Here is a 63,468-nt window from a genome sequence, read left to right as displayed (position 1 = left end):
TAGTGGAAATTTCAGGATCACGGTATATAGTGCAAGCAAGCTAGAGATAAATAATGAGTTAGTTCAAGTAAGGAGAGGATGAGCCCCTTTTCTATGACAGTTGAGTCTGAAAACCAAGGAGGAGAACTGGTTCTGTAGTTGGCAAGCCATTCAGCACGTCTCTTGCTTTAATCCAGCTCTGACTCGTGTCAAATTTTCAGATGAACTGAAGCTCAGCAGTTACTCTTTGACAGTCTTGTCCCTGAGAGTTTTTTCCCTGACAGCATGGCCACCCGTTCAAGTCTCCGTGATGCGTTGGCCAACGATGCTGAAGTATCTTTCTCCTACATTATTTGCTTATTATTTCCATTCCAATATTCTGATCTTGATGTCAATTATTCTATTCCTCTTCTGTCAGAGACTTTCCAGTTTGCCGAGAATGGTAACATAATGCAGACGGGAATCTCTCTCGTTTGGGCACCTCATCCCTCTCAGATTTTGGAAGGCACTTCAGATTCTTAAATCTTAGGTTGAGTGCTGTAGCAATCTTTAGAAATCTCACATTTGTTCCTTCTTTGCATTTTGTGAAATCAGCAGTGAAAGTGTTCTTAATACGAACAACATGTGCTGGGTCATCATCTGAGACTGCTATAACATGAAATACATGGCAGAATGCAGGGAAAACAGAGCAGGGGGCATACAGTTTCCCCCCAGAGAGTTCAGTCATAAATTGGTATGGTGGGCTCAACAGGGGTCTGGGTGCTGGGGAGTGGATCTTGGTGGGGTGAGGGTCAGGGGGCAGCTGGTTGGGGCCCGGTGGGGTGGGGGTCCGGGAGTGGGGGATTCCCAATGCAGGGGGTTGGGCTCAGGGGAGAGGTTGTGTGGGGTGATTGCTGGGGAGAGGTGTCTGGGTGTGGGGAGGTCTGGATGTGGGGGGACTTGGGAGAGGAATTTCAGGTGAGCAGGTGAGGCTTGAGGGAGAGGGGTTTTGGGTGCAAGAGGGTCCAGATGCACAGGGATTGAGTGGAAAGCAGGACCAGCTCCCCATACAATGACCCCTCCCTCATGGTCGAGAAGCAATGGCACCAGGAAGTGGGGGAAGGATTCACTATATGGGGAGCTGCTCCTTCTGTCCACACAACCCCCGTGCATCTGGATCACTCCCCACACCCAAACCTCCCCACTGAGCCTCACCACCTGCACCCAGACACCTACCCTCACCAAGCACCCTCACAGTGCAGAGCTTTCTAGAGCTGGAGGAGGTTTTGGGTTAATCTGACCCAAACCCAGCTGCTCCATGACAGGGACTCAAGGAGAGGGGGAACTTTGTCTCCATCATTCTCCTCCCTACTCCCCAGGGGGCATCCCCACACACCTCCTTCCTCCCTGCAGTGACTTACCTCTCCCCCAGCTACTCCGGGTGCCCAAACAGACACGACCACGCTGCCTAGGAGGGATGAGTGAGCACTGGAGTAGCTTCTCATTGCTTCCCCACATAAGCTATTTTTCTGCGGGGAAGCAAAGAGAATCTGTGGGGGGACATGTTTCTGCATGTGCACAATGGCACAGAATTCCCCCAGGACTATTCCATATGAGGAGAGATTAAAAAGACTGGGACTTTTCAGCTTGTAAAAGAGACAACTAAGGGGAGATATGATAGAGGTCTATAAAATCATGTCTGGTGTGGAGAAAGTGAATAGGGAAGTGTTATTTACCCTTTGTGTAACAGGGTAAACCAGGGGGTAGTCAATGAAATGAATAGGCAGCAGGTTTAAAACAAACAGAAGGCAGTCCATCTTCACACAACACACAGTCAACCTGTGGAACTTGTTGCCAGGGGATGTTGTGAAGGTCAAAGGTATAACTGGCTTTAAAAATAACTAGATAGCCACTGATGAACCTATTAGCTAAGATGGTCAGACACACAACCCTGTGCTCTGGGTGTCTGTAACAAGGTGCTGCAGGACCCTCCTGTCTCCTAACCCTGTTGGGCTGATAAAGTCACTCAGAGACTCTGGGTTCAGTAACCATTGGTGCAGTTCATTTACACATTGTGCTCTCACCACCTTTTCACCAGACAAGTAGCTCTTTACCTACAGGTGGGAGGGAGGGAGGGGAGAGCTACCTCCCTGCTTCCACTTCCTGCCTTTTCCCTTTCTTCCTGCTCCCCTCCTGGCTTCCTTCCCCAGAGGCTTTTATACAGCCCCAGCCTAATTAGGCAGCAGCTGTCTCTGCTTCCCCAATTAGAGTCAAGTGGTCTAACCAGCTCCAATTCACCTCCCTTAATTGGAACTGGAGTGACCAAGGGCTGGCTCAGCAGCTCCTGCTCAGCACCCTGTCACAGTGTCCCTCAACCTGGGACAGGATGACAGAGGATGGATCACTTGATAAGTTGCCCTGTTCTGTGAATTCCTTCTGAAGCATCTGGCACCGGCCACTGTCAGAAGATGGAATACTGGGCTAGATGGACCGTTGGTCTGATCCAATATGACTGTTCGTATGATCCAGGCCTCTAGTTCCCCTTGGACAGTTAAATAAAACCCCTCATCTCTCCACCCATTGACATTATATAATCTCACTTTTCTTTAGACACTTGGGCCAGCACTTTCAAACATGGATGTCAAAAGTTAGGTACCTAAATCTTCTTCAACACTTAGCCGAACGGTTGGCTGTAGCAACTATTCACCATTGATCCGTTCCTGTGCTTGACGAGCCGAGAGTCCAACGTCGGAATAGACTTGAGGCACCCATGAAATAGGGGGCCTGCCTTTGGGCTGCCTCCACCCCTTGATTGGTGAAATTTTCTCTTGGATGTTACAAACCAGTCAAAGAACAGCGTTAGCTGGAACATCTTGTGGCATACTCGCGACACATCCAAAAAGCATAAGACACCATCTGCAGGCAATGGGCCCAGTAGTCTGCAGACCGGAGCAACCATAAACATCTGCATTACAAATGAAGTCATTCCACTCTATGCCCAATATACAATGTTGGCATTTTGTGTGGAAAGCCTCCAGCTTTGCTCACTCCGAGTGGCGCAGTCTCCTTGTTTCGCAACCATACAGCTGTACGGAGAGGATACAGCTCGACTAGCTCCTGAACTTGGTTGTTGTGCCAAGATGATGTTGATTCATTGTAAACAACCCATGGCAGAGGCTGCACTGCCACACTCAAGCACCTCAATAAATGGCCTGACCTTTCTCAAATGCTGAGTACCAAGAACTTCTCACTCGAATCTGCCAAAGCCATGGTTGCTCGGCTCCTCTGAAAATCAATCCACTTGTTTATGAATGTTAGTGCCAGATTTTGGACAGTGACATAGGAAGACATTGGCCTGAGCCTATGCATGGACTCTCATCCTACAATCCAGCCCCACAACAGATACATCCCAGCTTCTGATTGTGAGCCATTCAGCTACAATGGGGAAGCCTAGATGCTGTAAGTGAATTAACATGTAGTGATAGATAGACGGATGGATAGATAGATAGCATAAGCTATTCTTTCTACCATCTGCCATACAGATTTGCTCTGCAGAGCTTGCTGTCCCTGTTACTCATGTGTATTTATATTCCAGAGCCCCACACCATTGTGCTGGCCATGAGAGCGGGAAGGATTTCAGGCCCAAGGCCCAAGTAGGGTGGGAAGAAGCACAGACTCACCTCCGTTGCCTTCTTTGCTGAGGTAAGTTTTGTTGACTTGTTGAACTGAGATTGCAGAGCGTAGCTCAGTCCCATATTCTCACAACTGGCAGTGCCCCATATGTATGTCTGGGGTACCTTGCATCCTGATTTCTTGACCTGCAAGTAGGGTGGCCTGGAGTTTATGTAAAAGGCAAGAATTGTGTTGAAACCATAATCATCCAGATACTTCTGAGAAAATCCCTCTGGAACAGTGGAAATAGCACAGCATTTGGCCATCAGTCCCTCAGTAATTTCCCAGATTGTGACTGCGTTCGATTTCCCGTGAGACGTCTTAAAAGCTGCTCTCTTTGTTGAGAGGCTGAACCTCTGAAAGTTCGCCCTGGAGAATGTAAGCATTGACTGGAGAGCCATTGTGTTGATTCCCTAGGGCACCTCTCCAGCACGCCGGCAGACAGACCCAGATCAGGAGGCCTGGACTTGGTATGTGAACATAAGTAATGTCCTTAGGCTACTGCAGTGAGGAAGCAGAGGTCCCATGGTGTGGGTCAAGGAGATGCCAGTGGGGAGACAAAGGCTCTGTCATGGCACCAGTGGGGTCTAATTTGTACTGTGTGCTTTGGTCATCCACTGTGTGATGATCCTCTTCTGTAATGGGCACCATCGGCCTGTTGTAATGGCTCGAACATCACCCTCCTCCTAGCCTCAGGAGAGGAAAGCGTTCCCAAGGGAGAGGGGGCATGGCTGCAGCATTCCTGAGGCTGCTCTGCTTTATGCTGGGGGCAGGCCCAGTGGCCAGATGGCCTCCAGGTTGGTGGGGGTTGTGCACAAAAGCAGCTTTCAGGCACATTCCCACACAGTTGCCAGGATCTGCGCTGAGCCTAGGATGTGCAGAGCCATATCACAGGCTGGCCCTCAAGGCTGGCAGTTTGGCAGATGCTGCACTGAGCAGCAGAGTTACCCTGTATCCTGAGTCACGAAGCTTTTCTGCTGCTTCACTGATCAGAGGAGCCTGGTAGGTAAATGAGGCAGGAAGATACACCTGGTTAATGCAAAGACACAGATGGAGCCCTGGAAGCCCGTATTTCCTGGTGTTTAGTCAAAGAAGATCGGCCAGGGCAATATGACTTGACAGTCCTCAGCAAGGACTCATCAGAGAGACCCTCAGATGTAAAGAGGGAGGAGATGAGGGATATTGGGTACAACTCCCAGATCCAGTTCCTTAGTCCGGGATCTGAGTGAGGGTGGGACCAGCCCGTCAGTCAAAGGAAATAGTGGACAGAGCCTAGAGATGCAGGAATGAGTCCAACAACGTGAAGCCCCTTCCCCTCTTTGTTCATGGTGGCCTGATCCAAACAAAGCTCGTGGAAGTCAGTCTCTCTGTTGTCTTTAATGGGCTTTGGCCCAGGCCCATGGAGAAGAGAATGTGTTCTCTGAGCCCAGCAAAGGACAAAACAGAGACTATTTCCATCATTAATAGCATGATGACTGAACTGGAATAAAGCTAATCCAGGGTACCCCTTTCTCTGCTGTTGCTAAACTTCTTTTCTCCTTATTGATCCCCCAACACATGAACTGCTGGGCACCACCAAAGTCCACAAACAGGGGAAAAGAGGGAGGAGCAGCATCCGCCTGCTAAAATTCATGGCTGAGAATGGACCAAGTAACCTTTGACCCTGGCTAGCTCATTATGCATTCCACAGGGGACCCTTATTATGTAACAGTACAGTGATTGGCCAGCCCCAGGCTGGCAGATAAACCCAGATCACAGCAACCTCTGTCCTCATGATTGCACTGGGCTAATGCCACAGACTGGGCCACACCTCCTTCACCTCTATTATGCAGCAGTAAAGGTGTGAATCACATGACAGAGCAAGGAGATCAAAGCTCTGTAGAGCTAGGGACAAGCTCGCTCCCCGACACCTTCCATAGGGCAATTCTCACCCCTCCCCACCCCACACACACACGTTTACAGAGGAAACTCTAGACAAAATACAGCAAAGGGCAAAATAACTGGTCCCTGGACTGTGGGAGAAGAGTTATGGGCAGGGCGTGAGGGAGCTGACGGCAAGGAGAAGGCTCCAGGGGAGTGTGGTCACAATGACCCGTGAGCCTACGGGAGTTATTCACATTCTCAGGAGGCTGGGACAATTGCTTAAAACTAAGACAGGAAAGCTGGAGGCAAGACCACGTTAACCATTAAAGCAGCCTGTCGGTTTGCCTGGGACGGGGACAGTCCAGCTCACAGCATAGTTCTCCTACGGTTGCTCTGCACCCTGGCTCTTGTCTCCTCTGATCTCCCACCCCAGCCCCATGCACATGGTGAGCCAGGAACAATTTCTGAGGAGACCCCTACTTTCTGAACAACGGCTTCAGGAGGACCCGGCTGGGGGAAAGCTCAGAGCACCACAGAGCCAGCTGGCCCTTCATGTTTTCAGCCTCTCAGTATTGGATTCAGACTAATCTCAGGCTGAACTCTATTATAACAGGTACCTTGTTCCTTCCTGTGCTAACGAACTCCGCTTTGGGGGAGAATAAGGACAGAGGCTTTTAGAGATCTGTAGAAGGCTGTCTGGGAGACAGATTCTTCCACAGCTGCTACTGTGAGATTCTGAGGGCTTGGCTACATTGGCACTTACAGCGCTGCATATTTCGCGCTCAGGGGTGAAAAAACACCCCCCTAGAGCGCTGCAAGATGCAGCGCTGTAAAGTGTCAGTGTAATCAGGGCAGCAGCGCTGGGAGCACGGCTCCAGCGCTGCACGCTGCACCCATAAGGGATGTGGTTTACAAGCAGCGCTGGGAGAGCTCTGACTGCACTCACACTTCAAAGTGCTGCCGCAGCAGCGCTCCCACAGCGCTGCCGGGGCAGCGCTTTGAAATTTCTAATGTAGCCATACCCTGATATTTTCCTCTGAACCGTCGGGTGCTGGCTGCTGTCAGAGACGGGGTCCTGGCCTGGGTGGAACTCAAGTTTTGATTCAGTCAGCTAATGCCTATCGCTAGTCCTTCACTAGTCAGTACCAGACTCCAAGAACCAGCTCCTTGGATGACGCAAATTGGCTTAGCACTATGGAAGGCAATGGAGCTCTGTGAATTCACAGCAGCTGAGGATCTCTAGCCCTGCAGCAGCAGTGACTCAAGACGCTGGAGTGTGTTGGCTGAGGCTTTGAAATGCTCATGGCAATGAAGATGGGCTCAGACTGGAAACCCCAGACCCAGCACTGGTGAACTTGGGGATGTTGAGAGCTGGATCCAAATCCAGCGCTGAATGATGTGGTTTGGGGCAGCCCATGATTACAATAACCCCAGGCGTGTAGTTAGGTTGTGCGCACTGCACACTGGGTTCCCAGCTGCAGGATTTGACTAGTAGCCTTTAAAAAAAATAGTTTTGAGGTGCAGAAGGACAAGGAAAAATGTGACACCCTGTCCCAGACCCTGAGCTATTTCTGTGGGACAGGGGTCCCTTTACGAACACAGCAGCCATCTCCATACAGCAGCTAACACACACACACAAAAAGCTTCCATTATCCTTAAATCCTGTTCTGTCCCTCTTCCATCCTGCTCTGTCCTTTATTACACAAAGACCTTGGCTACACGTACGTCAGCGTGTGGGGTGCGTGTAGCTACACATGAGAGGCTGTAGTAGGGAGGGCAGCCAGGCTCAGTTCGGGGAGCTGCCAGTGCCATTCCCCACTGCCTCCCCCCTGCCAGAGCCTTTCCCCACTGGACTCTTTCACTGCGGCCGGGAAAGGTTCTGGCAGAGGGGAAGGGGCAGGACTCTACCCTACTAAATATAGCAGCATAGATATGGGAGGCCCTGCATGGGCATGTAGGGTGCATAGTCATAGGGGTCAAGTGTCCCTTTACTTGCCTAAGCCAGGCCTCACCATCTACACTGCTGTTACTCCTGTGCTAGCAGAGTCGAAATAGCCCCAAGCGTAGCCCTACCCAAAGCAGCCACCTCTGTTCCTGGAGTCTTAATTGACTGCACTTGAACTAAGAGACTTGGGGATTGCAAAGGAAGGCAGGGTCCAAGTTAACACCCTAGCCCGGAAGCAGCCCCTCTGGTAAGACTTCGTCCTGGGAAACAGTTCCCTCTTAGGACTCTGTAGTGTTCCTCCAAAACATGAGTGCTCTTTGGGGTAAGGCAGAAACTAGTCATGTAAGCCACTCACCACAGGTTGGCGCTGATGATTTGTCGCCCATACATTTTTCTCCTCCTAGGTCCCTTTGCAGCCGATCAGATTATGTCCAGTCTCTGTGCCCACTGATACAGTCTGAGCAGAGGAGCCCTTCAGCCCCACGGTGACATGGGCTGTTACGTGTTTCAATGATTAATCCTTCCTCGACCTATTCCAGGCTGGAAGGGCTGAAGAGCTGTTTTCCAAGGAGCTGCTCCAGGACTAGCTAGGTAAGCACAGACTCGGGCCTTGCACAACAGCTGTAGGTACACCCCTGTAACCCTAGAGGGGCAGGAAACATGGTCCTTTCCAGTGGAAACGATGGTCGTTTTAATATGAGTGTAGAATGTTTAGATGCAGACTGGATGGACAGAAGCAGAGAGTTTGGAAGATCAATATATAGCTGAAGATCATTGTTTTTATTGTGGTTTTTTTCCCCCTCTCATAGGAGCCTTTCGAAGCATCACAGAAGAACGGTCCAGAGTTAATATGACATAGAGTTGTTTGTTGCATAATAAAGCTGCTGCTGATTTCCAAGTGTGTGCAGCCAACTTTCCTCACTGTGCACTAGGCTGCGTGTAGCCATGTGACTGAGATGTCGGCCTTCTCTTTCCTGGGCAACAGGGATGGCTCCGGGCACCAGCACTCCAAGCATGTGCTTGGGGCGGCACTTTGCAAGGGGCAGCACTTTCCTCCCGCACACACCCTTTTTTTTTTTTTTTTTTTTGCTTGGGGCAGCAAAAAGCTGGGAGCTGGTCCTGGCCAGAGCCCTGCTGCTTGAGAGCCAGAGCATCGTCCCTCTGGAGCTGACCCCGGGCTGCGGTGGCGAGAGGGGTTGCCGGAGTTTGTGAGGAGCCAGGGAGGGAGGGAAGCGGGGCCCGGGATGCAGGGAGGGAGGAGGGGTCCTGCTGCCACTACCGCTGCTACTCTGAGTCTCCTCAGGGCGGCGCGGCTTTTCCCCACCTAAGTGGGCTGTGCAGGGTGCCGCCAGGCTAGGTGGGGGGCACGGATCCCAGCTCATCCACTGATGGAGCGAGTGGCTGGGCAGCCCGAGCTGTCAGGGAGCTGCCACTGCCCCCTCCTGCCTCCGGATCCAGCCCACCGCACACCTCTCCCATCTCAGCCCTGCACCGCTTGCCCCAGGCCCCCACAGTGCCAGGAGCAGGGGGAAGCAGAGCCTGGCTCCGAGTGGGACAGCAGGGGATACTGCCCCACCGGCGGACCCCCGCGGCTCAGACATCTGGGGGTCAGTGTCCGTCCTCTCGGCTGTGCCTGCACGGGGCTGGGGAAGCAGCTGTCAGTGCCTGCCCCTCTCAGCCAGGAGTGAAAGTAACTTACAGGACTTACGGGGGCGTGGCCTCATCCAGAAGAGGTGTGGCATCTCAAGATTTAAAGGCCCCGGGGCACCAGCTGTGGCTGGGAGGCCCAAGGCCTTTAAATCAACCAGAGGCTCCCAGCTGAACTGGTGGGTGGGAGCCCCCCAGGGCTCAGGAGAAAATGAAAGGGCCTGGGGCTCCAGCCACCAGGGGGAACTCGAGCTTTGCGGGGCTGAGGCAGGGATTTAAAGGGCCCAGAGCTTCTGCCACTGAGGGGAGCCCTGCGCCCTTTAAATCCCGGCCCCTGTCCAGCCGCCAGAGCTGCGGCTGGGATTGAAAGGGCTCTGGGCTGCCTGCAGCCGCGGACAGCCCAGAGCCCTTTCAATCCCTGCCGTGGAAGCCAGTGCGGTCCAGCACAGCGTACGGGCTCTTGCTGGTACACCGGACCGGACCGGACCGGATTGGCTCAGCTTACTTTCACCTCTGCTCTCAGCCCTTGCACCCCCTATCCCACTTGCAGCCTCTTCACTTGTACCTCCCCCCATCGCTCCTTCGCTGCACCCCTTCCCCTTGTACTCTCCCTTCACCCGCACCTCTCCCCTTGTACCCTCCCCCAGTCCTCTGCTCTCGCACCTCCCCCTTCCCCTGCACCTCTTCTCCCACAGCCCTCCTGATACCCCCTCTCCTCCTCCACCGGTACATCACACCCCGCTTCTCTGCCAGTGTAAAGCCCCCAAGCACCCCCACACCCGCTCCTCTGCCTGAACCCTCTTTACTAGATCCCCATCCCTTTCCAGGTACAAGGTTGGAGGGTTAGTCCCTATGCCTTCCATGTGCATTTGGAGCACTAAAGATGGGGTTGTGAGGGCCGGGGGGCCGGGGTGAGATTTATACTAAAGTGAAATAAAAATAGGAGAAACAGTTTGATCCCCACTGCAAGTGTGAACAGGAATTGCTGTGGTGAACGAGGAGGTCATGTTTGGGGGGGGAGCCCAGGGCTGGGGCAGCAGGGGGTGTGGGTGGGGGATGGCACTAGTGGAGAGGGGAGAGCCCAGGGCTGGGGTGGGGCGGCAGCCAAAATTTTTTTTGCTTGGGGTGGTAAAAAACCTAGAGCCGGCCTTCCTGGGCACTGCACCTTTAATAGTAGTGGAATCTTCCTGGCTGCAAGCATCCTGACTAGGGTTGCCAGGTGTCCGGTTTTCGACCAGAACGTCCAGTCAAAAAGGGACCCTGGCAGCTCCAATTAGCACTGCTGACTGGGCTGTCAAAAGTCTGGTTGGTGTGGGGCTGGCAGGCTCCCTACCTGGCTCCACGTGTCTCCCCACAAGCAGAGACATGTCTCTCAGCGCCTTGATGGAGGGATGGCCACAGTCCGGGGGCCTCATGCACAGCCCCCACCCCAAGCGCCAGCTCTGCAGCTCCCATTGCCTGGGAGCCGTGGCCAATGGGAGTTGCAGCAATGGCTCTTGAGGGTGGAGGCAGCATGCAGAGCTGCCTGACCGTGCCTCTGCCTAGGAGCCAAGGGACATGTCACCCCTTCCTGTGAGCCGCCTGAGGTAAACACCACCCGGAGCCCGCACTCCAAAACCCATCCTGCACCCCAACCCCCTGTGCCAGCCCTGAGCCCCCTCCTGTACACAAGCTCCCTCCTAGAGCCTGCACTCCCCCAACACCCCAACCCCCTACCCCAGCCATGAGCCACCCAAACCCCAAACCCCTCATCCCCAGCCCCATCCCAGAGCCTGCAGCCCCAGCCAGAGCCTTCACCTTCCGCCCCCATTCCAACTGCCTGCCCCAGCACTGAACCCCTTCCCCCCCGTCAGCCCCAGCCCCACCCCAGAGCCCACACCCCCAGCTGGCACCCTAACCTCCTCCCGCACCTCAACCCCCTGCCCCAGTCCTGAGCCCCATCCCACGCCCAAACATCTTCCTGAAGCCCATGCCCCACCCCCATGCCCCACTTAGACCCCCCTCCTTCACTCCAAACGTCTCGTCACTAGCCCACACCCTCAGCTGGAGCCCTCACCTCCACATCCCAACCTCCTGCCCCAGCCTGGATCCCCCACACACACCTTGAATCCCTCAATTCTGGCCCTAGCCCAGAACCTGCACCCCCCCACTCCAAAGCTCATGTTCCCTCCCACGCCCCAACCCCCTGCCTCAGCCCAGACCCCTCCCACACTCCGAACCTCTCATCCCAAGCCCCCGCCCAGAGCCCACACCCACCTCCCACACCCCAACCCCTGTGACAGATAGGGTGACCAGATGTCTCGATAAAATCGGGACTGTCCTGATTTTGAGGAGTTTGTCCCGCGTCCCGACCAGAGTACGGTTGGGACACCATTTGTCCCGATATTTTATTTCCTGGTCTTCGGTGGCAATTTGGCGGAGAGTCCTTCAGTCGTGGACGGTCTTCAGCGGTATTTCAGTGGCAGGTGCTTCTGTCTTTGGTGGCAAGGTTATTACCCGCCGCTGAAATACCACCAAAGACCCTCCGCGACTGATGGGCTTGCCACCAAATTGCTGCTGAATTCCTGGACGGGGGAGTATTAAAAAAAACCCAAAAAAACGCCCCCCCACCCCCGGTGGCAGTCCCGATATTTTCCCCTTAACATCTGGTCACCCTAGCGACGGAGGGTGGGGGGAATAGAGTGAGTGGGGACGGGTCCTTGGGGACAGGGTGGGGCAGGGCCTCGGAGATGGGGTGGTCATGGATGGGGCCTCGGAGAAGGGTTGGGGCAGGGGTGTTCGGTTTTGTACGATTAGAAAGTCAGCAGCCCTAATGCTGACTTTTGGGGGTGGGGGACAAAGCGGGGGGGCCTGCTGTAGTCTGAGCAATGGCTGGAGTTCCAAGTGGTGTCTGTTGGCTCACAGTGGAGCAAGTTCAGCCTTTCCTTTCGAAAACTCAGCTGGACATTTTGAAGGAGAATCTCAGCTTTCTTCTTCCTTTCAAGTGAGTCGCCCTAGCTTTTGTGGCTGTGGGTAAATGCTTGAAAATGTGAACTCCAAAGGCTCAAAAACCAGAGAGCAGAGCATTTATTAACCTCATGATTTGGGGGGACATGACATGATTTTTGAACACAGGGTGTTGACCCTACTGCCTCTGGGTCTAACCCTTGGCAGGGAGAAAGGTACTTCTTCCTCATGGGTTGCCAGTTTAGGTTGGACATATTTCTGAAGGTTTCATAACATGACATCATCGTTAATTAAAGATTAATCTTGAATTCATGGAGATGTCAAGCCAATTCTGGAGGCTTGGCAACCCTACCTGCAGCACAAGCCACCTTCTCTCAAGAAGAAACACCTAAAGGCGGATGTCCCCCAGCTCTGCCCCCTCTCTGTTTTCTTGCTCCATTTTATCATTCTGTCTTCATCACAAATCACCCTTTTCCCTGCCCTGTGGGTCATTCTATCTAATCCTCTTCCCTACATGTCTCTCTCCCTCCATCTTTGTTCCTCGTTCTCTGGTCCCACCTGTTTTCTCCCTCCTTCCCTTATTCTCTACCCCAGCTTCTGCTTTGCCCACCCTTGATTCATCTCCTACCTAGAAATTTAGCCAGGAGAGTGGGGGTAACCCCCGAATTCTGGCAAAAAGTGGTGTGGGATCTTCAGCAACTACCCTTGGTTGGAATCTCAGTTTTACAGCTCCTCCAGCAGGTGGTCCAGCAGCAAAGCGCCCCCTCGCCCCACTGGCTCAGTATTGACACAAGGGACCTTCAGCTCCTGCATCCCAAGCAGTGCAGGCTGGAAGGTTCATAGTTGGCCAGGGGGGAAATCAGACCAAATATGAGTGACATTTGATGAGGAGATAAAAATCATGTGTTAAAAGGTCTTGCAAAAACAAATCCTCAGGTGCCCGCAGATGCTCCTACACATTGGCATTCTCTGACATCACGGCCTGGTCCTGTTCCTCCTCCTGGTCATTTGTAGATAAAAGCCTGAAACACTTGGAGAGCTTTAGTTTTCTCTGCCCCATGTAGAGGTAACAGAATAAATGATCCACGCCTCTGCTTACTTCTCTGTGGGAAAAACACACCCGCTCTGCATTGCTCAAGCCACAGGGTGACTCATGGGAATACAAACATTCTCACTCACCTCCTGAGAGCCACATCAAACACGGAGCCATGGCAGGAAACAAACCTACCAGATTGTAGGTCACGACAAGTTTGGCTCTGGACTGTAGTTCACCTGCAAACTGTTAACAATACAGGCAGCTCCAGAAGGAGAGCCACCAAAACATGCCCTATTCAGCTTTGTGTCGACAAGAGCGACTAAGGACACGGACAATAACAGACCCAGAACTAGATTCTTGACACCACTGGTGACCTAGGGCATAAGTTTCTGGTCCTATGCCCAGTGCAATTCAAATTATTATTATTTATTTGGATTTCAGTAGGACCTAACACCCCCAGTCCATTGTGCCAGGTGCTGTATATGTGTTTGTTATTTATATTACCATATGATCTAGGTGCCCCAGTCATGGACTAGGCCCCATTGTGCCAGGTGCTGCACAAGCACAGCACAAAAGACTATCCCTGCCCCACTCTACTCTGCGCTGGTTAGGCCTCAACTGGAGTATTGTGTCCAGTTCTGGGCACCACATTTCAAGAAAGATGTGGAGAAATTGGAGAGGGTCCAGAGAAGAGCAACAAGAATGATTAAAGGTCTTGAGAACATGACCTATGAAGGAAGGCTGAAAGAATTGGGTTTATTTAGTTTGGAAAAGAGAAGACTGAGAGGGGACATGATAGCAGTTTTCAGGTATCTAAAAGGGTGTCATCAGGAGGAGGGAGAAAACTTGTTCACCTTAGCCTCTAATGATAGAACAAGAAGCAATGGGCTTAAACTGCAGCAAGGGAGATTTAGGCTGGACATTAGGAATAAAACACTGGAATAAATTGCCTAGGGAGGTTGTGGAATCTCCATCTCTGGAGATATTTAAGAGTAGGTTAGATAAATGTCTATCAGGGATGGTCTAGACAGTGTTTGGTCCTGCCATGAGGGCAGAGGACTGGACTCGATGACCTTTCGAGGTCCCTTCCAGTCCTAGAATCTATGACTCTATGAATCTATAAGAGCTGACAATCTATCAATGGGATCAATCTTCACACTGTGCACAGTCTCTTCACAAGCGCACAGTCAACCTGTGGAACTCCTTGCCAGAGGATGTTGTGAAGGCCAAAACTGTAACAGGGTTCAAAAAAGAACTTAATAAATTAATGGAGGATAGGTCCATCAATGGCTATTAGCCAGGATGGGCAGGAATGGTGTCTCTAGCCTCTGTTTGCCAGAAGCTGGGAATGGGTGACAGGGGATGGATCACTTGAGGGTTACCTGTTGTGTGCATTCCCTCTGGGGCACCTGACATTGGCCACTGTCAGAAGAAAGGATACTGGGCTAGATGGACCTTTGGTCTGACCCAGTAATGTCGTTCTTATGGGAGACTCACTTTGTAACCCAAGGCCAGTTCCCCTAACCAATCTGAGCTTCAGTTTGCCATTTGTATAATGCAGCTAATAACCCTTCCCTCCCCCTGAGGGGGGCCATGAGGCTAACAGATACAGATATTTGTCAAGCACTTTGAGGACATTGGATCGCTGTCCCCAAAGAAACGCAAAGTCTCCTTAGCTTAGTCATGCAGGAAAGCATTGAGCAATACAGTGGCAAGACAGACACTCCATTACTGCCTATTTCTGAATAGCTCATGGTGCACAAAAACGATCATGGGGGAAATCTGGGAAATTAAAAAGAGACCCGATATGCTGGCCATAAATGAGCTGGGTGAAATCGCAAGTGACTAAACCCAGCCTTAGCCCTTGTAGCACCGCAGCCAATACATCCTCCACCAGGGACCTGCTACAGCAAAGCAGGAGAAGAGGCAATAACTGCGACAGACCAGATATACTAGTGGGAGTGTGTTTATATGAAGCACGGAGGACCAACAGGTCCAATTCAGGCTTGTTCACGGTGTTCAGGGGGCTAACACTGAGACTGAATGTAGCTCAGTGAATCTAGTAGTCTGAGTAAAGGCCAGGCATGTGGAATAGGCAACTTGGACGCTGATAAGCCAGCCACTGACCACCTGATTAGGGTTGCCAGCCATCTGGTTTTCACCCGGCCAGTCCAAGTTCCAGCTTGTGTGTCCAGGTGCCATTTGACAAGCCCTGATGTCTGGGTTTTTTGGATCTGGAGTGGAAAAGGTGGATCAGGGGGTGCGGTCTGGGGGGAGGTTTATCTCACGGTGACACTAACACTTTTGACTGACTGACCAGGAAGTACCGCCCCCTCATAACTGAGGACTTCCTGAAACAATCAGAAACACAGATGGACTGGGGCTGCAATTGCTCTCTAAAAGTCTCACCTCTGGGACCCACTTCTGGGATTCACAGCATGGCAGTCAGCACGACCCAGAGCACATGTGGGTGTCCAGCACCATGGGGGAGGAATTCCACTCTTGACCATCATAAATGCCAGCTACCACTGGAGGGATTAGGAGCATTTAGATCCCAGGCTGTGATTAGGTCGCTGATATTCCTTTGTACTGACTAACACCTTTCACCTGGGATTCGGGGCAAGACTGCTAAGGATGCAGCTACAGAACGTGTCTGGCCAGTGAAGCCGCATGCAGAAAAGGAATGGCTTAACTGGGAAGAGTAAGGACATGACAGGTGAAGCCTCTAGTATGGCACTCAAGCTGTATATGTTCTGTATGCGGCTCCTCCAATACATTACATAAAGAACCTCACGGACTAGACACAACCCTGTGCAAGGCAAATCCACTGCCCATGGGAGTATGAGGCCCAAAGCTTGTGGAGTCCCCAGCATGGGCCCAAGGCTGTGCCCCACAGGAGGGGGGCAGGGTGCCCTCCCCTCTGCTACTCACCAGCTTTGCCTCTCCACTCCAGTCCTTTCACCACGGTGGCCAGTGTCCACAAGGCTGCTAGCTGGGAGCAGACCCTGCACCCTCCAGCAGGCCTGTTTCAGGATGGCATCAATGTGCATTAGGTATCTTTAGTTCGCACCAGCAGGGTCTACACGGGCTGGCTAGAGTGTGACATGTGAGTGCTGCACAACTCACACCCCCATAGAGTGGACTGCAGCGCCGTGTAGACAACCCCTTCGGTGCCTAAAGGGGCAGTGAGGCACCTAAATCCAACAATTAGGCACCACTAGCATTCACAAAAGCCCACTCAGCTGCTACCCTGTAGGCACCTAAAGCCCCTAGGCATCTACTTTGCCACTGTTGAAGTCTTTGAGGCACTTACACTTGGTGGTGGTGGCCCCTGCGCAATAGTCCAGGAATCGGAGCTCTCACCTGGATCCAAATCGCCCCACTGCCTGATGTGGGGCAGGGCCTCGAACCCCAGAGAGTGCCCAGGCCCATGGGCTGTGGGGTCTCTCTCCTGTTGAAGTTGTTCCCGGTGGTGCAGAAGCAGGCTGCGGAGCCTGGCATAGCACTGGGCCAACGCTTGGCTTCAGCGCCCATCTCCCGCCAGGGAGTTGCTGCTGTGTTGTGCAGCAGATGCTCGGCTGCGACTTGGAGACGGTGCTGAAGATGCCTCACCCACTGGGCCCTACAGGCTCTAACATCTGTTGGGCTCCTAGGCTGGTGGAAGGCAAAAGATACAGATACTCAAGGGACCAGTTAGGATCCGTGATACACACAGTAATTCCTATCTTGGCCGTAGGGGGCAGTCCAGTAGAGGGGTACAGGATAACCCTGCCCCAGGGTGTTTCTCACATCTGTTGCCTGGGGTGCCCCTGCCAGGCTGTCCCTATGTTAGAGGGCAGGGCTTTGGGTTTCTCTCTCCGGGACTCAGTCCAGCAGCCTGGTCTCATTGGGGCCCCACCTCATTCTCCTCCTGTCTAGCTCCAGCAGTTGGATCACATCTGTTATTGCAGGCAGCTCCCCCTGGGAGAGACCATTAGGCTGCAAGCCCCAAACTCCCACCCCATTGATGATGCACGACCTGCCCCTGCCCCTTTCCATGCAGAGGCATCCCATCGCTGTGGTCAGAACACACTGACCCCTGTCCCAGGCTAATCCCTGCCGGCTGGGGCACTGCACTGCACCATTAGCTCACATTAGCAGGGCCGGCTTTAGGCCGATTCCCCTGAATCGGGCCCCACACTTAAGAGGCTCTGCGCCCAGTGGTGAGCTGGAGCCAGTTCCCAAGCTCCGGCAGCTCTCTGCCGCTCCCCCTCCTCCCCTGAACTCTCCGCCCCCTTCTCCTCCCCCTCCCCTGCTTCCCGCGAATCAGATGTTTGCGCGGGAAGCCTAGGAGAGTTCAGAAACAAGTGGCGGCTTTGCAATTTACGCTGGGGAGGGGGGATGAGAGAAGGGCTCCAGGGAGGCACCACATGGCCCAGTTCAGCTCCACCCCGACTCTGGCCCCAGCTGAGCAGCTCCCTCTGGCCCCGGCCCCACAGCTTTGGCTCCGGCCCGGCCCCAGCCCCTATTCTGGCCAGGCAGCGTGGCTCTGGCCCTGGCCGGGCGGTGCAGTTCTGGCTCGGCCCCCTGGCCCGGCCCCGGCGTGGCTCTGGTAGGGGTAAGCGGCATGGTAAGAGGCCGGGGGTGGGGGGGAGGTTGGATAAGGCAGGGGCAGGGAGTCCTGGAGACAGGGAGCGGGTGCGGGGGGTTGGATTGGACAGAGGTTCTGGGTCCGATTTCAAATAAAAATACATTAAAAATGTTTATTATTATTACAAATCCAAAATCATCCATTACACTATCCTGCTTTAACTGCCATTACCACCACATCTGATATAGAAAGAAAGAAGAAAACTCTTCAATGAACTTTAACCTGTATTTACAAAACACTCCAAATAAAAAAAAACAAAACACTCTGTGCTCTTAAAACATGACTTTTCTTGCTTTGAGATTTGAAAATTCAGTCACTAGCTCTTTTAGATGCAGTTTTCCAGCTCTTTCACGCTCTATTGACATTGTGGCAAGTCCAACAAGTCCCTCTCGCACCATTGTTGAACACAGATGTTTTTATCAATTTTAACTTTGAGAAGCTACGTTCACCACTAGCTATGGAAACTGACAAAGTTAAAAGAACGTGTATTGCTATAAAAATGTTTGGAAAACTGTCTGTGCATTTATTTTCACAAACAAACTTCAGGAGTGGAATGTTTTTTAAGTCATCTGGAAAAAGCCTGAAGCTCACTACACAAATCTGTAGCATCAATGTCTTCTGAATTTTCATGAGTCAATGCTGACTCCATTTTTATACAAAATTCTCTTATCTGTTTTGCTGTTTTCTTTTGCAAGCTGTGGATAGCCTATAGAAAGCCAAATACTGACTCTAGCTGCTGCATGCGTTGAAATCTTTCATCAACCAAGTGAATAGCAGTATCAAGGACTGCAAAGTAGAAATTAACTTTTAACTTTTGTTTTGGGTTCTGAATGGGTGTGTCTCATCCTTCATGTGAAAACTGCTGCTTCTTTTGCCAAATTCGAACTGGCTCTGTTTCAAATTCTGTCGGAAAGTCTATTTCTTCAGCAGGCTCAAGAGACTCTACCAGTGTTCTTTTAAACCCTTCATCACTGCTGAATTCCTCCAGAATATTTTTAGTTTTCTGCAGGTTTTGAATAGCAGAATGTATGTTCAAGTTCTTTTCCTGAAGCTGCTTACTAGTGAGGTTAATCTCAAAAAGGATATTATACCACAAAATGAGTGAAGTCATAAATTTGAACTTGGAAAGGCCATTTGCAAGAGTTTCTGCATCTGAATGTGCCGTATTTCCAGATGATCTAGTGAAGGTAATATCATCAGAAATTTCAATTAGGGCATCATAGATGTTTCCAAGTTCACAGTGAAGAGGCTTCAAAGCATCAATGCGACTCTCCCATCTTGTCTGACTAAGTGGCTTCCCAGTTAGAGAATTCACATGGCGAGTTGGAATCTCCCAGCGGCATGTTCAGCCTGAGAAAAACATGTTGCATCAGGTCAAAGAAACTGTTTGCCTCCAAACAACATCTAGCAGCAACTCTGACAACTAAATTCAGAGAATGCGCACTGCAAGGAACGAAAAAGGCCCTAGGATTGATTCCCAGCATTCTCCTTTGCACACCATTGTCTTTACCCTTTGTATTATTCCCATTATCATAGCCTGGGCCACATAAGTTTTCAACAGATAATGACATTGTTTCAGGCTCTTGTAGAATAGTTTCAATCAAAAATGCTCCAGTTGTCTCCTTCAGTGGTACAAAACCCAAAAAATAAATTTTGAGCACTTCAGCGTTATCTTAATCTGGTCATTTGTTCAACATGACTCACATCTGGTGTACAGTCCAATATTACTGAAAAGTATTTTGCAGACTGGGCAGCTTCTACAATTTTCTTTTTAATGGCATTTGGTAGGATTTGAATCAGTTGTTCTGCATATTTTTTCCTAAGTAATGAACCTTTTGTTTCATGATCAGTTATTTTAAGTAGATGTTCCTTCATGACTGGATCAAATAAAGCTAGATATTCAACAAATTTAAAAAAAAAAGTTTCCATTACCTGGAGTATATAATTTTTCATTTCTACCGTGGCCGCAGAATGCTAAATTTTGCCCACCGAGAACTCACTGAAACAATTAGACGCTCTAATATTTGTTGTCAATATTCTTCTTTTTACTTGATCACACATAAATTTTCTTCATCGATAGTTTTTCATTTTTTCAATCATAATTCAAGTTCTTTCCAATTTTGAAAACATTCCAAATGCTCTGTATTTGTTTCATGTGAAGAGAGAATTGAAGAGATGTTTTTCCAGTCCTTCGAACCATTTTCAGTAAGTGATGTAACAATTGCTTGATTTCTAAACAACGTGCAGCAAAAGCAAAACACAGAGTCCTTCAACACTGAATAGTATAACCAGTTTAGATGAATTTCTTCCCCATTAATGAGTTTCCTCATGTAATGCTGAACAGACAATTTTCTTTTATTTCCATCCTTAGGGAAGGGAAAGTCATGAACTTGTTCAGGTTCATGTTGCACAAGAATTTGCCACACACTGTCATCACATCTCGGCCATGAAGCTAGGTCCCCATACTGTAACTTGTTTGTAACTTCCTCATCCTTTCTTCCTTCTACTTCATTTACTTCAATTTCTGTATGTGTCTGAAGGTGAATAAATTTTTTCCACTTCCATATCAGTCTGATGCTGTGAGCTGCCTTCATCTAGAAGTAAGTTTCCATCATCTTGATGTTCAAACTGCTTCCATGCGGATATGAGAACCTTCTCTCCAAGTAAAATTCCTTCATCTGGATGTTGTGAACTGCTTCCATCTTTATTTGGATTAAAAAGAAGATATTTCAGGAAGGATCCCTGCTGTTTTGCTTGGTCCTTTTCCTTCTCAGCCTTTCGTTTATGATACTCAGCTCCTGAGGGTTTTCTTTTTCCTCTTTCTGCCATGGGATATTTGAATATTGTTATGTACTGTGCTCCCGACTGCAAGCCTTATAGAGTTAAGGATGGCTGACATACCACATGGTTGGCGATTTAAACTACATTGCAGCCATTCCAACACGTCTTTTCACTGCTTAAAGGTTCAATGATTAGTAACATACACTCACTTACCTATTAAAACAGTTAGTTACAGCTTTTACGCAGAAACAAAACGACTTTTTTTGACATTATAGCCCGACACCGGTTGTTTGGAAAGTAATCTCCTTCCTCATGGTTACCTGCTTGGACTGGGACGTCATCACTTTCTTGGTCTATTAGGCGTTAACGCGGTTACTTTTATTTTATGGACCTTATTTATTACATGTGAACCAGTTATTAACAAAGAAAAGTTCATAATTATACAGCCCGATAATAATGCTAAGATTTAATAATGCTTAAAGATACTTGCATTTTGGATTTATAAAGCTGAAAGACGTTATTCTTTATTCTTTGGCACCAAGAAACACAATTTTCCACAGTATTCACTCGATTCTTAACCGTCTACCTGCAACATGTGTTAAAATGACCGTTTGACATGTATCAACTCACGATATCTCTGCTCTTCGTGAATTTCCAGCTATGTGACCTTGACGTATATTCGAGTTAGGTGTCACTAGCATTACATCTCTTGCCGCTGGAGGATGTGTTTCATCGTGGCTGAGTTTATTGTGTGCTTATCAAAATTGCGGAGTGGGTCATCTTGACCCTACGTTGCAAATTGAAAAAAACATTTGCTACAATATTTATTTTTGCAGTAAATAAAAGATTTGACATATTAATAAATTCTCAGAAATGTAGAGAAATGAATTATAATTCATATTCCCTCTGTACACACATGGGAATTGAAATAATGACATCTTCATTATTTTTTTGTATTTTTTTTCATCTTTTTCATTCCCCCCTCCCCTTTTTTTTTAAATTTGGTTTTTTTCCTCAAATTTGGCCCCCCATTTAACTTGGCACTCTAGGCAACCACCTACTTTGCCTATATGGACAGGCTGCACCAATATATTAAGAAATATGTTAGAAAGAGGCCAGTGGTCAGTTGTTCTCCATGTCCACTGAAAGGAAGGACAAGAAGTGATGATCTTAACCTGCAGCAAGGGAGATTTAAGTTAGTTATTAGGAAAATTTAATAAGAGTTAAGCTCTGGAATAGGATTTCAAGAGAGGTCATGGAATCTCCTTCACTGGAGGTTTTAAGAGCAGGCTGGACAAACACCGGTCAGGAATACACTACGGTTACTTGGTCGTGCCTCAGCGAAGGGGCATGGACTGGATGGCCTCTCAAGGTCCTTTCCAGGCTGATATTTCTGATTCTGTTGGGCTCTATTGTAAATGACTGGATAATTATAGCCACTTGAAAAAGAAACAAAGACCCATTTGTCTTGTAACCACCCATTTCGTTGTCACTTTATTTCATTCAATTAAAATTTTTGAAGAAAATCCATTCTATAAACACCTGCATTTTTAAGCACCAGAAAGGTCCGTGAATCCCCGTCATTCTTACCCTCACTAACCCATGCCTCGAGACCTACTGCTACGCAGGGCCAGCTCCAGCTTTTTTGCCACCCCAAGTGACGAAGCCAAAGAAAAAGAAAAAAAGATAAAGCCGTGATCAGCAGCACTTCAGTGGCAGCTCTACCGTGCCGCTTCATTCTTCGGCAGCAATTCGGCAGCGAGTCCTTCCCTCCGAGAGGGAGTGAGAGACCCGCCGCCAAATTGTCACCAAAGAACCGGACATGCTGCCCCTTTCCATTGGCCGCCCCAAGCACCGCTTCCTTTGCTGGTGCCTGGAGCCGGCCCTGCTGCTACGGGGCTATATTACAAGACTATGGGCTGGATCCTTAAGTGGTGGAAAGCAGTGTCACTCCATTGACTTAAGTGAAGCTATGCCAATTTATATCAGCTGAGAATCTGGCCCCATGACTCCAGTGAAGTTACACAAGGGATGAATTCGACCCCATATGTTTAGTTGTATATAGAAGACTGGACTTCATACTTCTTTCCAGCTACAAGTTTCAACTTGCAGTCTACAAAAGAAAATCAGCATTCCAGCAAAGTTTAACAGTGTAATAAACAGGTTAGTGCATGCATGTGCATCACTGCCCTCTACTGGATGGAATCCAAACTCAACTTTTCCATTATTAAAATTTATTATTTGGGGTGCCATATTTACATACTACCGTATTAAAAAACTTTTTGGCCACTACCCTGGTGCAATTATTTTTAGTAGGAAATGCCTTAACTCATTCTGAAAAGGAATTAATTATTACCAATAAGTACTGGAATCCTTCCCTACTCCTTGGCAATTTATCAATAAAATCAATTTGACCCCTGTGCCATGGCCCAAGCCTTTGTTCGTGCATCATGAGTTGACAGTGTGGAGGACGAACCTTGTCTTGAGAGCACAACACACAATTCTGCACCCATGTTTTAATATTATTCTTTATACACTCGCATTCTGCTACTCGCTTTAGCCTTTTTAAAGTCCCCTCCACTTTTCCATACATAAACTGATGGGCTACATTATGTAACTTCTGTTTTTTTGGAACATGGTTAGGGTGATTTGTAGTGCCATCTGTTGGCTCAGATGTGTCAACACAGACATTCTTGGGCTATTGTATCTACCCAATTATTCCAGGCAGTTTTTATACCCGTTTCTTTACTGTGTGCCCTTACATGTTGTACCTTTAACTATTTAGGGTTTTTTGTTACCCCCTGGTAAATCTATTTTTATTTTTTTGAATATGCAATTTTTTTTTTATTTGCTGCTTTTCACCTGTTCCTATACCAATTATGTATCCAAAACTGTATCCCCTTCACACAAAAATCACTGTCAGTATAAATATACACAGCCTATGGGGAATTTTCATATTGCCTTAAAACCTGATAAATTGCGTGGAGCTCTGCATGCTGAGTCGATCCATGGTCTAAATGTTCCTAAATGACTTACTCTTCTAAGTTAATGGCAGTGTATTTTACACACCTTTTCATTTTTACTACCATTGCACTCCCATCAGTAAATCAGATGTGCTTCCTCTCTTGGCCCATGGTATCTATTCTTCCAGTGGGGGCGCCTTTACCAAGGCAATTCTTTGCTTCAGAGTGACGGCAAATCTGGTGGCTGAACTTTGTGACTTTGTCCTCACCCACAACTACTTCACATTTGGGGACAATGTATACCTTCAAATCAGCGGCACTGCTATGGGTACCCGCATGGCCCCACACTATGCCAACATTTTTATGGCTGACTTAGAAGAACGCTTCCTTAGCTCTTGTCCCCTGATGCCCCTACTCTACTTGTGCTACAATGATGACATCTTCGTCATCTGGACCCATGGAAAAGAAGCCCTTGAGAAATTCCACTATGATTTCAACAATTTCCATCCCACCATCAACCTCAGCCTGGACCGGTCCACACAACAGATCCACTTCCTGGACACTACAGTGCTAATAAGTGATGGTCACATAAACATCACTGGAAACCTACTGACTGCTATACTTACCTACATGCCTCCAGCTTTCATCCAGACCACATCACACGATCCATTGTCTATAGCCAAGTTCTAAGATACAACCGCATTTGCTCCAGTCCCTTAGACAGAGACAAACACCTACAAGATCACTATCAAGCATTCTTAAAACTACAATACCCACCTGTGGAAGCAAAGAAACAGATTGGCAGAGCCAGAAGAGTACCCAGAAGTCACCTACTATAGGACAGGCCCAAGAAAGAAAGTAACAGAACGTCACTAGTTGTCACCTTCAGCCCCCAACTAAAACCTCTCCAGCACATCCTCAAGGATCTACAACCTATCCTGAAGGATGATCCCTCACTCTCACAGATTTTGGGAGACAGGCCAGTCCTCGCTTACAGACAGCCTCCCAACCTGAAGCAAATAATCATCAGCAACCACACATCACTGAACAAAAACACTAACCCAGGAACCTATCCTTACAACAAAGCCCGATGCCAACTCTATTCACATATCTATTCAAGGGACACCATCATAGGATCTAATCACACCAGCCACACCATCAGGGGGTCATTCACCTGCACATCTACCAATGTGATATATGCAATCATGGGCCAGCAATGCCCCTCTGCCATGTACATTGGCCAAACCGGATAGTCTCTAGCAAAAGAAAAGACGGTTACTCACCTTTGTAACTGTTGTTCTTCGAGATGTCAAGTATCAGAGAGGTAGCCGTGTTAGTCTGAATCTGTAAAAGCAGCAGAGAATCCTGTGGCACCTTATAGACTAACAGACGTTTTGGAGCATGAGCTTTCGTGGGTGAATATCCCTTCGTAGATGAATGTCTTCGAGATGTGTTACTCATATTATTCCAGTTAGGTGTGCGCGCGCGCCGGTGCACATTCTTCGGAGACTTTTACCTAGCAACACTCGGTGGTCGGCTGGCGCCTCCTGGAGTGGCACCGCTATGGCACTGGATATTATACCTCAGCCGACCAGCCACCCTTCAGTTCCTTCTTGCTGGCTACTCCGACAGTGGGGAAGGAGGTGGGTTTGGAATGGATATAGCAACAACAATCTCGAAGAACAGTTACAAAGGTGAGTAACCGTCTTTTCTTCTTCGAGTGATTGCTCATATCCATTCCAGTTAGGTGATTCCCAAGCCTTACCTAGGCGGTGGGGTCGGAGTGAGATGTGGCAGAGTGCAAAACCGCTGAGCCAAAGGCTGCACATCTCTAGATTGTTGGACCAGAGCATAGTGCGAAGCAAAGGTGTGGACCGAGGACCAGTAGCTGCGCGACATATCTCCTGGATAGGTACATGGGCCAGGAAGCGGCTGATGAGCCTGAGCTCTGGTAGAATGTGCAGAGAGATGCCCAAGGGAACATGAGCCAGGTCATGCACATGCGGATGCACGCCCGTCACCCAAGAGGAGAGCCTCTGGGAGGAGACAGTAGGCCTTTCATCCGGTCAGCCACAGCAACGAGAGTTGGGGCGATTTTCGGAAGGGCTTCGTCCGATTATATAAAAAAGTGAGCGCCCTACAGACATCTAAGGAGAGTAACTGCTGTTCCCGCAAGATGAGTGAAGCTTCGGGAAGAAGACCGGAAGGAAGATATCCTGATTGGTATGAAGGCTGACACCACCTTAGGGAGGAATGCCGGACGCGGTCGCAACTGTACTTGTCCTTGTGAAAGACAGTATACGGTGGGTCCACCGTTAGCGCTCAGAGACTCGTCTGGCCGATGTAATGGCTACTTAGAAAAACTTCTTCCAGGACAGGTATAGCAGCGAGCAGTTGCCAACGGCTCGAATGGTGGAAGCATAAGCCTGCTTAGGACTAGATTGAGGTCCAGGTAGGGCAGGGCGGCGTACCTAGGGGTAGAGGCACTCCAGGCCCTTGAGAAATCTAGTAACTAAAGATGGGAAAACATGGAGTGTCCACTCTCCCCTGGATGGAATGTGGAGATGGCCACCTTCAGACGATATCGCCAGGCCCTGCTGCTTAAGGGACCAGAGGTAGTCCAAGATAGTGGGATCGAGACCTGAGAGAGAGTAATATTCTGCTTTCACACCAGCAGGAGAAACGTTTCCACTTGCCAGATATGTTGACCGAGTGGGAGGCTTCTGCTACTCAGAAGTATGTGTTGTACCGGAGTGGAGCAGCATAACTCCAACCTGTTTAGCCCACGGAGGAGCCATGCGTGAGGTGGAGGGCCTGCAGGTCCGGTGGCGAAGATTGCCGTGGTCCTGCGTTATGAGGTCCAGGTCTGGAGACGCAGGTAATTGGGCTGGCTATGGACAGTTGAGCAGTGTGGTGTACCAGTGCTGTCTGGGCCACACTGGCGCAATCATGATTAGGTGCGCTCTGTCCCTGCGGAGTTTTATCAGGACCTTGTGAACCAGCGGGAATGGAGGGAAGGCATAGAGCAGCCAGTGCTTCCACGACATGAGGAATGTCGCCCGAGATTGATCCTGGTGAAAGACCCTGGAAGGAGCAGAACGCTTGGCATTTCCTGTTCATGCGAGAGGGGAACAGGTCTATGTGGGGAAAGCCCCACTTCTGGAAGACCGAATGAATAACATCTGATCTTATCGACCATTCGTGGCAGAGGAAGGATCTGTTCTGGGACTTCTACATAGCCCACTCGATAGACCTGGTAGCGTCCAGGTCTATCGAGTGGGCTATGCAGAAGTCCCAGAGTCGGATGGTCTCCTTACAGAGGGGGGAAGATCGAGTCCCTCCCTGTTTGATGATATAATACATGGCCGTTGTGTTGTCTGTAAACACTGAGACACAACGGCCGTGTAGATGCTGCTGGAATGTCTGGCACGCCAGGTGGACCGCTCTCAGCTCTCGGACATTTATGTGAAGCGTCAGCTCCTGTGCTGACCAAAGGCCCTGGGTACAAAGGTGTCTGAGGTGAGCCCCCCATCCGAGAGATGACACTTCCGCCGTCAGGGACAGTGAGGGTTGTGGCGGATGGAACGGTAACCCTGCACATACCAGGGAAGGTGTTAGCCACCAGTCGAGGGAGCGTAGGGTGCTCGGGGGAATGGTGACTATTGTGTCTACCGGGTTCCTGCCCGGACGGTAGAGTGAGCTGAGCCACATTTGGAGAGGTCGGAGGCGGAGCCTGGCATATTTGGTCACATAAGTACAGGCAGCCATATGACCTAGGAGACCGAGACAGGTGCGAGCCGAGGTCATCGGGAAGTTCTGCAGACCTCGAATGATCGTTGTCATTGCCTGGAATTGCGGCTGGGGTAGGTAGGCCTTGGCTAGATTGGAGTCCAGGGTAGCTCCTATGAAGTCTAGCCTTTGTGTGGGGATCATTGTGGATTTCTCCACATTGAGCATCAGGCCTAAGCGTGTGAATAGGTCCCTGACAATGTCTATATGCTGTCTGACCTGTGTCTCGGAGGTCCCTCTGATGAGCCAGTCGTCCAGATACGGGAATACATGTATCCGACATTGGCAGAGGTATGTGGCGACTACGGCCATGCACTTTGTAAAAACCCTTGGGGCCATGGAGAGCCCAAACCAAGGGGATGACCGTGAACTGGAAGTGCTGGTGGTTAGCTACAAAGCAAAGGTACCTCCTGTGTGGAGGAAAAATGGCAATGTGAAAGTACGCGTCCTTCATATCGAGGGCAGCATACCAGTCTCCAGGATCCAAGGACGGGATAATGGTCCCTAGGGAGACCATGCGGAACTTCAACTTTATCATGAACTTGTTGAGGCCTCGCAAGTCTAGGATGGGCCTGAGGCCTCCTTTCGACTTGGGGATCAGAAAGTATCGGGAGTAAAACCCTTTGCCCTTCTCGTTTTGCAGCACCTCCTCTATTGCTCCTATGGCGAGGAGTGTCTGCACCTCTTGTAGGAGGAACTGCTTGTGAGACAGGTCCCTGAAGAGGGACTGGGTGGGAAGGCGGGGATGAAACAAATTGGAGGTGGTATCCTTGTTTCACAGTGCATAGGACCATAGGTTTGAGGTCAATTGGGACCACGCCGGGAGGAAGTAGGAGAGGTGGTTGGAGAAGGGAGGAAAAGGATCCTGTCCCAAAACTGGTACGCCGCCCTCGGGCGTACCTTCAAAAGGTAGACTTAGGCCCCACTGGTGGTTTTGAGGAGCCGTGGTTTTGACCCCCTTGGGGCCCGGACTGGCGTCTACGGCCACCCCGCCCGCGCAATCTACTAAAGTCTTGCCTGTGTCTGGGCACAAAGTACGGGCGGTGAGTCTGGGGACGGAAAGGTCTGCGTTGGGTCACAGGTGTATGCATGCCCAAGGAGCACATGATGACCCTATTGTCTTTCAAGCTTTGTAGCCTGGGGTCAGTCTTCTCTGAGAACAGACCCTTACCGTCGAAGGGTAAGTCCTGGATGGTATATTGTAATTCAGGTGATAAGTTGGACACCTGTAGCCATGAGATGCGTCTCATGGTGATACCGGAGGCCAGAGTTCTGGCTGCTGAGTCGGCCGCATCTAGAGAAGCCTGGAGGGAGGTTCTGGCCACCTTTTTCCCCTCCTCTAGGAATGCAGCGAATTCCTGTCGGGAGTCCGGGGGGAGTAGCTCTGTATATCTACCCACCTCTGCCCAGGTGTTGTAGCTATAATGGCTCAGCAGAGCCTGCTGATTTACAACCCGGAGCTGTAGGGCACCTGCCGAATACACCTTGCAGCCAAGTAGGTCCATTCACCTAGCCTCCTTTGACTTTGGGGCTGGCGCCTGTTGGCCATGGTGCTCCCTTTCGTTGACCGATTGGACAACCAGCGAGGAGGGTGGACATATAGATACTCGTACCCCCGAGAGGGTACCATGTATTTGCACTCAACCCCCTTTGCCGTAGAGGGGATGGAGGCTGGGGACTGCCACAAGGTGTCTGCATTATCCTGGATGGTCCTGATAAAGGGCAAAGCCACCCTAGTGGGGGCATCTGCCGACAGAATGCTCACTACAGGATCCTTGACCTCCGGGACCTCCTCCACCTGGAGGTTCATGTTGAGCACTATCCTCCTGAGGAGGGCTCTTAGAGGAGCCCATCTATTGGAGGCGGCCCCGAGGAGGAAGTCCCTGCCACTGCCTCATCTGGAGAGGAAGAAGATGAAATGCCAGGGATGAGCGGGTCTTGTATGGCCTCTTGCTCCTGCGGTGGTTCCTGCTTCAGTGGCACCGGGGCACCCGGTGGGTGGAGTAGTGGTTCCTCCATCCTGGGTGGAGGAGGACGACTAACTGTGGCCTCTGGTGCTCGGTGCTCTTATGAGGCGGAGCGGACCGGAACTAGCGGAGCACCTTGGGCCTGGTGGTACGCCCAAGGTGTCCAAAAGGACCACTGGCGAGGTCCTGGGTCCTCAAACCGGGCTTCTTGAAACACTCCGGTGGGCACGTCGGAATCGTGGTCTTGGCCATAGCAGCTGTCCGCATGGGAGGACACCGACATATGCCTGGATGGCCATGGAGGAGCAGAGAAGCCTTGTGCAGATGTTCCAACGGACCTGGCTGCTCTCGGTATCAGGGACCGGTGCCGGGATGCATATCGGCATCGAGAGTGAGACCTGCAACCAGATCGGTGCCGGGAGGTCGACCGAGATCTCGAATCCTGGCGTAGTGAATGGCTTCGGGAGGCACAGTGCCTGGAGTGATGCCATAAACTGGAGCGGTGCTGCGGGTAATGAGCCGGTGAACGAGAGTCCAACTGGTGCCATGAGTCTGACCGGTGCCGTGTAGTAGAACGGTGCCGGGACTGCAAACGGCGTTGAGAGCAAGAGTGCCGTCTGGACCTGGAGAGTCTGCAGGACCGCAATCGAGAGCGGTGCCGGTCAGCTGCGCCGACTGAGGGTGGTCTAATCAAGGTCGGCTTGCCTATGGATTGGATTACCCTTACCGGCGGTGCCGGAGGTAGAGGCAGTGCCAAGTCTGTCAGGGCGATCAGATCCCTCGCCTCTGAGAACGCCTCTGGCATGGACGGCATGGTGAGCTCCACCACGGCACACTCCGGGGAGCTAACAGGCGCCGGACTCGACGGCCCTTGTGGGACCGGAATCGATGGTGCCGATTTAGTCGGTGCCACAGCGGGTGTCAGCACCGGGCGGTCCAACTTAGGCATACTCTCTGGGTGTGGTGCGGTCGGTGCCGAAGCAGCAGCAGTCTTGGCCTTTCTCAACCTCAGGGAGAGGGAGCGTCGTTGAGCCGACTTCGGTGCTGACAACGTTCATTGCTGTGAGTCCTTGGGTGTACCGGTGCGGTCCGGTGCTACAGAGGCGCTTCTGCTCACCGACTGACCAGCGCTCGGTGCCAAAAGTGGAGGGGTGAGGGCTGCCTCCATGAGGAGCTGCTTAAGCCTGATGTCTCACTCCTTTTTTGTTCTCAGCTTGAAAGCCTTGCAAATGGGGCACTTAGCTGTCAAGTGCGATTCCCGAGGACTTCAAAAGGAGTCATGCAATCTCCTTCGGCATCGCTTGTGGCAGGCCGAAGCACGGTTTTGAAACCCGGTGAGGCCGGGCATGGGCTCCGGAACCGGGTGCAGGGAAGGGGCTATCCCCGAACCCCGACTAACTATGCTAGTAAAGAAAAAAAACGTATAACTATATATATATATATATATATATATATATATATATATATAAAAGGATTATAACTATATAACTACATACACGATAACGAACGAGAACTACGAGTAGCTAGGAAAGTGGAGGTCAGCTAAGCCGCGCTCCACTGTTCCAACGACCGACAAGGGCGGTAAGAAGGAACTGAAGGGTGGCTGGGTCGGCTGGGGTATATATCTGGTGCCATAGCGGCGCCACTCCAGGGGGCGCCCACCCGACCCATCAAGTGTTGCTAGGGTAAAAAGTCTTCCGACAAACGTGCACGCAGCGCGCGCACACCTAACTGGAATGGATATGAGCAATCGCTCGAAGAAGAATAAATGGACACAAATCAGACATCAAGAACTACAACATTCAAAAACCAGTCGGAGAACACTTCAACCTCCCTAGTCACTCAATTACAGACTTAAAAGTCGCAATTCTTCAACAACAAAAAAACCTTCAAAAACAGACTCCAATGAGAAACTGCAGAACTGGAATTAATTTCCAAACTGGACACTATTAAATTAGGCTTGAATAAAGACTGTGTAATGACTCATCCACTCCCGAACTAAAAAATATTTCCCCATGTTAATTTTTCTGCTGTTACTCACACCTTCTTGTCAACTGTTTGAAATGAGCCATCCTGATTATCACTACAGAAGATTTTTTTTCCTCCTGCTGATAATAACCCACCTTAATTGATTAGTCTCGTGAGAGTTGGTATGGCAACACCCATTTTTTCATGTTCTCTGAAAATATATATATATATCTTCCTACTATATTTTCCACTCCATGCATCTGATGAAGTGGGTTTTAGCCCCCAAAAGCTTATGCCCAAATAAATCTGTTAGTCTCTAAAAGTGCCACAAGGACTCCTTGTTCTTTTTGCTGATAGACTAACACAGCTACCACTCTGAAACCTGCATTGACACAGAAGCTTTATGGCTTGCTTTTGGATCCAAAGCCATCAGCAGTTGAGAGACTCTGTCTTAAAAGGGACACTGTAGAGGAGCGGATTCACCCCTGCGGCGCCTCCTGCTGGTCTGTTCTGGGAAAGAGCTCTTCCAGCTCTGGAGCACCCTCTGCAGGCCAATGATCTGCTTGTCCTCTGACCCCCGTGTCCCTCCCTGGATCCTGGTGCCCTGTTTAAGTGGGGTGCTGCCCCCTGGCAGTAGCCCCTTTCAGCCTCAGGGTCTACCCCTCCTAGAGGAACTCCCATCCTCTATCCTCACCTCACCTTAGTATATGGCTACTGCAAATCATCGTCTAGCCCCACACCCTGGGGCAGACTGCAGTATTAGCCTACTCATCACTGGCAAGGAGGGTTTGGACCTGCTGCCTTGGCCTACCCCTGGGCTGCCCTCTGCAACCTCCAGTACCTGTTGGCCTTGTGCTAGGCTGCAGCCTGAGGCTTTCCAGGCGTGAGCTCCCCAGCTCCTCAGCCTTTCCCCAGCCCTGCTTCACTCAGGTACCTTGTCTCTAGCTCCCTGCAGCCAGGCCCTTCTCCCTCTGGAGGCAGGCAGAGACTGTTTGGGCTTCTGGCTCACAGCCTCTTATAAGGACCAGCTGGGCCTGACTGGGGCATGGCCCCAGCTGTTACTGCCTTCCCCCATCAGCCCAGGCTTTCCTTCCCAGCCTCAGCCCTCTCCCAGGGCTGGCTTTAACCACCCTGCTACAGACACAATCAACTTCCACCAGAATTTTGATTACTTTCCACTTTGAACTCCTGATTCCAAAACACCCAGCGATCTGAAAGAGAAAACAACCTATTGTGGCTCCCTTTGGAGCCCTAATAAGATTTTAATTAAGTAATATGGTATGCCTTTGCATTTCTTTTACCCCTTCTACAATATACACTGCACGTTTTGGGGAAAACGCACACTCCTTCCATAGCTTAACTTTTATAACATTAGCCATGTTAATTTGTACATAAGGTATAACTGTTTCTTTTGTGCTCACAGAGTTTTTATGGACACTTATCAAAGTGACAGTTTGATTACAAAGAACCACCTTAAGGCTCTGTCTGGAGCACTGTCAGTTTTTTTAATTCTAAATTTAAATTTTATTTATTTATTTTTACTACAACTCTTATTTGCTATTTTGTTACTAAAAAACAAATCCAGAATTATTTTTTCCCATTCTCCTGGGTTTGACTGCCCTGCTGCAGCCACAACTTTGGTCTTTTAAAAAGATATTGAACTTATAAAGCAGTAAGGTACCTTAAGGGTTAAATGCTAAACACCAGAGCCAAAAACCACTAGTTACCTGTGTATGGCAAAAAGTGTTTCTCTGTTTTGCAACTTTGAAGGAAGGATTCAAATGGATTTTAGTGATAATATTTAAAAACAAAACCAATTCATCTTAAACCTACAAAACAAGAGTTTTACAACCAGGAGTGTTGATTTAGGTCCTAAACATGCCACATATTTACACAATATATTTATACACACATATTCTTTTTTTCTTAGCATACCTTACACTGCTTTAGTTTTTACACAGCTGTACATAGATTACATTTGTATACATTTGGGGACAGTTAAGTTCCAATAGAAACCCCTTATGTTCTTTTAGCGAATTTAACTAAATTGTCCATAGTCAAATTATGTAAATCAGATAGTCTCTTTGCCTGGCTAATTTACAGACATTCCTTTGGAAAAGGGCCCATTTCTCCTTCAGAATGGCTGCAAAGAATCCAAGAATTTTCTTCCTATAACACTTTTCCTTTTTAACATTTTTACAATGTTCAACTGCTTAATTCCCTCCAGCCTCTGCAGAGTTCACTTCTCACTCTTTCCTTAAATCACTTACTTAGCTCCCAAACTGACACCTTCATCAACTCAGATTTCACCATTCCAAGTAGTGTTCCAGGGATCTGAATTCCCCATGCCTGTACTTACTGCTTCCCTTACTCCTGTCACGATGCCCTCAGGGCTTCCAATCTGTTTTCCCATTTTTTTTTAATTTGTTGCCTGCCAGCTTGTCTGGGCCCGATTCTGCTTTCCTTCCTGAACCATCCCTTTTCATGGACACAGGCTTTGTTCCACTACCAATTTCGCAAGGAGGGTGGGCTCCTCAACTAGCCCCCACCCCTCCTGGTTCCTTTCCTGAAACTTTTTTTTTTAAATTGTGAAATCACAACAATATCCAACCCTCCTATATCCTTCAGACTGAGATCTTACAGCAATCTACTCATTTGCCCACGTTTGTGCTGGGACTTACAAAACACAAAAGGTCTATATACCCACTAAAAACTCTGCCTGACAAAGCAGGAGGGGGGAACGCTAAGCCCCCTACCTTTTGGGCTCGATCCTGCTACGACCGAGGGTATATTCACATATGCAGTTTTTTCCCACAGACAGGTAGGAACGAGGACTCTAATCCTCCCCATTATGGCCTGGCACCTCTACGACCATGGGTGTATATAGCTAGACAGTTTGTATATATCTTATTTGTATAGTTTTCCCCGACAGACAGGTTGGAGTGAGGACTCTAATCCTCCCCCTACTGTCAGCACTTCTACGACCGGGGGTGTGCACACCTAAATGATCTATCATTTTATACGGATGGTATAACCTTTTAGCAATATTTAGCAATACAGTAACTCCTCACTTAAAGTCGTCCCGCTTAACGTTGTTACGTTGCTGATCAGTTAGGGAACATGCTCATTTAAAGTTGTGCAATGCTCCACTCTTACGTTGTTTGACTGCCTGCTTTCTCCACAGCTGACAGCCTCCCTCCCTCCCCCACCAGTGCCTCTCACCCGCCAGCAGACCCTGCAGATCAGCACCTTCCCCCTCTTCCCCCCGCCTCCTGCCCAAGGCAATCAGCTGGCTTGCGGCATTCTGGAGGCAGGAGGGAGGGGGAGGAGCGAGGACTCGGCGCGCAGGCTTCCTCTCCCTCCCCTGCCTCCTGAACGCCACAAGCCAACTGATTGCCCCGGGCAGGAGGCAGGTGGGAGGGAGGGGGAGCCTGTGCTAAATAGTCGCTCCTCCCCCCTAAATGCTGCAAGCCAGCTGATTGCCCCGGGCAGGAGGCAGGTGGGAGGGAGGGGGAGCCTGTGCTAAATAGTCGCTCCTCCCCCCTAAATGCTGCAAGCCAGCTGATTGCCCCGGGCAGGAGGCAGGTGGGAGGGAGGGGGAGCCTGTGCTAAATAGTCGCTCCTCCCCCCTAAATGCTGCAAGCCAGCTGATTGCCCCGGGCAGGAGGGAGGAGGGAGGAGTGAGGACTCGTTGCACAGACTCCCCCTGCCTCCCAAACACAGCAAGCCAGCTGATTGCCATGGGCAGGAGGGAGGAGCCAGGACTAGGCGTGCCTCCCCCCTCCCTCCTCTGCCTTCCAAACGCAGCAATCAGCTGGTTTGTGGTGTTTAGAAGGGAGGGGGGAGGACCCAGGACCCAGTGTGTGAAGTAAAGGGGGAGGAGATGGGGGGGAGAAGAGGCAGGTCAAGGGTGAGGGCTTCGGGGACGGGGTAGAGTGGGCGGGCTGAAGTTTGAACCCCCTGCCTCTGGTGCTTGCAGCGTAGGAGAAGCTGCCCTGGAACCTAACCCCCCGATTTACATTAATTCTTATGGGGAAATTGGATTCGCTTAACATCATTTCACTTAAAGTCACATATTTCAGGAACAGAACTACAGCGTTAAGTGAGAACTTACTGTATGTTCAACAATCACAGCGCAGGTCTTCCCCCTTTCACAATTCTCCACCCAAAACTGTTAGAAGAAGCCCACGGGATCTTTTTCAGGGGAAACAGCAATACGCCACGTTTATTGAAGATACAACAATCAGTATATGCATTCAATCACACACACACCACCACACACACACACACTGTCCCAGCAGTCGATGTTATAGTTACCAGTTTAGAGTCCAGATCAATCTGGTGGCCAGCTAGGTTGATCACAGTTAGGGAGGAACTGGGTTCTGTCAGTCATGACATGATGTTCCAGGGAAGTCTTGGCAGGACGAACTCAAAGTTTCATGGCAAGGCACCCTGTTTACATAGTGGTTTTCCTTTATTGGGACAAATGAGTTTTGCACCATCATGCTGTAATCAATTATTGTTTGATGAGTGCTTGTTTTCTTAAATTGCCCTGCTTATGTTTTATTTTGGGTTTTTTTAATGAAGTTTTTTAGGAAGTTATCCCAGGCTGGTTTTGATCACAGCTATTTTGTCCCCATTGGTAGGTGCTTGTCTCATTTTTAGAGTTGTTAGTCTGCCCTCCTCTGACATTTCAATCGGGACGTGTTGCAGCCTCCTGGCGCCCTTGCGTCTGTCTCTGGTTCCTTCCTAGAACATCTGGTTCAGCGATGGCCTTCACACTTAGCTCTTAACACCCACATTTCTTATTTACACACAAAACAGAATTAATTTACACAGAACATTTTGAACAGAACCATCAAGTTGCAATGCAAAAGAAAACACTCATGGCATTCTTTTACTGATTTTAAAATGCTAAACCTACAACAAAGTGGTGACCTTAAAACATCTGTTACTTCCTTGAAATCAGCCCAGACACAGATTCCAACTGATGCAGCTTTACCAAATGGCTCCTTAGGTCATTCCTTTCTGCTATTCAAAAACGGTGGCAGCAGGATATGGTCAAATCATACAGCAATACATTTAATACATGCTACATTACTCTTCTTTATTTTTCATTTTAAATTATACAAAATACAAACATAAAATCCTACTATTACAACTGTATATCATAGGCCCTCTATTGCTAACAAGTCTCTTTCAGTTACAAATGTAGAAGCCTGTGCTTTTGGAACAGGAGGAACTGAGCTCCGTCTCTGCTGTCCCCAGGAAGTTCTGAATAGCCAACAACTGTCTGCGCTACATGGCCAAGGATTTATTAAAATGCACAACCGTTTACCCAACGCAGGGAAAACAGCTTGGCTCACTGTGGCGTACAGACCCTTTTGGCCCTCAGGACAGAGATCAGTGGGAGCTGCGTGGCACTCAGCCCCTCTCCAGATCAGTCCCACAGAATATTTTCCCTTCTCCCGGATTTGTTCTCTGGCTGCTCCCCTGAGAATGGGAGGCCTCCCTATTCAGAGCCCTGTTAGACTCCAGGCTGCACATGCATAGCAAGAGACTGACAGGATGTGGAGGGACAAATTAAACCATCCGATTGGCTCATCCGCCAGCCATTCATTCTCTGTTCTGTTGACAGAGGCATCTCCACACACTGATGCCGGGTCCCAGCACCAACGTTCTGGACTCTAAGTGGACCACCCAGTCCCCAAACTGTGTCATGGTCTGCCTGAGCCAGGAGCCCACTCACTGTTGAGCTGCGTGCACTGTGCATCTGGATCTCCGCATCCATTTAGCTATGATCTCATATGGCATCCAACATCACAATAGTTAAGAACTTGCAGCGCTCACACATATCCCATGCTCCTTTGCATTGGAGCAAAGGATTCTGGGATACACTTAAGACCTTCCATCAGCCTATCCCTGGGCCCTGTGGTATAAATGGAGACGCTCCTTTGGAGGAGGAGGAGGTAGGTGGGAACTTCACAACTGGTGCAGCGTGATCCAAGATGGGCCTGTTAGCAAGTGTCCAGAGCTGTCACCTGACCATTCTGTGGCCTCTAAGGTCTGGCGCTCTCTGCCTGTGTGCAAGATCATGCCTGCTACTGCTCCTCTGCACTAAATGTGTCCACGTGGCTGTCCCTTAGCAAGACAGAGCTGTGTGTCAGCCCCTCCGAGAAGAATTTGACTGGATCAGGGAAAAGAGTTTCTCCTGCTACAGGAGGCAGATGCCAGTAGCTGTGCATGTCCTTGCAACAGTGTCCCTGCCCTGCTCAGATCATAGACACCCTGTTCTTAATGTATATGTGGTAGGGATCACTCCGCTTGTCCACCTTCCTGGACTTGGTGTACCCCAGAATCAAACTCCCCACCGTGACGGCAAACAGGATCATCACGAACAAGATGTACATGTAGGAATAGTCGTCCTTGCTGGCTAGCTTGACGTGACTGCCATTTGTCCGCCCCATGGCCTGGTCTGGAGGGCACAGGATGGCACCGTGAAGCGTTTGGTTCAGGGCCTTCAGCATTGACTGCAGGCTTTGGTACCACGTCTCCGTCAGATTCCCCACCTCCATGTCTTTGCAACTCCCAGGAAACTTTCTGCCAGGATAAAGGGGGAAAAGTGATTTCAGTCAGGCCTCACCTGGCCACCAGAGGGGGCAGGAGGGAGACACGTACACAGTAAAGAAAGACCCACTACAACGAGTCTCAGAACCCGGATTAACTACCTGGGATTGCGCAGCAGGGCTATATATAGCAGTGTAGACGTCCGGGCTTAGGCTAGAGCCTGGGCTCTGAAACCTGGCGACAGGGTGGGTCTCAGAGCCTGGGTCCGACCCGAGTCCAAATGTCTACACTGCTAGTTTTAGCCTTGCAGCACGAGCCTGAGTCGGTTGACTCGGACTCTGATACTTGCAATTTATTTCGCAACGGTTTGAGGGACCTTACAAGTCACACGGCATCACTGCTGCAAGACAGGCCCTGCGGTCACACTGGCTGATAAGCACCAGCATACAACTTGCGCATATTGCAGATCCCAGATAACGTAACACGGTGATGTCACCTTCCCCCAAAGGGTCCCAAAGTGTAATCCTAATGTATCACCAGCCACAGACATGCAGCACCACTGAGATGCAGCCACCTCTGGTGTGGAGCTTGGCAACCAGTCAGCACCCAGTGGGGACATTTTGGCCACATGCATTTTGGAAAACCCTTGTTCTTATGTAGGGAAATCCTCCTCCCTTCCTCTGGGGCTGCTGTGGGCCCTGGCAGCAAGATAGTCACAACGGGTCCATTGTAGGGTGGAGAGGGCAGGATTTGTGGAGTCTGTAGAGAAGCTTTGACGTAGGCCATACAGATCAGGGCTGTGCAGGGACTCTCTGTGCATGGTGTACAGGAGGCTGGAGTGCGGTGGGTGGGTAAGTAGAGCCCACTGACAGTAACTGGCTTTTTAGGCCTGGTGGGCCAGGAAGCTAGTAGGGTTCAGCACAGCTGGAAGGATTTTCCCCCAACAATAGTGCTTCATATCCCTGTCTCCCACACTAGACTACACCAAAGCTCTGGTGATCCCTCACCACGTGGGGGCCTCAGCAGAAGTTCTCCTCGTATTTCTGCTCCCTGCTTTGCACCGCCCCTCTGGTAGCCACCCTGGGAACTTTTCCTCAGCCAAGAGTGACGAGCTACAGATCGGTACCTTCCTTCCCCACCCGGGAGTCTAGCTTCAGCCTGCCGTCTGCAGACTCCTGGAGCAGAGTGCAACACAGAGGAGACCACCCGGCAAGGTCTACACCTCCATCCATGGGGCCCTGTAACTGGGTGATCTACATTGCTGACAACACACCCCCTTCATTGTGCTCCCAGCTGGGAGGGGCACCAGTGGAAGACCCTGGCTAGACAGACACATAATCAGCCCCTGTCCACCATGTGCTGGGGCAGCCAAAGAGCAGTCATCCCTGGGGACCTAACCCCATGTCAGGTAAGCCAGGGTAAATTCTTTGTACTTACACAGCGTCTCCCATCCAAAAAGCGAGACAAAGGGGCCATGTGGTGTTTGGCATCCGTGCCGCTGTGGAGATGGACAGGTACAGAGATCCCCAGGTCGCACAACAAGTCACAGACGTCCACAGACAGGCCCCCTCGGGGCAGTCACTCTCAGAGAGGCCAGAGACCGAGTAAGCCTGCAGCGTCGTAGCCCTCTACCTTCGGTCCATTGGTGGGGTGGGGCGGAGGAACTGGTCCCGTCACTGCCTGTGGACAGACAGAGGATGAGTCTCCAGGGCTGTCGATCAGGCACCTCTCACCGGCACTATCATTCAGTTAAACTAAACATTAAAACAGGAGAGCTCTCTGGGGCAGGTACCCACTGGCGCCCCAGCTTAACCCAGGCCATGTGTGACTCTCTGCCTCTCTCCAGTGGCTAGGCCACAGATTGCTGATGGTGCCACGGCCATTGAGCTAATGGATTTAATGCAAGCGGTGGAGACATGATCTTCGATTCAGAGCTTCACTCCCAGCAGACAACCTGCCCAGGACACTGACACGCGAGGCACCGTTCTAATGCAACAAACTAACCACCTGACCAAACCTGATCTCTCCTTCCCAACATGTCGCTATTTGCTAAGAAAACCAGAACGGATGTAAAAGTCACACTAATTGAACAGTGAATCTGGGGAAAGATGAGCCCCTGGCATGAGTGGAGGTGCAGGGGGGTGGAAGTGTGAACACAGGGGCCTTGCAGGAGGGGACTGGTGAGATGCCAGGAGCACCTGGTGTGTGCAATACACTCATCCCACAGCAGCACCAAAGCATGCGCCCCTCTAGTTAAACTGCCCCCCAGAAACACTGCAGAGTGAGGCAGCATTGGGCACTCAAAGCTCAAGCTAGGGAGTTAATCACAGCTAATTGCTAGGGTTTGATCCTCCTTCCAACTGCTGAGTGACGCCGAACACCCTTGAGTTCCAAGGACTCGTGGAGCATGGAGGATGATCCCAGGATCAAGCCCAATGTACTAACTGGGCCTACAGATGTACCCTAGCTGTGAGTTCAGCTGTAAGGAGTGAACGTTCCTACACCAGCACCTCACCTACAGTAATAAATGCTGATGGGGAAAGGTGCAAAGGGAAGACACAGACAGGGAAGGAGTCCAAACAAAAAGGTCTGTTGATATCGCTCAGGGACTGTGTTAATGCCATGCCCGGTAACCAAGAGAATCAATGGACCAAAATTGGTGTGTCAGAAATTAGGTCTAACTGGTGAACAAATTAACGACGGGAAGGGCTGTTGCACCCATCATATCCTTCTTGGGTCCTCAAAAAAACCCAACACTTTTCTGAAGGGAAGGGGAGAATCAAGAGGATGAACCTGGCTGCCCACAACCACTGGCTGAGTGACTGGAGAACAGGAATGGAGCGAGTTTCCCCATCATGGCTGCCACCCCACTGGCTCCTGGGACCCAGGACCCACCATGACACTGTCAGGCCTTCGTCGTCCTGATTCTCAGCAACGTCCCAACGGGGCCAAGTCAAGAGAAGGACACAGAAGGACCCAGAGTCAGGCCACATCTACTCTACACAGACCTGTATCGGTACCACTACATCGCTCAGGGATGTGAAAAATCCACCTACCTGAGTGACGCATTTATATTGACCTAGCTCCTTGTGTAGACAGCACTATATCGATGTGAGAGCTTCTCCCGCCAACACCCTCTGCCTCTCGGGGTGGTGGATTAACTATGCTGATGGGAGAAATTCTCTTGTCAGTGTAGGAGCACCTTCACATAAGCGCTACAGCAGCACAGCTGTGCCCTCAGTGCTGCAGTTTTTATTCCAGACGTGGGGCACAGTGTTCTGGCTGGCCAGGCAGTTGCGTGAGAGCAGTCGGGGCCTGAGAAGCACAGGCCCTTGTGCAGCTGCACAGGTCGCACAGACCCAGGACGGTCACTGCTGCTCTGGCCAAGATTCCCCTCCACTATACAAGGTCTGTGCCGGTCAGCTGATCCGCCCAGGATGGCTTTGCAGTTCAGGGACAGGACTAGGGCTCAGGAGATCTGGCTTCCATTCCCAGCGCTACCACAGAATGTCCCAAAGCAAGTCCTGCAGCCGCTCTCTGACTCAGTTTCCCCATCTGAGACCCAGGGATAACAATACTTCCCTGCCACGTAGGGACACAGCGAGGCTTAATTCACTAGTGTTTGGGAAGCGCTTAGAGCTCCATCAACGGTAGGGCCAAACTGAAGTGTGGTGTAAGCAGGTCTAACTCCATCAGTGCAGAGGCTCTCCCACTGCATTGCAAGGAGGTAGCTTTGGCAGGTTACACCTGGGGGGGGTAGGGGGTTTAAGGCCTCCTTTAACCAGATGAGGAGTTTCACCCACTCACGCGGATGCTGCAGCCCTTTGTTCCTTCCCAGACAAACGACGGCAGCTGCCCATTGTTCAGCCCCTCACCAAGGCCGCAGCAAAACATCATGATGTGGTTATTAGCACATGGCAATGCCCTCTCTCCTTCCCTCGTATCACTGGTCCCCCATGTCCCAGCACTCAGGGGTCACAAGAGCCGAGGAGCGACTGACAGTGGGGGCTCAGCACCTCCATTTGATCAGTGACCGGACGAAGGAAGGGACTGCTGAGCCCAGGCAGAGGTGGGACGCAGACAGTAGAGAAAGGGGAGGATGTCATGCAGCCAGGGCTCCTGGTGACTTTACTACTGTAGATCATGTTCCCTCTGCTTCCCCTGCCCCAGAGCTCAGCACCAGCTGCACCATGCGTCCAACGTGCATCCATCAGCATCAATGGGAATCTGTCCTTCTCCCAATCTGGCTAACATTTCAGCTAATACCTTACACCCAGACCAGAGACAATAAACAGCTCCGGCTAACCGTGCCCTGGCCTTGAAACAGCTGGTCAGCTCCTACTTAAAGGCTGGCTAAAGACATACTCTTGCCAAATGATGAGTGTGGTTCTGGCCTAGTTCTGCTTAGCACCCCAGTTCAGCTTAGCAATAACAGAGCAAAGCCTGCTGGTTAATTTACTGGCTGGGGTAGACAGGCCAGCACAGACATCTGTGTGACCTTGCTAGATAAGAATCAGAGGGGTAGCCGTGTTAGTCTGGATCTGTAAAAGCAGCAGAGAATCCTGTGGCACCTTATAGACTAACAGACGTTTTGGAGCATGAGCTTTCGTGGGTGAATACCCACTTCGTTAGATGCATGTAGTGGAAATTTCCAGGGGCAGGTATATATATGCAAGCAAGCTAGAGATAATGAGGTTAGTTCAATCAGGGAGGATAAGGCCCTGTTCTAGCAGATGACGAAGTGGGTATTCACCCACGAAAGCTCATGCTCCAAAACATCTGTTAGTCTATAAGGTGCCACAGGATTCTCTGCTGCTTTTGCTAGATAAGAGAATGCTTGTAGAGGCTGGGAAAGAAAAATGCTTACAGACACTTTTTAAAGTAACGTATTCTTTTTTGTACTAAGCATGAAGTTATCAAGAAGTAACAGTTGTTCTTTGTTTTGTATGCTGGGAACAAATGCTGGGAAGGTACAGTGATGACGCGACGTAAGTGATGACATGACGGAATAGCTAATAAAAAGCAGTTTGAATTTGTGAAGGGGGGCTGGTTCTGTATGGAGTGAGATGGGCAGTTCTCTGTTGTATGGCATGCTACAATAAAGAACTTGATAGTGGGATTCTTGCTGGTCATTGCCTGTCTCTTTGCGGTCGGCCAACGAAACCTGAGCCGTCTGAGATAATAATCCAGTTCACTGGATCCCATAAGCATTTAATGATTGTATTTTATTACAGATCATCTGGCGGGGCTGGCCCAAGGAGGCACTACAGGAATTCACAGGGCCTCATAATGCATTAACCAATGAGACGTATTACAGCATATTAAAGTCCATTCACAAATACAGCAGTGATGTATATTACTAACGTAACAAGCCCCTAATAAGCAGCTATAGGTCACTCCTGTTAGAAACAGTGGCAGACAAACCCTGGATCTGGATTTTGCATTTGGTCGAGAGGTTCCAGCTGCAAACAGCAGCCCCATTGCTGGAGCAGGAGATTAGGCCTCGGTTTGCCCCTTACTCTGGTCCCATTGTCAAGGATGGGAACCGAGCTGGCCCATAAGTTGTAAGCATGTGCAGAGCCCCCAAGTCGCCCTCTCTGATCAACATATGCAGAGGGAGACAGACCCATCCACAGCAAGTGTCACTAATTATACTAATGAATGCCCCTGCCCCGCCCGTTCGCTGAGGTGACACATCACATCTCTTTTACAAGGCTAGACCCAGGCACACAGAGGCACTTGCCGCAGGTCAGAGACAGGGCTGGCCACAGCACTCAGGAGCACTACAGTAACAACAGACCTTCTCCACATCACCATTGCGGAGCTTAAACCAGGGTCAGTGTCTTTTGTTTGCCTGGACTCAGCTGCCTTTAGAAGCACGTGTCCCTCCCTGCCAAGGAACTGCCCTGCAGCAACACCAGTCAGATGTGCTCAGCTGAGCCCCTTGGCAGTCTATGGAGATGAAGATGAAGAGATGAAGGAGCGAGCAGCAGGGGAGCAGTAGGGGGTTGCAAGGGGAGATGATCCACCCCAGAAAGTTTCACACTATCTGCATAATGAAGAGGCTGGAAAAGCCCTGGCCAAGGGGCTCCTATGCTAGTTTGGTGGCAATGTTATTGCTTCCTGCGGGCTGCTGGCTTGCACCGACCCTGGAGGGAGGGAGCGTTTGCCACAGTACCAGGCTAACTCCTGATCTCTTTTGAAAAGCTCCATGTAAAAGGTCACTTCTCCCTGGCCAGCCCCCAGAGATGGGCAGAAGAGACCTTGGTTTAACATCTCATCGGAAGTAAGCCATCTCAAAGGGCTTGTCTACACGGGGAAATTTACTGGCATAATCATAGCTCTACAGTTACACTCGTGAGGCATTTTTAAACAACTTGTGCCGGTGAAAGGGATTATACGGCCCCGCCTGTCGATGGATACTCGCTGCCCACAGTAAAGATAGCAGTAGAGAAAGCATCCTTATACCATTCACCTGTAACCCCAGAACCAACTTAGCCCTGGACCTGCCGTGGCAGGGAGAGGGGCAGCCCAAACCTAGTCCTGGCTCACACCTGCTGTGGCCAGGGCGGGGCGGGGGGGACCTATCCCATGGCCCCAGCCCTGGAGCTGCAGCAGGGAGAGGTGCCTCTTCCCCCAGCCCAGGTGCTGCAGCGGGGAGAGAGAGCTGGGGGGAGTTCTCTTTCCCCACCGTAGCCCCGGAGCACCCTTCTGCACCAAAAGTCCCTCATCTCTTGTCCCACCCCAGAGTCCACAACCCCAGATGGAGCCTCCACTCCCTGCACCCAACTCTCTGCCCCAGTCCCGAGCCCCCTCCCTCACCCTAACTTCCTCCCAAAGGTTGCACCCTGCACCCCAACCCTCTGCCCCAGGCCTGAGCCCCCTCCTGTACCCAAAATCCCTCCCAGAGTCTGCACCCTGCACCCAACTCTCTGCCCCAGTCCTGAGCCCCTCATCCCCAGCCCCACCCCAGAGCCCGCACCCCTACCCATATCCCTCACGCCCCAGTACCCCAACCCTCTGCCTCAGCCTGTAGCCCCCTCCTACACTCTGAACCCCTCGGCCCCACCCCCACCAGATGAATTTTGTTATGTGCACCTATATGAAAATGATGCGTCACACATCACCTCCATATTAATACACAGAACAAAATTCATTCTGCACATGGGTGAGAAAAATTAGAGGGAACACTGGACCTGTATATAGAACCAATCTGGAGTTTGTGCCTGGCTCTTAACAGACTGCCCTGGTACTCAGGCTCTGAAGACACTGCAGGACAGCTTGACACAGTGGCCACAGGCTCAAGCCCCGCTGCTGCCCATGTGCTCAGGGGTATCACGTTATAAATGGTGGCCCCTAAGAGGGGGAGGTCTCTTAGCTCAAAGCCAGCGGAAAAGTCATAATTCTCTGTGGTCCAGCCACTAGAGGAAGAGAACCACATTAAGCAAGCATGGACTGATGACATACTCATGTGCCCCAGCCATACCCTAGAGGAACCACCAATCTCCCCACTGGGGGAAAGAGGACCAAGTTAGCCCCTGACTTCTTGGGGTGGTTGTTGTGGCCTAGATCCAGGACCAAGGCCGAGTTTATTTCATAGCTGGCTGAGTAAGGCATCAGATGGTAACAACCATCAGCCAACTCCCAGCACAGGCTGGGTTTGAACTGCTGACCTAGAGCTGGGAGGGGTTGCAATGCACGACCAATCCCACATGCTAACGAGTTCCCAGCTACACCTCTCTAAAAGGACAAAAAGACTCTGTAGTGCCAACAGGGCTGGTCCACCTGAGCTTCCTGCCCGGGCCAGACATTGGCTTCTGAAGCTCTTGAAAAAGGGAAAGGAAAATTGTCTCCATTCTTCAGAGTCCTGCCTGGGGGCGGAGTTGAATACCCACCCACGTCTCTCATGAATGCAGCAACTGTTCCGTCAGAGGGCAAACTGATATCTTGGGATGTCAATGGCTTAGTCACCTGCTAAGAAGCTGTATCCATACAGCTCTTTGGCACTTGTCAGGCCTACTGTTGCAATCCCCTTTCTAATGCCTCAGTCAAAGTGAGGCCTGGTCTACACTACAGGGGTAGATCACCCTAAGCTGCCTTGCGTCCATGGAGCTGTGGAAGTTTCTTCACTTAAATTTGGCTCCCATTGAAGTAAAGTGCCTCCCTACACCGATTTAGTAATGGCACCTCTCCGAGTGACGTAGAGTCATGGTCAATGTCATTAGGTCGACACAGTGTCAGTGTAGAGCTGCCTAGGAAGGAGTACTGGGCGTCATAGTGGATCACAAGCTAAATATGAGTCAACAGTGGGAGGTTGTGGAATCTCCATCACTGGAGATTTTTAAGAGCAGGCTAGACAAACACCTGTCAGGAATGGTCAGTTTGAGACCCACTGGACTAATTGACTTCTCGAGATCCCTTCCAGATCTATGATTCTATGATTCTTCAGGTCTTGGGAAAGTTTACAGGGAGAAGTTGTTAGCTGCCTGCTGGGTACAGGATAAAGAACCGATCGGATGTCATGCCCTTCTTTGCGTGGAACCATTTCAACTAAATGTTTGCTTGCTTCAGCTTGAAAGCCCTTATTTCAGTGGATCTTGAATCTCCTACTTCATATGAACAGCCATAGTGGGCCAAACCAATGATCTATCTAGCCTAGTGTCTTGCCTCTGACAGTGGCCAGTGCCAGATGCTTCAGAAGGAATGAACAGAACAGGGCTATTATCAAGTGATCCCTTCCCTGTTGTCCAGTCTCAGCTCCTGGCAGTTGGACATTTAGGGACATCCAGAGCATGGGGTTGTATCCCTGATTATCTTGGCTAATAGCCATTGATGGACCTATCCTCCGGGAACTTCTTTAATTCTTTTTTTAACTCAATTGTACTTTTGGCCTTTACAATGTCCCCTTGAGGGAGGGAAAGGGGCTTTCAGAGGACAGATCTATGAGAGAGTTGTGGGCCTCACTTGACATAAGTTCTAAAACATGGGGAAAGCCTTATTTCTTAGGAGACAGGATTAGGGAGGTAAATAAATCAGAAGGCTGGAAACAGAACGTCTGGACTATTTAAAATAAGAGGGACATCCAGGAAACTATTTATAATGGACAAGATAATGGATAAGCTAAGCCTGGAACATAAGATGGTGTACGGAGTAAGTTGTGCATGAACAACGCACATTATACAGGGATTGGTTTCTAGAACGCGACCATGACAATCCCAAAATGTGTGATGCAACATACAGTAAATGCCATATAACGTGTAAATGTATCTAAAGGAAGAGATTTGCTATGTAACTTTGGATGTGTGGTACGCCCTATACACACTCCCTACGCTTGAGTCTCAACAACTCAGCCTAGCTGGGCCGTATGCCAAATAAAGGAACCTGAGTGACACTGGAGTCAAACTGAGTTCTTGGGGAATTGAGGAGAAGAGATCTCAGGGGAAACCCAACACGGTGGTGCCATGACTCAGATCTGCTTTTCTGGAGCAGGTAATGTATACACCCCATAGAGTAAGGGTTGTGACCCAGTGTTAAAGGAGAGGGCATTGGAAGGGTTTAAACATAAAGTTAGTGCCACACTGGAAAAGTAGGTTAAATCTAAGGCACTCCCCAAAAATATTACAGGGAAACTAGGATTGAGTGAAAAAAGGAACTGCAGAGAGTGGTACTGGAGAGGGAAAAAAAGAATGCACGGCAGAGCACAGCAGAGGTCCTCTGAATGCCACTGAAATGTTCAAAAATTCTCAAAAAGGCAGGAGGAAAAGAATGTCTATTACCTATTTGCATAAATCCAAAGTAAAAAGCAGCCGCCCATCCAAGACTATATTTAGTGAGTACAGCTTTGCGGCAAAGTGTACGAAGTTACAAAACAAGTGCAAAAACCAAATCATAAGCTTACAGCCCCTGAAAAAAACGTCACTTTCAAAAATAAATCATTAAAAAACCCTTAAAAGTTAAAAAAGGCTTTTGGACAAAAAAACCCTGCTGAGTTGAGAGGGAATTAAACAGCTGGGGGTTGTGAAAACTTATAGAAGGATGTAAAGGTGTTAAAGAAGAGAATGCTCAGTTTAATAATGAAACCCAGTTATGGCAGTAAAACTCTGTACGGTCACGTCCGGCGACACCCTTAGTAATAAAACAAATTATGCAATGGGGAGGTCAAGTGGTGGTGACTACTCCCACTATCTGCTCTTCCCCCCGAAACGCCTTTACAGCCATTCTGAAGGAAATGGCCCCTTCTCGGTGCATGTGTCTGGCAATAATTAATTGCGCCAGCTGCTGCAGGCAGAGTGACAATCTCATTTGAGTTACTGGACTATAAGTAATTCAGTCAAAATCTCTACAAAGAAAAGAGGGATTTCGATATGGCTTCACTGCTTCCAGGTATACTAGTGAAAATGTAACAAAATCTGACATAACAATGTAATTAAGAGCAGTGCAAAGGGCATTAATCAACTCAAAGCACAGGCTGTAAAAAGGGGAGAAAACACCTAGTCAGCGAAAAAAATGCCGCCCATCACGAAAAAATAAATGTAATCGTAACGGTGAGGTTACTGATGCCGCAAAAAGCTTCACTCCTTCCACTCTGCCAACAACGCCAGCCTCACACGTTTCTGCTACCACTGGCTGGAATTATTAATGATGATGATGATTATTATTATTATTATTTTATTTCTGCTCCTTCAAAACCTTCCTTAAGACCTGTAAGAAGCAAATGTGAGTTAATGGTAGATCCAGGAGGAGAACCCAGACTGTGAGTCAAGCAATCTGGGTACTTCTCCACTACCACTAACCTGATATGGGACCTTGGGCAAGTAACTTCACCTATTCATGCCTCTAGGACCATCGCTCGCTAAGTGTTTGTACACAGCCTGGCGCTGTGAGGCTGTTTGGATACTACGACTAAGTCAGGTGGGTAACTGGGTTGTCAGAGTGTGGAATGTAAGGTGAGGTTGGATGTAACTGTGCAGCTCTAAAATGCTGGACTGGAGCCACGGGTGCGAGGAGTTGTTATGAGAAACTGAATAACGATTGCTGCAGAAAATTGAGTGGCTTTCTTGCAAACTCTGATTCTGCAGTGGGAAGAAATACAGGCAATGCGATCTGTCCTACCTGCATGCCCTGTCCTGTTGCCAGCTCAGTGGATTGCTGCCAGGAAGTCCCACCCTTTTTCAGACAGAGGACTATAACCCCAGAGCCCTTGTCATAATATATTTACAACCTCCCATAAAATTCCAGGGCTGATCCTTCTAGCCTGGACTACGCTGGCAGAAATCAAGCATAGAATTCCCCAGTGTCTCAGCTCCACTGGCAGGAGCAAGGATGGAGGCTATAGTGTAGACAGGGCTCAGGCATTTTTCTCCCTGTATGATGTTTAACACCGCTCAGAGCAGGATTAGACAGCAGAGTGGTTAGGAACAGCTGAGCCCTGCCTAGGGAAGCGCTTTCACCATTATTACCATCTATGGATTTATACCACCAGGGAACTGTGGGGTTTATTTTTGCCAACCCAGAGGCAGCCTCTGTTAAAACTCTGCCTCAATGATGACCCCACACCTGTCTTAGAGCTTCACTTCCACAGGAGTTTGACAGAAACACCGGAAACAGCCATATCCTCCCCCGTTCTCCCAGCGGAAACTCAATTTAGCATCTGTCCTCGTACAGTGATTTTCACTCCCCAAACCCCCAATTCAGGAGAGATGGGTGGACTCGCCCTCCCGCTCCCGGGAGATGCTGTCTGTTGCTGATCCCCTTTGATGAACACATTTTATTGGAGGTCCTCAGCACGCAGGCAAGTGGTTCCCATCCCAGCTCACATGGCTGCTTTCTCCCCTCGGTTCCTTTCCTGTTCCTGTCCAGCCATAGTTCCTTTCCACCACCCTCCTCTGAGCAGAGGGGACCAGCAGGTGGCTCTCTCCCAGATTGCTACTGAGGAGCTAGACCTGGCAGGGCCTTGCAACATTTGGATTTTTAACACTCCCAAACATCCCAGGGGTTTGAAAGCTGGGGATTTTGTTTAAGCCACTCGCTAATGCATGTGGTGTCAGGCTTTACATGTACGGGAGCATTTAACCATTGAAATACACAGTTCATTTCAAGGGGTAGCGACCCACATGGGGGAGGTAACTGCATAATCACCTTCAGTAACCCCACAAGTCAGTCTTTGTCCCCCTCTTGTGGCTGATTCACAGAAGGGGTTGAAGAGTCTGTGATTTTCTAATCGAGGGTACATCTAGACTGGCATAAAAGGCATCTCTTTAAAGCAAGTTAGCTGACACATTTTAAAATCCTGCTGTGGACAGGACAAGCTGTATTTTAATGTGTGTTAGCTGGAATTGTTAAAATACCTCTTGTTCAGTCCACAGCACTAAGGTTTGAAAACACGTTGGCTAAATTGCTTTAACCAACATGTTTTGAAAATACACCTTTTATCTGAGCCTAGACAAGCCCTAAGGGATTTAATTCTTTATTCAATTGTTAGAGGCTTATGCTTTTGATACTGAAGGTCCCAACTAACACCTGATTGGCCCACGCTGTTTCAAGTTACATATGTCCAGTATAGTATTTCCAGTCTCCTGTAACGAAACCATAGTCACGTAGGATTTCCCAGTGCCCATGACGCTGCATGCCACAGCTACTTAGAACTTCACTGTGACATGTGAAAGCCCAGATCCTCCCGCTACCAAAGCACTAGCCCACACTTTGTATTGTTATTTGTATATGATAGTGCCTGGGAGCTCTAGTCATGGATCAGGACGTCATTGTGCTAGGTGCTGTACAAACACTGAACAAAACAGTCCCTGCCCCCAAAGAGCTTAAAGGAGAATCTCCATTAGCTATTAGCAGCATAATGTTTATGACCCAGTTGAGTGGTTCTCACTCCATCCAGTAGAGGGCAGTCCTGCATACACTCTAGACAGGACATTCAAGTAACAACTAATAATTATTCAACCAATTCCCCCCTTCAAACTGCGCAGTGCCTGCACACCTAGAGTAACCTCTACCCTGAGAAAAGTCTTCCCTGTAAAAAATACCTCCTCTCGCCCTGCTACTACAAGGGTGACTAAACAAGGCTTTGCCAAGATCCCTCAAGAGGACATTCAGAGCCAGCAAGGGTGACAATTATTTTTGCCCAAATGTTTAAACTTCAGCGAAGAAGTTAAGCGCCTGAAAAGGTGCTTTTGTTAGGATATGCTCCTCACCCCAGCATCGCTTGTCATCCATACCCACTCTGGCTTTGTATCACCCCAGTTCCAAAGCAAAGGGACTTTCCACAACACACACAGGGCCAGAACGTCTCAATTAGGACAACTCTCCCTTCCCCCAACTCACACATGTCAGGTATGTGTCACCCCTGGGAGTCCCCTGAGCAGTTTGGTTCTCCCTGAACCACCTAGTGCCTCCTGCAGCACAAGGACAGGGGGCTGGGGCACAGTGATGTGGGGTGGGAGGGACTTGGGGAGAGGGGGGCAGGTGAGGGACCCTGGGTCAAGGAGTAGGTAGTAGGTGATGTCTGAAGACAGGTGGTAAGGGCTCTTTGGAGGAATGTGCAGGGAGTTTGGATGGTCCCCTGGGACAGGGGATAGGAGCTCCATGTGGAACGTGCGGGGGGGGGAATGTCAGGGTCTCCTGGGACAGTGGGGGGAATCGGGGATCCCCTGTGGAAGGAGGGAGAGTCAAGTGTCCCCTGAGACACTAGATGGGGGCTCCCTGGGGAAGGTGAATGGAGGCTCGGGCGGGGAGGGGTCCCGTAGGACTTGGTAAAGATGAATGGCAGTTTGGGGGTTCCCTGGGGGTGAGGTCAGGGGTCCCCAGCGAACGGGAAGGGGGAGCCCTGGGGGGGATCGGGGGCCACTGGGGCAGGGCATGGGGGTTCCCTGGGGGGAATTCGGGGGTCTTCCGGGAGGGGCTTCGGGGCTCCCTGGGGAAGACCCGGGGAGGGGATCCTGCGGCACCTCTCGAGCCCCCGCGCCGTGGCAGGGGCAGCGAGCCCTGGCTCCGCGCAGCCCGTCCGCCTCCCCGCCGCATCCACGCCAGCCTCGCGTTCCCCGCCCCGCCTGTGCCTGTGCTGCAGCACGGGGCGCCGCGGCCGGAGCGCTCTGCCCCGGTCCCAGCCCGCCTCCCCCCAGCTGGAGGGACCCAGCGTCCCCGGCTGCGGCCGTCTGGGACGTGGGTCCCGCTGGGTGTGTGCCCTGCTGCTGGGCATGCCAGTACTGCCGGGGCGGGGGGGTGTGTGTGTGTGTGGGTCACCAGCACACCTTTTCAATACGATTAAACCCACCCTAACCACAGCCAAAAAATCATCATTTCACACCAGCAAGCAGAGATTCTAGTATTTCAGAGGAAAATCCACAACCGACAATGGACCCGAACACAACCGAGAAACCGACAACACCGGACAGCGACACGCCACGTCCCGGGGCAGGGCCACCTGCTGCTGCTGCCCCACACTGCCGCCGGGGGGGAGCCTCTGCCCCTGCTAGGGGCCCGCGCTTCTCTCCCCTGATCGGTGTCCCTGCCCCTCCAATACCTCAGCCCAAGGAGCACCCCGGGCCCCACTGGCTCCCTGCCACGTACCCCTAGGTGAGGGGTCCCAGCTCCCTGCCATTTGCCAGCAGTCCCCAGGCCATGGGTCTCGGCTCCTTGCCACATCCCCGGGGTCTGGGTCCTGGCTCCCTGCCACATCCCCGGGGTCTGGGACCCAGCTCCCTGCCACATCCCCCGGATACAAGGTCCCCACCTCCCTGCCACATCCCCTGGATCTCAGTCCTGGCTCCCTGCCACATCCCCCGGGGTCTAGCATCCTGGCTCCCTGTCATATGCCCCCAGCCCCACCCCCTGCTTGGCCAGAGTTGTCACTAGGACAGATGCAAAAGTCTTGGTGAAGTCAGGAGGCGCTGAAAGGGCTGGCCCAGCATTTCCCTCTTCTGTTCTCTTAGTCTTTCCTGTTCTTCTTCTCCATGCCAGATCACCCCCTGCTGCTGTCTCCAGCTTCGGCACCCTTTGGCCTAGAGGAGTCTGTGACACCAATTGCTCTTGGTTCATGGAATTAAATGAGCCCTTTGTGCACTATGGCAGCTGGCAGCCCTGGGAAGTGTGATCCCCAGACAGCAGGGGCAGTGGCCCGGCAGCCTGCCTGTACTGGTCATGGGCCTTGTTCCACACTCCACAGATATCCTTAGCCCCAGTCCATCTGGGCTGAGAGCTGGGTACAGGAGCCATGCAGCACTGGTGGTGTTGGCCTGGGAGCATTCCCACAAAGAGGATGAGAGAACATACAACACGTACCAGATGCTCGTCACCTTGTTTAACACACTACGGGAAGGCACTCAGCCAGGACGGTAGTGAGCGCGGTATCAGAAGCGTTAGAGAATAGAATGCGTGTCCCAGCTGATTCTGTTTGATCTTTTGGGTGCCTTTGCTGTGGTGAGTAATGAGGGGTGGTTGGCAAGGGTGTGTGGTCCTTAGCAGGAAGAGGTGAGACAGCTCGGCGGTAGCTTTACTCCTTTCAATATGAAAGGACCCAGGTGGTGATCAAGGGCAATTGATTATCTAAGCCAAGGGCTCTCTTTCGAAGGACACTGTATGGTCGTGCAGTATGTGTATACTAGGTAGATTAGCAAGGAGATAGGGGTCACGCTATCTGCTGTGTATTGAGAATAACTATCCATATAGTTCCATTATGGATGATCCCACTGGTGGAGAGGGCTGGCTACCTGCTGCCTCCTGGAGACTGGGGTTGGGGTGAAGTCTCATTGGGTGAGGCTCAGTCAGGACCAGACAGAGGTAATATAGTTTGGGTGGGGGACGTAGCTAGAAGAACTGACTGGAATTTGATCAGCTCTGCCAAGTGATGGTGACTGACCACTATGTGTGAAAGAGGTTAGCAATTTAGAGGTGGTGTTCTTGGACTTGGGGCCGCTGCTGAGGGCCTAGATAGCTGAAGCCCTTGAGCATTCTCCAGGAGAGCGCCTCACCCCTAGAACACACTTCCCACCCTGCTCTGCCCAGGGCTGCACTGCAAGGCTCATGGGGGAATTACATTGGGGACTGGACCTAAGGAGGGCTATGGGGGACAGTGGCATTGGATCTAAGCTATTTAAATCATAGAACTGGAAGGGACCTAAAAGAGGTCATCTAGTCCAGTCCCCTGCACTCAAGGCAGGACTAAGTATTATCTAGACCATCTCTGACTGGTGTTTGTCCAGCCCGCTCTTAAAAATCCTTAATGATGGAGATTCCACAACCTCCCTAGGCAATTTATTCCAGTGCTTAACCACTCTGACAGTTAGGAAGTTTTTTCAAATGTCCAATAGAAACCATCCTTGCTGCAAATTTAAGTCCATTGCTTCTTGTCCTATCCTCAGAGGTTAAGAACAATTTTTCTCCCTCTTCCTAACAACCTTTTATGTACTTGAAAACTGTTATCATGTCCCCTCTCAGTCCTCTCTTCTCCAGACTAAACAAACCCATTTTTTTCAATCTTCCCTCATAGGTCATGTTTTCTAGACCTTTAATATAATGTTATTCTTTATTCCTTGAATAAGGAATCTTGTAACCCCTCCCCCATCTTGGGATGAGCCTTTCCATTAGCTGTGTTTTATAGACCGAAATAAATAGACACAGTCCCCCTCCTTCCCACTACAGGCTTTGTGCGCATGGGTATCAGGGTTTTTCCCATGTGCACTTGGAACTTGATCCTGCAGGCCTGCACCCCAGTGTTCCAGTATGAGTGATCCCAATGGACTTTGATGCTGTGAGCAAGGACTGCCCCTGCAGGCTGAGGAACGGGGTATCCAGGACGTTGCATAGGAAGTTCTGTGCACGTAGGACTTGGCATGCATAACCGTCTGGAGTTTGGGAGAGGATGTCTGAGAGCACCATTATTTAATCTCTTATTAGAGAAACCAGCATTTCACAATCCTGGCTTCAGGCAAAGGAAGAGAACAACGTGTGGGTCCACTCCCGCTTCCATTGAAATCGAGGTCAAAACTCCCATCAACTTCAGTGGGAGCAGGCTGCACCATGTTATTTGTGCTTTGTGGCATGACTGTAATCCGAAATCAGTCTGATCTCTGTGTACCCTAGCTCATTAATAGACAAACCTAAGAGATATACCTGAGTTACACTTCAGACAAGGTGTAACCCTTCTGCCAGGTGGAGCCGGCAGCAGCCAGGGCTGGGATCAGTATCTAGGGGTTCCTTTTGAACAATACAACACAGAACTGGCTCGAGCCTCTACCCAGTAACCTGGGAAGATTACACACCACCCTGGGCGCCTCTGAGAGGCAAAACTTCCCCACTAACAAGCACAGAGCCTGAGTGTAGAAAAGAAACTTTTAATGAAAAGAGGGAAGTCACTCGACATTTATTAGGGGAAAATGCCGCAAGCAGGATTCATAAACATAAAACTGGTTTCAGAGTCGTGTTAGTCTGTATCTGCAAAAAGAACAGGAGTACTTGTAGCACCTTAGAGACTAACAAATTTATTTGAGCATAAGCTTTCATGGGCTACAGCCTACTTCTTCGGATGCATAGAATGGAATATATATTGAGGAGATATATATGCACATACAGAAAGCATGAAAAGGTGGGAGTTGTCTTACCAACTCTGAGAGGCAAATTAAGTAAGAGAAAAAAACTTTTGAAGTGATAATCAAGATAGCCCAGTACAGACAGTTTGATAAGAAGTGTGAGAATACTTACAAGGGGAAATAGATAAAACATAAAACTGAGCTGGACACCCACCCCAGAGTGTGTGGGGCAGAGCCTTCCGCCTTGTGTTCTTGAGTTCTACAACCAAAAGTTGCTTTTCTGTGCCCCCTCACCATACCCCACTCACAGTGGTTGCCCTTGGTCAATGAGGACCCAGGGTTCAGAGGTGCAGCTATGTGAACTCACCTTGCAGCTGGGGAAGAAGGCACTTTGCTTGTTCTAACACCTTAGTGCTTGCTCTGGCTAGCCATCCTGCCAGTTGTGGTTTCTCTCCACCAGCCACCCCACCAGCTGCTTATTTGCCATTCCCACTGGCTGACTGTCAGTTACCTTTTGTTGCCACCTGCCTCTTTGCTGTGACCTCTGCAGGTCAGTCTCTTAATGATAGTCAGCTTTTTGCAGGCTGGGCCCTGCCTCAAGTGATTTCAGCTCCTATTTAAGCACTTGAAATAACAAAGGCTCCTAAATAGAGCCTATTCAGTTCTATCTTTGAACAGTGGGGAGGAATAGCTTGAACCAGACTAGGGACCCTTTAGGAGAGTCCATACTTTCTGGTTGGGACACCTGGCATTTGAGACCCTGTCTTAACGAGGTCTTTTCACCTGAGTGTGACCCCCTCATTTGGGCTAGGTTAAGCACAGTTCTGCTCCTGTTTATTCATACAACAGCATTGATAACTCCATCTCACTACCCCTGCTTTCAGTACTAAAGTGATTTGTAACCCAACTCCAGCCAAAGTTGATCACTTTGAGCAGCACAGCTCTATCTGCTGGATATCTAGGCAGAGTAGGTGTGTTCATGTAAATACAGTTTGCTACTGAACTCTCTCCCGCTCCCAGCTAGTGGTCAGGGGAGAGCTCATTCAGACCCTGCTTACATAGGTATCCCTGAAGATGGGAACTTAACTGGTAACACTACAAGCTACTATTGACCTACAGGAGCAATGCAGAGTCGTTACGTGCACTTTCGCCCTTAGGTATAAAACTGGTCTGCCATTAAACACCTTTCTCAAAACATGATTATTATTAAGCATAGGGATGAAGGATGGTCTTCTGGTTACAGCATCGGGCTGGGAATCAGGAGATCTGAATTCTATTCAGGGCCTGCCCATCAGCCTTCTCGGTGCCCTTGTACACAAGTCACTTAGCAGCTTTGTGCCTCAGTTTCCCAACCTGTAAAAGTGGGTAATAAGAGATAGCTGATAGGGGTATTGTGTGGCTTAATATAGCTATGATCTTTGAGATCTTTGGATGGCAGCTGATACAGAAGTGTTGTTATGCTTTCCTTAAGGGGGTATTGGTCATCTATGGTACTCATATGGCCTCCATCACCATAGCAACGGAGAGCCTCACAATCTTTAATGTATTTATATTCAGGACACCCCTGGGAGGCAGGGCAATGCTATTATGCCCATTGTGCAGTGCAGATCTGAGACTCAGGGACTAAGTGACTTGCCCAAGGACACACAGGAAATCTATGGCAGGGGAGGGACTTGAGAAAGGATGTCACCACTGGTGTCCTGGTTAAGTTCCAGTTTGTGTAGTTAATGGTCATTTGTCTCCTTATATTTTCCCTGACGTTCATATAGATCCAGAATTCTTCTGTGTTTTCTGTTCTAAAATGTTAGGTAGTGTTGCCCCGTGCTGTGAAACAACTGCCATGTTACACCCAGAACTTGCTGCATTTCAGTGGTGGTGGAACAGATACCTGCTGTACATGCTGGCTGGAAAGCTCTTTGGATTCTTTGAGCAAATGGGAACAATTATTCATAAACATTCCTCCCCTGATGGCTGTTGGTCAAATAACGACAGGTCAAAATGCATTGCTACTTTAAGTAAGCTGAGGCCACAAACTCATTTCACCTGTGACCTCCGCCAAAGTTGAAACAACTGGGCCATCTATTTAAAAAGTATGTGAGAACAGAAAAACATGTGAGCAAAGAATTAAACCAAGGTGAAGGAATCTATTGAACTATGTGGTCTCCTAATGATTTTGTTCTAAGCAAGCTGTCTTCCCCCCTACATCATTCTGGGATCATGGGGGAGGAAAATTTGGTAACCTGTTTTGAATAGAAACAAAGATGAAAGCCTCCATGTCAGGACAGGGGGAGCTGGCAGTTGGCAGGGGCGGTTGGAGGACGTCAGGCCTGATAGCTCAAATGAGTAATTTATCACATGTCTTGTGCATGGACTTGTAAGGCAAGTACTCATGGGTTAATATCAGCTGACCTATGAAAATCCCTGATGCCCCAGCTAAATCTGCCAAATAACAATCCAGTGGCCACGCACGATATGTGGCCGTAGATTTGTTACACTGGCAGGATTGAGTGTCAGTAAAACCCGGACTCGGGACACAAGTTTTTCCTAAAAAGAGGCGTGTGCAATGAACTAGCTAGTATGTATAGGTATCACTGTCTTCTATGGAATGGAATTGCTCAACGCTTTGTCATAGGCCCTATACTGATAACATTAATGGAGATTCTCCTTTAGTTCAAGTGGTAAGGGCCAGTGCTTTTTGAGTAGGAGGATCTGAGCTCTATTACAGTTGTCACTGAGGTATCCCAGTGCTCCTGGTACCCAGCACAGTGACATAGGCAGACGTGGATTTGCTACAGTAGAATAGAATAATTTTCCTGGGGGGATCGCTGTCATACCACCCCCTGCCCCAGCAATAAAACATATTGCATGTGCTCCCTGTCCCTGTTGGGAACCATTGTCCTCTGCTGCAGCTAGTGGCCATGATCCAAAGTAAGGGGAAGGTCAGCTCTGTCCAGCTCCCAGATGGCTGGACTCACAGCCCCCGCGCTCCTCTGGCGAGAGCTAACAAGTTGGCACTGGATCCATCCTGAACTGAACTCTGCACTCACGCTCATGATTGATTAGCTTGTGCTGGGCACTGCTTTGTTCTTTAGCCTGGGGATGTTTGACACTGGGCTGCAATAGCCGATGGAATGGAGCCAGCACAGAGATTACAGCGAGTAATAATTGCCTACACAGTAACAGAGCCGGCCCAGAAAGGCTTCAAATCAGGGAAGCTGCCGCCTTTGGCCTCTTACCTGTGCTTTCTGCTCAGCGAGCTGTGGAACCTCCAGAGGCGTCCTTGGTTTGTCCCAGATTGGAGATGAGGCTGTGCCCCGATTTGGAGTGAGGGTACCTGGGGGCCATCCTCTCTTGCCAGACAGCAGCTGTGTGGGGCCGTCTATCCCTTCCCCTTGCCCTCAGGAGTAGCAGAGGTTGCAAAGGGGTCCCCTTTCCCCCATTCCCAGAGGGGCAAGGACACCCCCACCCCCCAGTACCTAGTTTAGCAGATGGGGTGTATCCAGGGGCGGCTTTAGGCATTTTGCTGCCCCAAGCACAGCAGGCAGGCTGGACTCTCCGCAGGCATGCCGCTGAAGGCAGCCTGCCTGCCGCCCTTACGGCGAATGGCAGAGCACCCCCCGCGGCTTGCTGCTCCAAGCACGTGCTTGGCATGCTGGTGCCTGGAGCCGCCCCTGGGTGTATCAGCTTTGGTGGGTGGGCTGGGCCTGCCACCCTGTTCAGCTACACACAGGGTATGTCCACCAGCAAACAAACCTGTGCAGGTGCGAGTCTCAGAGCCCAGTTCAATGGACTCAGGCTTACGCTGTGGGGACACAAATAGCAGTGTAGACTCTCGAGCCCAGACTGGAGCCCGGGCTGGAGAATCTGGCAAGGAAGGAGGGGCTCAGAGCCTGATCCTGAACGTCTACATGGCTACCTCTAGCCCCACAGTGCGAGCCCCCTGAGTCAGAGTCAGTTGACCTGGGCTCTGAGACTCACTGTCGCGGGTCTTTTTCGGCAGTGAGAACATACCCCGGAGTCCTCTGCTAGGGGTCGGGGGGAGTGGCAGAGCCTTCACTCCTCCCTTCTGGATGTCGTTAACAGCGATTCCAAAAGCTGGAAGCTGACGGGAGACAAATGCAGACTAGAAATAGTGTGCACACTTTTTAACAGAGAGGGTCATTAATTAATCCCTGGAACAGCAGACGTAGGGAGGTGGGGGTTCCCCATCACTTGGAATCTTTACATAGGGATCGGATGTGTTTTGAATAGACATGCTGGCCTGTGTTATGCAGGAGATCGTACTAGATGGTCCCTTCTGGCTTTATCCACTTTGAATCTCTGAACACCCCACTGTGATATGTGGGGCAATTCATTTCTCCGAGCTGTTGGTTCAGGCTGGCTGCAGGCTCAGGCAGACGTCATTGCACTGGCTACAATCAGGTCATGTTTTCAAGTTTGCATTTGAAACCATGCCCTAGACTTGAACACAATCGTTCTTAACGCCTTGTCTGCGCACAAATCTTGCACAGGTTTAACTAAAATCAGTTTAAAATTAAACTGCAGCAAACCCCTATGTAGACACACTTAAATCGGCTTACAACTGATTTACCTCGATCTAGCTTAAGTCAATTTCTTACCAAATTGATATAAATCATTTATAAACTGATTGGAATGTACCACACAGGAATTTGTGCCAGTTAAAATAAATCCGTTACAAAACAATGACACAGCTCCCCACAGGTTAAATGTGCTCATTTGCCTTTATTTTCCTTACCTTAGACTGTGTGTCCTGGTTCTGCTAGTGCAAGGACTATCTCAAGCCTATCAAGATGCAAGAGGCAATTGCAGCGACTCTGAACCAAATGCACAACTGGCAAAGAGGCCATAGGCTGCAGGATGTAGAAGAGCCTGGTGTGCTTGGCAGAAAGTGTGATTTAGCTGCCTCTCAGCTGATATGGAGGGAATCAAAATAGGAGCTGGTTTGCTAGCTGAAATGGTGGCACTTCCAAAGGTTACTTAGTCCTTTGTGATTTACCCATTTAACCACTGAGTCTTACTTGCAGGCTGGATGATTTAATGATTATTTAAAAGGGGTGACCCTTCTCTAGAATTATTAATAGACTGTTTCTAAATTGCACCTAATACAGGAAGGGAGGGAGGCATTTCATGGCTCACCATGAGATACTTGGTTCTTCTAAAGTCCAGGGTTTTCCATGATGCTGCTCACAACTTACCGATTGTTCTTTTGGTGGAATGGGCAGAACGTCAGGAGATGTGAGTTCCAGTCCCAGCTCTGCCGTCGTTTTACCTCGTGCCCTATGGCACGACTTCTCAGTGCCTCCATTTACACATGTGTAAAATGGGTGTAAGGACCAATGGGGGATTATTTCCATTACTTTATCCTGTAGATTTGTGACTCAAGCAATATGGCCTCCACCACTTCCTTTGAGAGACTCAGTCTACAGTCAAGAAAAGTATGGGCTAGCGGTCTGAGCATAGGACCGATAGCCAGAAACATCTGCCATTAGGTGATGCTTTCAGAAGAGCCCAAGGTTAAGGCTGCGTTGTTTGACATTAAAGAAGCCATGTCACTTCTGGTATGAGAAGCAGTTTGTCCTGGTATAACTGGCCGAAACTACATCCTTGTTTCACTTCCCCACCCTATAGTACTGTTGTACAATATGCTGCATGCCCGTTATTCAGTGAAGAATTGCACACATCCTGTTGTTTTTGTCACCCTGTTTTTCCCAGCATACCACTAAACCCCATTTTTGCCTCGTGCATCTGACAGTACTGTACCTTGTTTGTTAGACTGTGAGCTCTTTGGGGCAGGGACTCTCCTTTTCTCTGTATAGTGCCTATACTATAGGACCCAGCCTGCATCGTGGCCTCTAAGCACTAAAAAACACCTGTTGATCCTGCACCCCAGAAGTGGCTGCATTCAGTGCTGCTAGCTGCATAGCAAAGCCTTTGGGATCGATCAGGGTGAAAAACTTCCTGTAAACTTCAGTTGTTGATTGTTACCTGGGGTTCTTTCAACCCAAAGCTCTTGGTAACTTTCACTCTGTGCAAGGTGGTGTTAGGAAATAAATCAGGAGAGACAAGGCCGTCCGACCGATAGATGGCTGGCACAAACAGGACAACACAAGAATGCTTTCACTTAAAGCTAAACTTTACTTAGTCTCAAGCACTTACACATGTCCGCAACAGGTCAGTAAAACACCTCCAACTCTCAATAGTTACTGAAACTGAGTGTGGCTCTCGAGTGGCACAACTGCAGCCCGTCTGCTGGTAGGGACTGCAAGATGTATCCAGAGGGAGAGTCCAGAAGAGTCCAATTACCTCAAACTTTCCCCCTTATTTATACGTTAGTAATAGAATGACATGTCTCTTAAAGAAAACTTGTTAAGCAAGTAGTTCCAACAGTCAAGCAAGAGGCTTCCTTGATTATTGATTAACCAGGTGTGGGTTTTTCCCAGAGTTTGCAGCCCTGAGGGCACATCCATGCATGTGATTATTGATTAACCAGGCGTGGGTTTTTCCCAGAGTTTGCAGCCCTGAGGGCACATCCATGCATGTGAGAAGTATCAGCAACTTCAACACAGTTCTTATCAGGAAGGACACGGGATCAAGCTGCCCTTTCTGTGGCCCCCCAAAACTCCCTCCCCTCCTGCCTTGGTCAAGCTGAGACTGCTGAATGGTCAATTTACTGCCTGCTGATTTGGCTGCTTTTAGCACTAACCCATAGTGGTTCAGGCACTTTACTGGTTTGTTGACATCTCCCCGTACAATTGTGTCTTTCTGCAAGTCATGAAAAAAAAAATTTTTTTTGAAATTCCAAGCACAATATAGAATAAAACATGGATTTTAAATTTGATTGCTCAGCGCAACTTAACATCTTCTCTCTGTGACATAAAATACCCCTGTGTCTACACCCTGTACCAGGGGTCGGCAACCTATGGCACGCGTGCCAAAGACGGCATGGGAGCCAATTTTTAATGGCACACTGGAGCCTGGCCGGACTCCAGCATGCCATTAAAAATCCCGCCCAGCCTCGCCCGCTCTTCTCTGCCCTCTGCTTCCCCCATGGGAGCAGGGAGCAGAAGCATAGCCCTGCGCACAGGGTGGGCAAATGGCCCCACTCTCCGGGCACAGCAAGCCGCAGGGTCCGCGCTCCTGAGCCAGAGCGCCGGCCCGAGCGCAGCAAGCTGCTGGCCCCTCCCCTGCTTTCTCCCCTCCCCTGGAGCCCTGCCGCCACAGAGGGGCTGGTGCATATGAGGGAGGTGAAAGAGGCCTGGGGGGTGTGTGCGGGGCTCAGGGCAGAGGGTGTGGTGCATTATGTGTGGGTCAGGCTCAGGGATGGGGCTGGGTGACTGCCCCCTAAGAACTCACAACCCCGCTGCTCCTTGTCCCCTGAAGACGTAACCCATGCCTGGACCCCTGCCGCCCAACTGTCCCCCCACAGAGATCCCACACCTGTTCCCTATTTCAAAGCCTCCTTGTTCCTTTCGCTCGGACTGGAACTCATCCCCTAGCCTGTCCCGGACTGCCCGACCCTTATGCAGCACCCCAAGTCCGCCAGCAGAGCTCCTGGATCCGCATCCTATCCAACCACTCCCTGCCCGGACAGACGTTCCCAGAGACTCTCGGCCCTATGACAACACGTCGCCTGACTTTCCTGCCTGCACCAACCCCCTTCCACACTTACCTCCTCCTGAACATGACCCCAAACTCTCACACCATAACAACCCCCCAGCCTCTTGCCCTTTGACCACACCTCCAGAGACCCCACCCTAACTAGCCCCCCCCAGACCCTCCCTGCTACCCGGTCCCGTGACTCTACTGTCCCTATGCCAGCCCCTGCCCCTCACAACCCCAGGACTCCCATGTCCACCACCCCCTGCCCCTGACTGCCCTCTCCAGAGAGCCACTGCCCCTAACCCCCCCTGCGACCCCACCTCCCCATCCAACCCACCCTGCTTCCTGTCCCCTGACTGCCCCCCCCTTATCCAACCCCCCCAGCCCTCGCGCCTTTACCTTGAGGCTCCACGCGGAGCCAGACACGCTGAACCCATGGGAGAGCACAGCCCTCGGCCTCGAGAGCACTGCGCGCAGTGAGTGGCATGGCTCCAGTTGAGCAGGAGGTGTGTCTGTTCCCCGCAGAGCAAACACTGCCCCGTGGGAGCGCGCCAGCCCCGACCCCACCAGATGCATTGGCAC

General features: G+C 50.2%; 1 protein-coding gene across 1 annotated transcript; it reads right to left on the bottom strand.

Moving 5' to 3' along the window:
- Window positions 1-35,299: 35,299 nt before the first annotated feature.
- KCNE3 (potassium voltage-gated channel subfamily E regulatory subunit 3) lies at window positions 35,300-39,433 on the bottom strand. The gene is made up of 2 exons (XM_032782930.2): window positions 39,170-39,433; window positions 35,300-37,765 (listed from the first exon to the last, which is right to left on the bottom strand). Exons 1-2 carry the CDS (start codon window positions 39,220-39,222, stop codon window positions 37,438-37,440), a joined length of 381 nt encoding a protein of 126 aa, XP_032638821.1. The 5' UTR covers window positions 39,223-39,433; the 3' UTR covers window positions 35,300-37,437.
- Window positions 39,434-63,468: the final 24,035 nt, after the last annotated feature.

The sequence above is a fragment of the Chelonoidis abingdonii genome, chromosome 1, assembly GCF_003597395.2.
Source record: "Chelonoidis abingdonii isolate Lonesome George chromosome 1, CheloAbing_2.0, whole genome shotgun sequence".
Classification (NCBI taxonomy): Eukaryota; Metazoa; Chordata; order Testudines; family Testudinidae; genus Chelonoidis; species Chelonoidis abingdonii.
The sequence above is the reverse complement of the archived record's forward strand: the minus strand, read 5'-3'. Positions and strand labels throughout refer to the sequence as shown.

Excerpts from the sequence above, each read along its gene's own strand:
- KCNE3 (XM_032782930.2), bottom strand. The coding sequence starts at position 39,222 with ATGCCAAACACCACATGGCCCCTTTGTCTCGCTTTTTGGATGGGAGAC. Across the intron at positions 37,766-39,169 it reads TTTTGGATGGGAGACGCTGT|AAAGTTTCCTGGGAGTTGCA; the intron begins GTAAGTACAAAG and ends TTATCCTGGCAG.